This window comes from Megascapheus bottae, chromosome 23 (genome assembly GCF_031878675.1).
Source record: "Megascapheus bottae isolate mThoBot1 chromosome 23, mThoBot2.hap1, whole genome shotgun sequence".
Classification (NCBI taxonomy): Eukaryota; Metazoa; Chordata; class Mammalia; order Rodentia; family Geomyidae; genus Megascapheus; species Megascapheus bottae.
Genome location: NC_143531.1, coordinates 31001136 through 31072680, shown reverse-complemented (window position 1 = coordinate 31072680; position 71545 = coordinate 31001136). Strand labels below are relative to the sequence as shown.

At 50.2% G+C, this 71545-nt stretch overlaps 1 long non-coding RNA gene across 1 annotated transcript; it reads left to right on the top strand.

The window, feature by feature from the left end:
- Positions 1 to 13337: 13337 nt before the first annotated feature.
- On the top strand, positions 13338 to 19706 carry LOC150047518 (uncharacterized). Its single transcript, XR_016539412.1, has 4 exons — positions 13338 to 13433; positions 17840 to 17950; positions 19056 to 19238; positions 19591 to 19706. It is a non-coding gene; the product is annotated as an uncharacterized LOC150047518 (long non-coding RNA).
- Positions 19707 to 71545: the final 51839 nt, after the last annotated feature.

The following is a 71545-nucleotide window of genomic DNA, read 5'->3' as shown; positions in this document are numbered from 1 at the left end:
GTCTCTCTGCCAAACTGGTTTACGTACTGGGAGGTCTTGCCTATTTTCAAATGTTCTGAGTAGATGTAGATTATTGTGAGATTGTTCAGCTAAGACTTCTCAGGAATAAAACAGTGTCGTTATAGTCTTTCAGGCCCAAGCTGCCTTTTCCCAATAACTCACTTGTGATTTATACTTGAAGACATATATAATATCAAATTACCTAAGTGGGGAAGGGGAGGAGAGAGCATGAAAAACAAGCTCTCTTGCAAGGATCAGTTGTCAGAATATTGCTGACTTCATAAAACGCTCAGGCTCTTTTCCAGCCAACAGTTGATATATTAATAGCCTTGCAATTTGGTTACCTATCACTTAGCCTATGTGTGAGTCACCCGTAAAACACACGCAGAGACCAAGTGTACAACTTACAAAGGCCGAGTGCAAGTGGGAGGCCCCCTGTCTGACAGCAAATTGTCATTCAGCTTGAGTCTGACTTCAGGGAGCTGCTCAGCTTGGGCCTGTCTGGTGGGCTTCCTGCCCCATCTCCAGTGTGACTTCAGGGAGCTGCTCAGCTTGGGCCTGTCTGGTGGGCTTCCTGCCCCATCTCCAGTGTGACTTCAGGGAGCTGCTCAGCTTGGGCCTGTCTGGTGGGCTTCCTGCCCCATCTCCAGTGTGACTGGGGCTGGTTGGTAGCGTGGGGACGGAGGCAGCAGGAAGGGTAGGAGTGGGTGGGAAGCATGGCAAGGGAGGCTCTGGAGAGGGAGAGCTGCGCTGTCTGAGCAGAGTCCTTGGTGGTAAAGTAATTTTGCTTCAGAAGCAGCATTCTGATCTAGCTATTACTTTTTACTACGTTGTGTGTAGGCCTCCGCATTTCCTCCCAGACACCTCGTGACTTAGTTTTTCTGAGAAATTACATCACTTAAATTCTTCCCTGAAAATGCCGTATTTCACGCAATACTTTTTGCGTGCATATAACCCCATATATGTTTACTTGTACATTTATGCATTAGTTTTAGTTTCCACATATGAGGGAAAACATATGTCCTTTGTCTCTCTAGAGGTGACTTACTTCGTTTAATGTAATTTTTTCAATGTCTATCCATTTCTTTGCAAATGATATAATATTGCCCTTCCTAAAGGACAAGTAAAATTCCATTGTGTGTGTGTGTCATATGTCTGTGATTCATTTGCTCATTAAAGGGCATTGACACTGTTTCCATACTTTGGCTATGGTGACAGTAGAACAATGGACATGGCTTTGCTATATCCAGATTTGTCCTCTTTTGGATAAATGCCCAAGAGTGGCATTTCTGGATTACAGGGGAGATCCATCTCTAGTTTTCTGCCTTCCAGAGTGGTTGAACAAGTTTATACTCCTACCAACAGTATATTAGGGTTCTTTTTGTCCCACATCTGTGCTAGCATGTGTTATTGTTTGTATTCTTGATGATAACTATTCTAACTGGAGTGAGTCAAACCTCATTGTTGAAAATCTGGCAAAAATGGATGCATTCCCAGCTAACTTCAGCAGAGCAGACAGCTAAGATAGCAGACCACTTACATAGACCCATAACAAGCAATGTAGTCGAAACGGCAATAAAAGAACCTCAACCAGGAAAAATACATGCAATGAGTGTTTCAAAGATGATTTCTTTTTTAAAAGATTTTCGAATTTTTATTGTGAAGGTGCTGTACAGAGGGTTTACAATTAAATGTCAGGTAATGAATACATTTCCTCTTGAGCAGTGTCACCTCCTCCCTCGTTCTTGCCCGGTTTTCCATTCTCCATTAGAGGTGATTTCTATAAGACCTTTTGTTGTTTTCTTTTTGTCAGTCACGGGGAGTTTTTTCCACTCAAGTCTAGCCTCTATCACTCTGAGCCCTAGCACCACTTCCAGTTTTCTGGTGGTTAATTGGATATAGGAGTCTCTCAGGAGTTTTTTGCCTAGACAAGCTTGAAACCTCGATCCTAAGGTCTCAGCTTCCTGAGTAGCTAGGATTACAGGTGTGAGCCACCAATGGCAGGCTCTGTAAGACCTTCAAACCAGAGCTAACATTAGTATTCCTCAAGTGCTTCCATGGAGAGAAAGGGAAGGCGACCACTACCAAACTCATTCTGTAATGCCAGCATCACAGGAGTCCCCAAACCAGAGACTTGACAAAAAATGACTCATCTTCTTCAAGAACATTGGTGTGAAACTTCCTAATAAAATATGGGCCAACAAAATTCAACAAATAATAAAGGAAAATGATACATTACCATCAAAGGGATTCATTCAGGGATGCTGGTTCTGTATACATCCATAAATAAATGTAATGCAATAATCTAACAGAACCAAAGACAACACTGATGTGTCATCTCATTAGATACAGAAAAGGCCTTTGGCAAGATCCACCATCTTTCTCTGATAAAAGCTCTGGAGAAGCTAGGAATACATGGAACATTCCTCAACATGATACAGGCTATTTATGATGGACCTACATCCATCATCATTCTTACTGGTGAACAACTGAAACCATTTCCTCTAAAACCAGGAATGAGTGTGCCCACTTTCCTTTTTTTTTTTTTTTTTTTTGCCAGTCCTGGGCTTGAGCTCAGGGCCTGAGCACTGTCCTTGGATTTTCTCAAGGTTAGAGCTCTACCACTTGAGCCTCAGCACCACTTCTGGCTTTTTTCTACATATGTGATACCGAGGAATCGAACCCGGGTCTTCATGCATGCTAGGCAAGCACTTTAACCACTAGGCCAAACTCCCGGCCCCCACTTTCCTGATTTTTTAAAAATTGTAGTACTGAAGTTTTATTCAAGCATAAATGAACACAGTAAATTCAAACAGAAGGTGCTATATTTAGAAATCAAAAAACATTTAAGCCAAAGATAAATATGGTGCTCTGGATCCAACAAAAGTGTACTTAAGGTTATTTTACTTCTGTGAATTTTGAAATTCCCTTAACATTGTGTAATACATTGGTAACTTTCATGTTGGAAGTCATATTTTCCTCTCACATTTTATCCTTAAACAGAAAAAATGAATAGAAAAAAACCCAGATGCTGGAGGACTTTCTTAGGCAAACTTATATTCAACAGTCAACTAGACCTGAAGAATTAATTCCTTCTGCTCTGAATTTGGTAGCTGCGTTTTATCTTTCAGCCTAAGTGGTCCGCCGTAGCCCTAGAAACCTACCTTGATTAATGGCTAGATGACAAACGGAGACACAGTATTTAAAAGCAAACTGAGCTCAAAACAATGCTTTCATGCTGATAAAAGGACTCCATCCAAGCCCCTTCTGTCGTTGGGATGGTTAGATCTACCCAAGTGTGAACAGAGGAGGCCCCGGCCGCTTGGTGCCCGGGACAGGGGCTGTGTCTGGAGCGGGGCGTGGAGTGTGAGGAGGGCTTTGGACTCAGGCTGTGGAGCACAGCCAGTGCCTGGCTTAGGGCTCTGGGGTTGGAAAGACTGGGCCTATCACCCCAACATACCATTTTCCCACACATTCCTTTGCTGTGCAAGCAAAGGTTTCACTGGAAATTTTAATGGCTGAAGTTGAGAAGCCATTCATTATTTGTCCAAGAGGTAGTGGGCGCGTGCGTGTGAATTCTGAGGGTTGTGTGAGGCGACTCCCAGCACACGGCTCCCCTGCCCGGCCGGCGTGGTGGCTCATCCTGGTGCTCACAAGGGCTCCCACAGATTAACAGCAGCTCTCAAAATCATTCTGGAAGCCGGGCGAGATGGCGGCCCTGTCATCCCAGCTCTTCAGAAGGCTGAGATCTGAGGGCCATCAATGAACTACCACGTAACAGGAAATGGGGCCGTGGCTCAAGTGGTAGAGGGCTGGCCTGCAGCTAAAGAGCTCAGGGACAGCACCCAGACCCTGAGTTCAAGCCCCAGGACTGGCATAAAGCAAAGCAAAGCAAAACAAAAGCCCAGGAAAACATGGTTTAAGCAGTTCATGGAAATGTTCAAAGACACTGAACGCATTATTACTGTGCCCTCTACTTCTTGTTTAAGCGAAGTCCCAACCTAAACCATTCTGTCTTTATTTTACAGCCACACCTAAATCATCAAAAAACGTGTTTTTCCTGTGAATTTTTGATTCATCTGTCATAGACTTATCTTGATGTCCTGCGATGGTATATTTAGTAGAGAACTGAGTTCATTCTCTACTTGTAATATAATTGTATCACTATTTTTGGTTCTTCTGGTTCTTATTTCTGTGAGTAAAGATAATGTACTTAAAACTGGCTTTTTCCAGTTCACTATGGACGTTATCTCTTGACCATCTACTTAGTAAGGTAAGGTATTGACATTCTCACCCTTCCCGCTGCTTTTTGTTTGTGTACCTCCTTCACCTTGTTGCTTCCTTCAGATTTAATTTGCCTTTGGGAATGTCACGATTATTAAGAACCTTCCATTGTAGGGTGTCCTGAGGACTTACTGCCTGGTTCTCGCTAGTGGTTCCTAGAGCTTAGTGATAACGGCTCTGAGTTCAAACCTACTAGTCATGTGGTTTTTTTTGTTTTGTTTTTTGTCATCATGGGGTTTGAACTCAGGGTTTAGGTGCTGTCCCTGAGCACTTTTGCTTAAGACTCGTGCTCTGCCACGTGAGCCACAGTCCACTTCTGGTTTCTTGATGGTTAATTGGAGGTAAGGGTCTCATTGACTTTCCTGCCTGGGCTAGCTTTGAACTTCAGTCCTTAGATCTCGGCCTCCTGAGTAACTCGGATTATTGGCCTCGTTATCTTTTATTATGCCATGTCTGGCCTGGAGTTTTGAGTTAGAATTGATCAGCCTTGGTATCGTCTCACTCAGTTCTGTTGGCTGCTGTGTTCCTATTGCTGTTATGTTTGGTCTTCGCACTTGAGGCCGTCCTTGGGGGAGAGGAATGATGTCCTTGCTCACATCTTCTACTGCTAAGTTATGCACACTCCCCTGTAAGTACAGGAGGTTGGCGTTAATATGCTTTGGCTCATCTCCGGCCAGCTGTTTTGAGGTTAGAATATTTTTTCAGGTCATACCATACCTGTAGAAAGCATCACACTTGTGCATACTCGTGTAGACGTTCATAAGGTTGAATTTCAGCTGAAGACTCATTTTGTTTCCTCATAAACAGGTATTTACTAAATGCCTGATATTCTGGAATGAGGTCATAGAAGGAATAGGTGCAATTTCTTTCCTCAAGGGACCCGTGGTGGCGGGGCGGCAGCCTCTTGCCCACAGAGCCTGTGGTGAGTACTGTGACTTTTGCTTTGTGATAGCTTCAGGATAGTACTGCACCACCCAAAGGTCTCTATGTCCAATGTTGGCCTCTCAAATGGAGTCTATGATGATAACTCTCTGGCATGCTGGCTCTGTGTGGATTGTCTCGTTATGTTAACCATTTCATAGAATGTGGTCCAGGTAAAGGCAGTGTGACCTAAACCCCAACAAAGACCAGAATGGCCTATCTTCCCATCCTAGCAGAAAGCCCAGCAGAGATGGGAGAGAGCTATGTTTAAAGGGCCAAAGACAAAGTTTTCAGCTTATAGCTCAATCAGTCAATCCTAACTTGTGCTTTTAGAAGAACTAAATACATAAGATATATATATAGATATATCATATATAGACTTCTGTGCAAACTTTATAATAAACATAGAATTGCATCTTCCATTCAAAAACTGAACTGGATGTAGTAAGTCATTATTATAATAATGCATGGACAACATAGTGGGGGACTTTAGGGAAGCAGTGAAGAAATGGATGCTTTCCTTGTTCTTGGCCAATTAGAAGTCATTGGACATTTCTTTTGTTTGCCTCTCCTCTTTCATGCAGAACACTTCTCTGATAAACACCGAGGTGAAAAGTTTTCCACAGTTCTTGGGGTAATCAGATTTCTCTCTCCTGTGTGTGCTATAAGTACAGAGCCATGAATTCCACAGTTGTTCCATTCATCCAATTTCTCTCCTGTGTGTTTTCTGATGCAAACTGAGGTATGACTTCTAGAAATAACTTCATGGGTGCTGGTGGCTCATGCCTGGAATCCTAGCCAGTCATTTATATATATTTTTTAATTAAAAAAAAACTCTTTACAAAATTGGTACTGGGTTTTGAACTCAAGGCCTCACAAGTGGCACACAGGCACTTTACCACTTGAACCATGTCTTTAGCCCTTTTTTTGTTGTAGTTTTTTCTTCAGAGAAGGCCTCACACTTTGTTGCCTGGGGCTGGCATGGACCTGTGATGCTCTATCTATGCCTTGTAGTAGCTGGGGTTATAAGGCATGTACTATAATGCCTGGTTTGTTGTTTGAGATGGGCTCTTGCTAACTTTTGCCAGATCCCCATCTCTGACTCCAGAGTATCTGGGATTATAGGTGTAAGTTGTGCCTGGACTATGATATATACTTTTAGGTTTTCATTTTCTGGGTTAGTGTTTATTAATTCATATGGTAACTTTTTTCAAAGGAAATTGTTTTAGTTTAGTTCCTATGATATATAGTTTTCTGAGCACACATTTATTTTGAGATGTAAGATATGCAGTTTCTTATTGGGAAGCTTAAATGACAATGATAATTTAGTGGGGGGGTGGGGGAGAGTCACTTATTACTTTTCAACACTTTAGTATAACTCTTATTTTTATTCATTACTATTCACCTAGTTCGTTTACAATAGAAGAATAGAAGAAGAAAAAAAACATTTATAGATCACTTAAAACATTTTACTAGAAGAAAGGGAACAAATTAGCCCACTTGAATCACTAGCTTTGCTGAGGAGAATGAGCAAAAGATATATTTAATCTTTCATCAAAGACTTCATTTGAAATTACTAATATACAATTCCACTCAGCACAGCATAAATGAGTTATTAGAACATTTAAACAAGATCATCATTGTTTTTATTAGCAGCATTATTCCTTACTCCTTTTGTTAGAAAAACAGCCTGCAGTGTGCACGGGTCTGTTTAATTGCAGTGCGTTTACATTTTCCCTCAAATGTGGTTGGCTTATTTTATAAATATTTCAAGTACATGATTACTATTTTGCTTTCGTGAAAGCCACAAATGTGTTTGGATAATTGAAGGGGTGAGGAGGACACAGGACCCTTGTGTGTGCTTGTGGATGGGAAAGTGTGATTCTGGGGAAGGGTACCTGGCCCGCACACCTGTGCCCGGGATGTGGTAAAATGCCCAGGGCGGGGTGCTCGCCTCCCCGAACCCAGGGGTGAAATCCAGACTTCTCTGGGGAGGGCTCACTTAGGACTCAAAGAATGGCAGCAAAATCATGGTCATGTCATGCTGCCGAAACTCGCCTTCTGGTAGGCGGAAAGCCACTGCATCAGGCCTCCTGCCATCTGTCCCAGAGAGCTGTCTCACTGGAGCACTTGGTGGCAGTCACGGTCAGGATCAAGCGCAATGCGTCTGCAGATGGCCTGAGTTCTGAAGTTCTGAGTTGGGGCTAGCTCTGAGGCACCTGGTCTGTGCCCCACAGAGATTCCCAGCAGATGTGGACACAAGAGCAGACATATGCACCCAGAGGCCGGCCGAGGGAGCAGGTGGGGCCAGGAAGCTAGGCCCTTCCTCCTGCAGTTCCTTGAAGAGCTTGGCTGACAGCACTGGACAGGCTGACTGACAGCACTGGACAGGTGGACTGACAGCACTGGACAGGTGGACTGACAGCACTGGACAGGCTGACAGCACTGGACAGGCTGACTGACAGCACTGGACAGGCTGATGGCACTGGACAGGTGGACTGACAGAATTGGACAGGCTGACAGCACTGGACAGGTAGACTGACAGCGTTGAACAGGCTGACAGCACTAGACAGGCTGACAGCATTGGACAGGCTGACTGACAGCATTGGACAGGCTGACTGACAGCACTGGACAGGCTGACAGCACTGGACAGGCTGACTGATAGCACTGGACAGGCTGACAGCACTGGACAGGCTGACAACACTGGACAGGCTGACAACACTGGACAGGCTGACTGACAGAATTGGACAGGCTGACAGCACTGGACAGGTAGACTGACAGCGTTGGACAGGCTGACAGCACTAGACAGGCTGACAGCATTGGACAGGCTGACTGACAGCATTGGACAGGCTGACTGACAGCACTGGACAGGCTGACAGCACTGGACAGGCTGACTGACAGCACTGGACAGGCTGACAGCATTCTACTGGGTGACTGACAGCACTGGATCGCTGCCCTCTGATGCAGTGGCAGACGCTCAGGCCCAGATCCGTTTCCCCAAAGCAGGCTGTCAGGAATGACTTTGCTGCTGCAAGGCAAAAAACTGACTCCTGACAGGTCTTCCGGGGTGAGCCTGTCACTTTCTATTTGCTGAACTTGATCCCAGAAGAGCCTGGTGTTTCATACGTATCTTCAACCAAAGTTCATAGTTAGTTTTTTCACTATAATTTTTTGACTTTTAATCTTTGTATAATTAGTGGAATGGAGAAAAAATGCAATAAAACAAATCAGTAGAAGAAATAGTTCTCTAAAAATACAAATAAAATGGACAAGGCTTTATCCAAACCAACAGAGGTCATAGTTTGTGTGTATAAATATTTGGGAAAGGTTAGAATGTTTTGGACCTTCCCAGACACAGAAGCCTGGATCTGGCTGGAGCCACATGTCTCGTCAGCTCACACAGGTCCATCTTCTCTAGAAAGAGGAAGAGAGCCACCCTCGTCCTGTAATTGGTAACAAATCAGAACTCACTCATACTGGCCAGAATTAAGGGATATTTGATCATTTTTGTGGGTTGGTTGTATCCATGTTGCATTTTGTCTAAGTTCAAACTAAATTACACAGTGCGTTTTTTAAAAATTTACTTTATTTTTATTGCCATTAAGGAGCCATACACAGGGGCTTCCATTCCACCGGCCAGTTTATGAGTACAGAATCCATGGCTTTCTCACGGAGTGGCCTTGTGCAGTGCTGATTTCCACAGGAGACCACAGAAACCTCTGTAATCCTAGCTACTCAGGAGACTGAGATCTGAGGATCACGGCTCAAAGCCAGCCTGGGCACCAAATTCTGTGAAACTCTTATCTCCAATTAACCACCAGAAAACTGGAAGTGGTGCTGTGGCTCAAGGGGTAGGGCAGTAGCCTTGAGCTGAAGAGCTCAGGAACAACATCCAAGCCCAGAGTTCAAGCCCTACAATTGACAAAAAAAAAAAAAAGCAACTGTTTGGGGTGCAGATGCTGCATTGAGCTCTAAAAAGTGTAGAAAACGTGTGCATTCAGGTAGGTCTGGCAATCCTTTAAGTCTGCCTTAACTTAGTAGGAATTCCTGGGTCGGCCTTGGGTGTCTCCAGACCTCTGATGTGGCTGGTAGACTGTCAACATCTGCTCTTGACATGGGTTGCACACTGGCTCAGAGAAGGAGCATGGGATGCCCACATCAGGCATCTCATTTGGGCACCTGTGCCAGGGACCCATGGTGCACCCTGCATGTTCAAGGCCGCCCGTCCCATCTTAGGTCACTCTGTGTCTCCAGGAGAATGGCGTCATGGGAGAGCCACACGAGGACGCGGGAAGTCACCTGCGGTGTGATTTGCAGAGGTAGGAAATTTCATTTTGAAGTGTTAGAAAGCACGGTGGTCTATGCAAGGGGTTGCTGTACAGAATTCAATGCCCCCCTCCTGCCCCTGACAAAGTGTTCACCGCAGGCACAGAGGGGCCAGGCGGAGTGGCTGCTTCAGATGGAACGGCAGTGACAGCCAGATACGGCATGTGTTCTGCAGAGGTCCTAGAAACAGAGGGAAGAGATGCTATGGGAGTGAGCTGTGACGTCTGAAAACGGTTTGGCTGTCGCCTACCAAGACTGATTTCCCCATGTAAAGCCTCGTGTCCTGGTTATGTTGGTCTTTAAAAAAAATGGCTACATGGAGGCGAGAAGACTTACCCTCAAAGCATTTACTTATTACTAGTGTGTATGTCTGTGTGTGTGTGTGTGTGAGTGAGAGAGAGAGAGAGAGAGAGAGAGAGAGAGAGAGAGAGAGAGAGAGAGAGAGAGAGAGAGAGAGAACCGGGGTTTGAACTTAAGGCCTTGTGCTCTCACTTGGCTTTTCCACGCAAGGCTGGCTCTCTACCTCTTGAGCCACATCTCCACTTCCAGCTTCTTTCTGGTTGATTTAAGAGAAGAGGTGAGTGGATTTTCTTGCCCAGGCTGGCTTAACACTGCAGTCCTGCACGCCCAGCCTCCTGGGTGCTGGGATTACGGGCGTGAGTCCCAGCACCGGGTGTGATAGTCTTGCATTTTTGAAGAAGAGAGTTGGAGGTCTTAGATGGACCACAACTCTGCAGGTTGTCAGAAAATAAAATCAATAGAACGTCCCGATAAGCTGGACATGGGTTATGGAAGGAAAGTAAGGGCAGCGGTGACCGCAGACTGCCCTGCTCATCTGGGCAGATGCAGAGACCACCTACAGGCCAGACCTGGAGCAGAAGAGGGGGAGAGACCCGCTGGACACCCTGATACAAAGATGCCAGGAAGTCCTCTGCTAGCCGCCTCCTCCCACGGCGTGGAGGGGGGAGGTGGCGGTGTGCGAGCTTTTTGGCAAGCAGGGGCACTTTAAGTCCCAAGACGGCGAGACCACCAAGAAAGGGAAAGTGATGCAGGCTGGAAGCAGAAGAGCACAGCCGTGAGTTCACACGCACATGCTCACACACACTCACCAACACACTCACACACTCATGCACATCCGCACACATGCTCACACACACTCACCCAACGCACAATGCTCTCACACTCATCCAACTCACACACATGCTCACACACGTGCTCACACACACACTCATACACACACACACACTCATATACACACACACTCATACTCAACCATGTAAAACAAATTTGTGGTCAAAACCCCCAAACATTCTCTGTCCTCGAAGTGCTGAAAGGACTAAGACTAAAAGCAACAACCCTCTACGCATCCCATTTTTCATTGTGGTTTAAAGACGGGGTTCAGGGCAGCAAGTCTACTTACACCAACAGTGCCGTTGGTCAATGTCGTTATCACCCTCCATTCCCTCCCGTCCCATCGTTGTGTTTATTGGGTACAACTAAATACTTTATATGGATTATCACAATTAATCTTCATCTCATCTTCACGTGAGAGATAGAAAACTGAGGCTTAGAGGATTCGAACAACTTGTTCAAGACTTGGCCGGTGGTAGATAATGGGTGGGGGTTTTCTGGAGGTAAATTGGAGATAAGAGTCTCACAGACTTTATTGCTGGGGCTGGCTTTGAACCTCGATCCTCAGATCTCAGCCTCCTGATTACAGGATTACAGGTGTGAGCCACCGCACCCGGCAAGACCTTGTGTTTGTAAGAGTTCTGGCTTTCCTGAAGTTTCCTCCCCTTGGCTTTCTGTTACTTGCCCTCTTCTAGAGCTCCTGAATGGTGTCATGGGTGTGGGCACGTTCAACGCTTACTTATTTCTTCTTGTGACTGGTTCCGTCAATCTTGTGACTGTGAAGAGATGGGAAACGCTCAGATCCCATTCTGACTCGGAGTTTATGGCGGGGCAAACGCTTGTGCTCACAGAGCCACACATGTACGGTACTATGGCACTCGAAAGTTACGTACGTCTTTCCATCCAAGGAATGGCAAGTGCTTCTATGAAGTCGATTAAGAGCCAACTGTCTACCACACAATGAGGACACCTCGAAACAGCACTGCGGGGCGACATTAACGTCTGAAAGGCAGGTTCACATCCACCAGCCATGTGTCCCAGGGTGTCAGGGAAGTGGTTCCAGGAGGCTTTTCAGCCCCAGCTCAGTGCAATGAGTTCAGCTTCCTCATTGCAACTAGTGTGAGGGAAGACATTCCACACCTGAGTCAGGTGCCAGGGGCCATCCAGGGCAGTGAGGATTCCCAGTGCCACCCTGCTGCTAAGAGAGGCCACTCTCCTCCCCTTGACTGTGCTCCTGACACTCTCCTCCCCTTGACTGTGCTCCTGACACTCTCCTCCCCTTGACTGTGCTCCTGACACTTCTGCCCTCCCCCCCACCATCATCCTTTCTGGTTAGTCTTTCATATCCACAGCTTCTATACCTGGAGAATCAACCAAAGAAGATAAAAATGCGTGGTAAGGTAAGTACCGAGCGCATGCAGACACTTCCCTCTTGTTATTTTTGTCACATCGTGTTAGGAATTAGGAGGAACCTACAGATGACACGGAAGAGGTGAGTGAGCCAGCTGTGTGCATCACAGATTTGGGTACCATTGGGTGTCTGGCATGGTTCCTTCGAGGACATGGAGGGAGCACAGTGAGTCTCTCTTTGTATAGGCGCTGAGGATTGGGCCGGGCCCTGTTGTGGCCTGCGTGAGGCATACCACTGGACTGGACTTCCAGCCCCTCTGGAGATAACAGTGGCAGGGCTTGGAGGTTCTGTGAGAGGAGTGTGAGCAGAGCAGCAAGGCAGCGGCGCCTCTGGGGATTCCCAGGCCCCCCCCCCGTGGTGTGGGGGTGGTCACCCCTCAGCTGAGTGGCCCCTTATGGCCAGGTCATGAAACCCAGCCAAGGATCTGGAGAATGGAAACGTGCCGCTGTCCCCTCAGGGCAGCCGGGACGCTGGAAGACCTTTGCAGGTTGTGATTTCTGGACAACAATTGAAGACCTGCAAGAGCAGAAGCGGGCACAAGCCCTGGCTGGTTTTCTCAAAGCCATGGATATGCAGAAGTTTACTTGCAGCGTTTGGGTCCAGAGGATTCCCCCAGACTCAGTGCCATCTTTTCTTACCCCCTGCCTTCTCCTGGGGTGCGTGTGTGTGTGTGTGTGTGTGTGTGTGTGTGTGTGTGTGTGTGTAGGGGGTGCTAACAGAATCCTCAGCGCAGAATCAACAGAGCAGGTCAGAGGCTGCTGCTGTAATTTCTACAAATACCCAGTTTTCGAAGTGGCAAGAAAGCACAAACACAGGAAACCTCATTAGAATTTTGGATTAAAGACTGTTATCTTTTGGCCTCATTTTTGATGTACCCATTGATGGCTGGGTCTAAAAACAACATTGCGTACATTAAAGCAACATTCCTTGCCCATGTTTCCAAAGTGGCATTTTGGGACTTCTGTGTATTAATTCTGGACTAATAACAGTATCTGCACTTTCAACTCCCCTGGTATAGCTTTGAAAATCTAGCTTAAACCAGCTAATGTCGCCATTTATCTCCTCCTCTAACTATCCATAGAGAAACGCAGAGGTTAGAAAAAGTGACAACCCAACTGTTCAAATGACCACTACCTGGGTGAATAAGAGAAATGGACGATTTCCTGCCGGGAACTGGGCCAATTAGTACAAACAGCTCAAAGACCATTGTGCAACAAAGGCTCTGAGGCTTGTCCCCGCTTCAGGCTCCAGACTTCCCTCGAGGATAGATCCAGCCTTCCACAAGAGAGGGTTCGTGTATGTGAGTGTGAGTGTGCGTAGGGAGGGAAGAGGAAGAAGCTGTCACTACTTTGTAGGCCTGGTAAATACTTTTTCCTCTGTTGAAACTTGGCCTCTCCAGGCTGAGAAGCATTCCCATCTGCACACAGCTCGAAACAGCCCTGACGCACGGTGGCAGTTGTTCTTCCGTGATCCCATTAATTGTGAGTCATTAATTGAGAAGGGGCTGTGCGCTGCTCGTGTGATGGTATGACTTCCAGCCGCGGGGCCGCCTTTGAGGTTCTGAAATGGAAAGGAGGCCAATGCAGGGAGTCATTACTTCGGAACAGATTGCCCATTAACGTTTCAGAACGTCAGCTCAGTGGGTCTGTTCCAGGACAGTCTTGCTTTGGCTGTTAGTGTCCAAAAGGTGGCAGCACCCTGCAGGCAGAGGTCTGCCACTGTTGAGGGCAGGGTGGAGGTGGGGCAGCCAGTGGCTGCCTGCCTGGGCCTCTGTGTTCCACACAGGAACCACTGTGTGTGGTGCTTTAGGTGGATTTTAAAGGACTTTTCTTCTTCTCCCTTGAAATCAACTGCCTTCCTAGAAGACCACAGGGGCTCTGTGTGTCCCCTGCCTGGCCACAGGGGCTCTGTGTCCTCCTGTTTTGCCCCCATGGGGAGAGAGGAAGAATTTCAACTACCACGGATCCTTAGAGACCTCATTTCCAGGCCCCTCCACGTGTTTTTATAGACACGGGAAGGTGGACATTAAGGTGCCTTACTGAGGCCTGTTCTCTGGGCATGAACGTGGGTGATGCCCTGAACATAGCATGGCGAGTATGACATGGTTTCCACCTAGAATATCTTTCTTCTTCCCCAGCCCCTCCCCAACCTCCAGCTAAAAATATTCCACAGAGCAAATAGCTGTGGAGACAGCATCCGACCCTGCGCAGTGAGTGACCATCTGCGCTGCCCCCGGTGTCGGGGGCCTGGGATGAGAGCACCTGGTGACCAGGGCCGCCATCCAGATTGCAGGGCACGCTGCTTCTCCTCGTGTGCGCTAGGGAACCAGAGGGCAAGGCTGGGACACACTGAGGTGCCCTGCCCCAGGGATTCAGTGGTAGGATAAGAGGCAGGACAGTCACAAGGAACTTGTGTTTTAGAGTCCACAGGAAGCTGGAGCTCGGTGTGGCAGTAGTTTAGGGGTCACAGCTCATAGAGGTGATTTTCTGTCCCGGTACTGCTCCCAGCCCAGCCCTCGCCACCCTGGTCTGGCACAGACCTGAGCATCTCTTCCCGGCCTCTTCCTCCAGCCTGCTCTTAGCTCGTGCTCCTCTGCCCCTTAGCTATCCTATACGTCTTATCTGCCTGCATGCATCTTTTCGGCTCCAGCACTCGGGGACACCTCCCCAGTAGGTCCTGGTCAGTGCAGAGAGTGGAGGAAGAGGGCAGCGTTGAGCAGGCTATCTCCCGGGGAAGGCGCCCGCTGACTGGAGGCCGGGGGTCTTCTGTAGTGACGGCTGTCCTCAGAAGGCCGTGGTGTGACGGAGGCTCCCGTGCTTTGTGGAGAGGGGCAAGCCGTGTTCTCTCAGGCTAAGTGACACTGGGTGTCTTGGTTCTTGGCATTTATTCTGGTGGGTTGTGCAGACTCAAGCAAGACGTGGCTTCCTGCTCTTCTCTTCCATTCTCAGGAGCAAATTATACCCCATTTTCAGATTCTGGAAACATGAAGAACATGTACAGAGCCTATGGGTGACCTGCCCTGCCATGCCATTTTGAACAACATGCTTGTCTGAGATGGGAGAGGGGAGAGGCCAGGGTCGGGTACCAGGCTCCTAAGTGTGGTTTCTTTCACACTTGCATGTGACTATAAAGCATTTTTGATTGCTCCCTCTGAGGGACGTCGTGTAACCCACGTGAGGAGCAGCGAGCTCCCATGGCAGCCAAGGGAGTGGGTGGCACCTCCGGTTTGGTGTTGCTGAGTTGTCTGTAGTAGCACCGGCACACAGGGTGTGAGGGGAGAGAAACCTGGCCAGGCCTGGCTCGCAGGCCTCGCTGCCTGGCTCCTGTGAGCCTGAGGGCTGTGGTAGGCCCCACAGATAGCTACAGAGAGCAAATAAAAACAACAAATACACAAATACAAACTCAGTCCCCCAGAACTGAAGGGCCTTTTCAGCGACAGGCTGGACAAGCTCAGGAGGAATGAGGCTTGGACAAAGTGTCAGAGGGGGGAGCTATGAAAGAATGTGAGTCTTTTAGGGTGACCAGAGCTGAGCCCCCCAGCAGTGCAGCGCCACAGAGCCAGCCGGGGCTTTTGGGACATGCAGGCCTTTGGGGTGGCGGCGAACACCCCTGAGCCGTGCAGGTCCTGGGGAAGCAGCATGGCTGTCCAAACGCAAGCTACCCGACTGCAGGCCCAGAAGGGGCCGTCGAGGCAGCCTCTTACCGACAGTCCAGGAAGGATGATGGTAGCTGGGAATGTTCTTGCAGCCTTTTGGAAGTCCACACTCCGTTTCGTGGTCACGGACACAGCTGTTGTTTGGGTCCCTGTAGAAGTTCTTCCTGACTGCTGATCCCAGCACCAGCCACTTGGCTCTCTGTAGGGTTTGCTCTTCTTGGTTTGCTTCCAGCCACCACCACATGACTTTTCCAAGCCTCTGTTTCCTTGGATTCCACATCTGTCACGCCCCCTCAGCCTCCCTTCGCTGCTCTCCTTGCACATAGGCAGCCTGGACCTCCAGGTCCCCCTGCTTTCCATCTTCTCCCATCCTCTTCTCCGGTGCACGTCAACAGTGAACGGCTCGCACCATCTACTAGGCCCAGCCCTGGGGTGCCTGTGTTTCACGGGTCACTTCTGTCTCTTGCAGTGATCCTGCTTCCATTGTCCAGTGTGGAGGCCCCCGAAACATACATAACGTGCCCAAGGTCGTGCCAGGTAACGAGGGACCATCCTGAGTCACAACCGTGGCAGGTGGACCACACAGTTTATGTTTTGCCCTAATTACAGGGTTTACAAAATCGCTGCCTAATACATCAAAGGCAGGCGCTGTTTTCTTTTCTTTGTGGCAGTAGTGGAGTTTGAATTTAGAGCCTTGGCTTGCGCGGCAGCTGCTCTTCTACTCAGACCATGCCCCCAGCCCTTTCTGCCTTGGTTGTCTTTGGAGTAGGGTTTCCTTTTCGTGCCCAGGACAGCCTCCCTGTTTGTGCTTCCCATGTAGCAGGGATGGCAGGAGAGAGCCACTGTGTCCAGCTTTATTTACTGGCTCAGATGGGGTCTCTTCAACCTTTGGCTGCATCTGGCTCTGAACCATAACGCTCCTAATCCACCTCTTGAGCAGCGAGGATGACAGGTGTGAGCCCAAGCTCTTTATCTTGACAAGGCTAAGACGTAAACGCAGTCTAACTAGGTCTGAGGTGTTCTCCACCCCGGCCACACGTGCTACTCTGAAGCTAAACCCCAGATAAACCGAAATACCTACTTTCATTTATATCAGTGGTTTCTTTCCTACACGCTTCTGCATGTGCTATTTTTTTAATCTCCAGAAACCAGAGTGTCACTCTGTCTAAGTAGATGTGACCCAGGAGAGCATTGAATGGACTTGGGTTAGAGATGTATTTATTTCCTGGGTCATAAAGGGCACATTGGATCTTTATTAAGTAGTCTAAAATGTCCTTTCAATAATGTTTTTCTTTGTATCTTCTGGAAAGACATTAAAGTGATCCAGAGAGCGACTAGGTGATTAAATGCTGCAGCCCGGCTATGCCGCGGGTCTGCAGCAGACATCGGACGGATTAGCCCCGCCCGGAGCTCTGCCTGCCGCGGAAGGCCACGATGGACGGCGCTCAGCCGCCACCAGCCCTGAGCTTCCACTCTCAAAGCCTTGGCGTGGGTTCGGGAGCTGTGAACCCTCGGGAGCGGCTGTTCAATCTCGGCCTCTTTAGCTTTAAGCCCCCATTTAGCCGTTGTCTTTTTTTCCTCAAGTTGGATGCTCTTGTCGATCAATGCTTTCTTGATAAATAAAATAGGGTAGAGGTAAGCTAGGCGGAGGTGGGAAGGGTGGGCCAATCATTCTGACTGAAGAAATCGTTTAATTAGCCTCACATTAATGAGAGGGGGTGAGAGGGGGGCATGCAGGAGTCCTAGCACCTCCACCCCGGGACAGTCATGGTGTCCAGGCTGGAGGCAGAACAATGCTGACCACAGCGCCTTTTCCTGGCCAGGCCCACGGCTGGCCAGGCTGCATCTCTCAGCGTGGAACCCCCAAAAAGAAGGTGTCCCTAGAAAGATCTCTTCTCATAATTGACTGCAGTTTCATGCAGAATTGGCTTCTAGGCAATGTTAGCAGGACTATGTGATCATATAGTTCACATTAAGGTTCCTACGTAGGCTGAAAATAAAAGGGCTTGTACTAAAAGGGCTTGCACATCTCGCAGATGTTCCTGCTGGGTGTTTTATTTTGAAGTTGTGTTTCACGTGTTTCATTACCTTCTTCTTATGTTACTCTTCAGGTTTTGACTCATATCTGCAAGGGGACGGAGGAGAAAGACAGTGCACAGCCTGAAGGCTGAAGGCTGGGATCCGGCAGCAGCAGCCTGAGGCACCTGCAAGTTCATGCTCAGGTTCTGAGCAAATAATTATTGACCATCAAATTCTTGGCTGTACACCTTAGGAAGTAGGGAATATTTATAAGGGATTTGTATAGAATTTAGATTTCTAAAAAGAAAAAAGCACATTATAAATAGGTGGAGGTCCTACAGAAGACAGTTGCAGGCCTTGGATATAATGGCTTATCTTTATGGAATACTCACTCTTTCCTAAGCCTGTTTTAAGTTAACTCTCCCACTATAGACTCTCATAATCCCCTCCACAACAGTATTAAGTAGGTGTAATTATCTTCTTGGAAGGAACGGAGGGCAAATGGAGATCAAATAACCAATCACACAGCCAGAAAATGGCAGAGCCATGATTTGAACCCTGTCTGAATTCTTAACCTCTTAAACTTAGTGTCACTAGCAGCGAAATTTTAGTGCCAATTAGTGGAACTTAAGAATTGTTCAGAGTAGAGAGTTGGTGAAAGAAACAGAAATGAGGGAGGACACAACGTGAAACCACCCTAGAGGGCTGAGATGGGGATTCCGGGATGTCGGCAAGAGAGAACCTGCGCCACGCTGGCCTGTCAAGCTCACGCCAGGCAGCGGTGGGCCAGAAGGCGTGGCCTCCCGAAGTCCTCTGGCAGCTTGCCATCCTGCTCCTTGTGCGAGGCAGCCTGGCCTCTCCCTCCCTCGGAACTCTCCTCCCTTCCTATATTTGCAGTAGACTTCGTGCAGGTCGAGACTGATGCCCTTTATTTTCTTCTCCTCTCAGAACAGGTAGCACAAGGCCACCCTGGGGCCAGCTGAATCTGTGAAATCAGATCTTAGGAAAGTGAGGTGCTGTGCATTACGTACGCGATATTTTCACTGAGCCTGACTCGGCACCCTGCGTGGAAAGACATTCACAGGGTTTGCTCTGCCCTTCACGGAGGAAGACCACACCCAGCCAGTTCTTGTGCCAAATTTATGAAAATATTTCGGTTGCAGGAATGTGGGGATTTGGAGTTTAAGGGATTCTGGGAATCCTACTCCAGGTAGGGGCGTGACGAGTGCCAGAGCTGTTGGTGATTAGGGTGAGCTTGGGGACCGTTGTCTAACACCACTCATGACGTCGTTGTGTTTTCCTAACCAGACAGGAGGTAGAATCAGAATTTGCATTCTACAGTCCCTGTAGCTTTGGTGAATGAAAAGTAATAAAGGAAACATAAACTCAAGAAAGAAGAGACTTTGGCATTGTTGTCATGGTTGGAAAGACCAACTTCCACTGGGAATTCCTCAGTTTATCTTGGAGGATTATGGATGAAAGTACCGTATGGTAAGGATTATTAAAACAACCTGTAAAAATGCATTATCCCAAAGATTTAGCAGCTAATTTTCTGTTGCCTTTACTTCTTACATCATTTTCTTTTTCAGCATGTAACCTTTAAATTTTATGTCCTGTTCTTAAATTCCTTCTGGTTTAGTGACTAATGCCTCTATTTGTGTTTACCCTGGTGAATCCTGCAGAAAGAGTCATAAATTAATAGCATATGTTTGTAGCTATAAACAAGGAAAGATTCAGAAACGTGCAAACACGGCCACTAGCCTATTTTCTAGAATTGCAGTGCTCAACTCACAATTAACCTTAGATTTACAAATCTCACCCAATGCCCGGTCACTTTCCTCAGAGAAGGTCTTCACTGTGTATCACCTTTCACTTGAACTAAATATGCAGCACAACTTGGGAAATGGACGCCTCCACGGGGCTGTTGATGAGCTGGACGAGCACAACCACTGCTTCATGTCTGAAAGATGTGCAGACCAGAGGGCGGGCGTTGTATATGAAGAGTGCATGGCTGCCTGCGGGGAGGGCCCTGGGGGCCGAGGCCGTGCCAGTCACCAGCTCTTGCCAGGACCCCCTGGGAAATGACGCGGCGTTACCCTTTACCAGTGACCTCCTGCGAGTCAGGCATTCTTCTGGGCTTTCTCCTCTACAAATTCGCTTTTCTCTCCTAAACCAAAAAAGAGGACCATTAAATTTACCCGCGGCGTCTGCATGAGTGAGTGGGGCCGTCAGGCTGGAGGTTGGCAGGCCCTCGCCAGACACTCTCTTCATGGCCCTTCAGTGACGCTGCCTGCTGGGGCCCGGCGGGGCTGGGGCAAACCCTGGTGGGTTTCCTTAGACTGCGCCCCTACCCTGTGGTTTTCCAGTGGTAAAGCCCTGCGGGGTCCCTGGCAGTCTTGTGAAGAGTCACGGGGGACTCTGGACATTCCATTTGTGTTAGCAATGCCAGTTGTCACTTCAGATTTTACCTGCTAGCACCAAAGGTCTAGTTGATAAGTCTTCAGCCCGCAAGGAACCTGACAGCCACAGGCCAGCCATTTCACCCCTGTGGGGCTGAATGTGCACAAGTCCAGAGGATAGAAAGCTAGGAAGTCATTTCTTCAGTGAAGACTAGGGTACACCAAAGAATGATCGCAAAGTCCGTGCCAAGCTCTAGCCCACCCCATGTCGTGCCTGATCTCAACCACTCCGCCTGAGCATTAACCCTAATCTTTGACTGCACTTTCCTCTCCACCATGATAAAAGATGCCCTGACACCCCAGGGAGAGCGGGGCAGATTTCAGGCAGCGTTCACACCCACGAACCACTCACGGGCGCGGTTCACAGTGACCACGTGGCCATCCAGAGATAAACAGCTTCATTCTTAAAGATCTTACAAGCTGGGCACGGTGGCTCACACCTGTAATCCTGGCTACTCAGAAGGCTGAGATCTGAGGATCTGTTCAAAGACAGCCTGGACATGAAATCCATGAGACTCTTATCTCCAATTAACCACCAGAAAACTGGAAGTGATGCTGTGGCTCAAGGGGTAGTCTTGAGCTGAAGAGCTCAGGGACAGAGCTCAGGTCCCAAGTTTAAGCCCACAAGTACAGGTGGCATCTCCTGCTGAAGAGAGGAATATGTTAAAGTGATCCACTTTACCAACTCTAAAGTTCAGTCAGCACTGTCACCACTGCAGGCCACAGGGAGGCAAAGCTGTGGGCAGAAGCGCTTCCCAGGCTTTCGGCCGGGCCTGGGGCAAAGCCTCTTGGCCAGGTGTAGGGCAGACGCCTGGAGCCTGGCAGAAGCCCTGTCCACATAATCGTGGACAGATCGGCACAGCATCCTGCAGAGAAGGAGGAGGAGGAGGAGGAGGAGGAGGAGGAGGAGGAGGAGGAGGAGGAGGAGGAGGAAGGCCCAGATCTTGTGGAGAATTTTGATGACATGTCCAAACATGAAGCAAACTTCTACAGAAGATAAAACGTGAAGAAGTCACATAGTGTTTTAACCACTTAAAAACTCTGTCTGTGGAACTGATAACATTTAGATGGCTGATATTTTTAAGTCCAAGCCCCTTGGGTACTGCAGCTCTGCTCGGCTTTTGTTTATGCACAATGTCTTCTTTGCAGACAACTCTGCTGAAGAAGTCTTGGAATGAAGTTTGAGACAAATTTTATAAAATTGTTTGCCTCATTAAAAAAAAAGCAGTTTTTTTTTTCCCCAGGCGTCTCACCTCTCCCTTGATTAAAAACTGGTTGGGTGAACTTTACACAAAGTAACTGCTCGGGACTTACGGCCAGCCTGGAGGATTGCTGTGCCCAGGGGCTCATCAGTGTTTCCAGGCCAAGCAGACGCTGTGAGTCACCCGGCCAGGACATCCCCTCACCCACGCGGTCCGGTCATTATGTGATTGGTCATTACTGCGGGAGCTCTGACTATGTCCCCCAGACCTTTGAAACGGGGGTGGAATTACCTTCTCAAATTTCCATCTCCTTGCTTCGCCTAAGTAGTGAAGCAAGTTAGAACTGGAAAAGGAAACCAGAGTGCGTGGTGGTCATTCACTTATTCAGTCAGTGCTCTACCGAGTGTCGCAGACATGCTTACGACTGAAGAGAGACAGGAAACAAACAGCCAAATAACAAGTATTACTATTTTATTTATTTGCTTTGTCGTTTGTGGGGCTGGATGCTGTCCCTGAGCTCTTGGTGCTCAAGGTTAGCCCTGTACCCCTTGGGCCACAGCACCACTTCTGGTTTGCTGGTGGTTAACTGGAGATAAGAGTCTCACAGACTTTTCGTGACCAGGATGGCTTTGAACCATGATCTTCAGATCTCAGCCTCCTGAATAGGCTTTCAGATGTGAGCCTCCGTGCCCAGCAACAATTATCACCATTGAGATCTACTATGGCGGGCAGGGCCTGCTGCTCCTCTGGGTCGTGGCGCCTCCCCCACCAGGAGGAAGAGGATAATCTCCTCCTCCTGGAGAGAAGCACAGCTGCTCCTGGGAGGGTCTGCAGGGGTCAGGAGCTGGGCAGGAGGAGGTGGGGGTAACCTGGCAAAAGCACATCACATGCTGCCTATGGTGGGGATGGTGAGGGGCCTGGGGCCATGGAGAGTGCGTCCTGCCCAGGCAGTTACCCGGGCAGTGCCACAGGCAGGAGGGGCCTGGAGCTGGGCTGAGGGCTCAGCCACACCCGGAGGCTGGGGGCTGGGGTGTGCCAGGCTGCTGGGGTTCCTCTCCAACCCTGTGGCCGTCACGCCACCACCGCCACTGGGAGGACTGGGACGGGAGGACCGGGACAGCAGGACCACGGAGGTAGGACGAGGCTGCAGCTGGGAGGTGGGTGGACGATGGAAGAAGCCTGAGATCAAGGAACCTCAGAGGCACCGGGGAGCAGCTGTGAGCCCGATGAGGAGGCCGGGGTGGGGGCTCTGTCCTCATGCCTGCTCTGCTGGCTGCAGGCCGCAAGCCTGGGCAGGTCTAACCTCCTTCCCTGACGCTGGAGGTCTGAGAAGGGGGTGGGGGCCTTTCTCTAAAGACATTCCACTATGTCTCTCTTCCCTGTGCAAAAGGAGAGAGAGGAGTCGGTGGGTGGATCTCAGGTCACTCCCTGGCAGCTCTCCTGCTTCTCATTTCAGGAATTTAGTGGGGTTCGGGTTAAAACACCATTGCTTTTCTTGAGGTAACACTCCTGTCATTCCCTGGCCCTCCTCCAGAGCCAGGTCCTGGTTCTGTGAAGCCCTCTACCACCATTCTTTCCCTTGGAATTCTTCACTTGCCAAGGTTCTCCACCTTACTGAGCTGGGAGCCTCTAAATGGAGTACAAGTAGACAGGATGAGACCCATAGAATTTGCCACGGGGACCCCAGGGGATGAGAGAATCGGCCTCCGATTCCCCAGAACCTGGAGCTTCAGAGGTCAATCTGAGAGAGAGAATTCCTTTGTCTCGGTGACCTACTTAAACATTCTGTGCAAGCTGTAATCACTTGTGGTTTTCTAAGAAAGGAAAAAAAAAGTCTAAAAATAACCTTAAAAGGCAGGTAACCTGACAACAAAGCGCGGCGGTTAACGAGATTATTTCTCTAGGAATTGGGAACGGGCGGGCATCTCCCCGGCACTCTGCGCTGCTGTGCGGTGTTGGCTCTCTGCCCTGGCTCATGGCCGTTTCCCATGCCGACTTCTCTACTGGCACTTCCTGAGCTCTCTTCCCCGAGCTTTCAGGGGCTCCCTCGCCCCTCCGGGCTCTCCTGTCATGCCTGCTGGCTCCTCCAACCTCAGAATTCTTGGCACCCCAGCCCACGTGCCCGGGCAGGCAGGCGTTGTTCAGTGGTCTGCACGTGGCCTGCGTTGACCGCAGAGGGGGCAGGCCTGCGTGGCACGGCCTATATGGCACCGTAGAAAGTTCTGCTCCCGGCTGGGGCAGCCTCCTGCACCAGTGCGCCGTGCTTCACCCCGCCCTTGCGCATTCCACACATTTGAATTTCACGTTTTCTTCCCCACGGCAGATGCTCTCACAGACTTTGTGCCTGTGTTGAGGACTGGAAGTGAAGTATAACTGAAAGACACAAAGTAAGAGCTTAACCGTGCTTTAAGTACTCTTTAAAGCACTTTCTGTGGATTAGCTCATTTAAATTTTTTTTTAGCTCATTTAATTCTTAAGGCAAAGTGTGGGGTAGCTATAAACCCCACTTTATGTCAGGGAAAGTAAATCACAGAGGAATTTGGTTCCATTCTCAGGGCCACACCATGAGCAAAAGCCAAAGTCCTTGCTCTTGACCTTGAGCCAGCACTTGGGATGCCCTGGAGTCACACAGCACACAGCCCAGCCCTCAGTGGGGCTTGACAGCAGTGCAGCCACCTGGCACGCTTGGTACCTGATTCCCAGGGCGGCAGAGGAAGCTTGCAGAGCTTGGAAGTTAGTACAAGGCAGGGCCTCACAGCTCAGGTCCAGAGGAAGTTGAGTTGTGACCTGGGCCTATTGTCACAGCTGGAGCCACGAGACCTGAGGCTGGCCTGGCCCTGGGGATAGCACAGAGCCATCATCTTGTGAATCTGTCCGTCCATCTTGTGAATCTGCCCGTCCACCTTGTGAATCTGTCCTTCCACCTTGTGAATCTGCCCGTCCACCTTGCGAATCTGCCCTCAACCTTGGTGAATCTGTCCGTCCACCTTGTGAATCTGCCCGTCCACCTTGTGAATCTGCCCGTCCACCTTGTGAATTTGCCCGTCAACCTTGGTGAAGCTGTCCGTCCACCGTGTGAATCTGTCCGTCCACCGTGTGAATCTGCCCGTCCACCTTGTGAATCTGCCCGTCCACCTTGTGAATCTGCCCGTCCACCTTGTGAATCTGCCCATCCACCTTGCGAATCTGCCCGTCCACCATGTGAATCTGCCCGACCACCGTGTGAATCTGTCCGTACATCTTGTGAAGTCCACCTTGTGAATCTGCCCGTCCACCTTGTGAATCTGCCCGTCCACCTGGTGAATCTGCCCGTCCATCTTGTGAATCTGCCCGTCCACCTGGTGAATCTGCCCGTCCACCTTGTGAATCTGCCCGTCCACCTTGTGAATCTGTCCGTCCACCGTGTGAATCTGCCCGTCCACCTTGTGAATCTGCCCGTCCACCTGGTGAATCTGCCCGTCCATCTTGTGAATCTGCCCGTCCACCTGGTGAATCTGCCCGACCACCGTGTGAATCTGCCCGTCCACCTGGTGAATCTGCCCGTCCATCTTGTGAATCTGCCCGTCCACCTGGTGAATCTGCCCGTCCACCTTGTGAATCTGTCCGTCCACCTTGTGAATCTGTCCGTCCACCGTGTGAATCTGCCCGTCCACCTTGTGAATCTGCCCGTCCACCTGGTGAATCTGCCCGTCCATCTTGTGAATCTGCCCGTCCACCTGGTGAATCTGCCCGACCACCGTGTGAATCTGCCCGTCCACCTTGTGAATCTGCCCGTCCACCTTGTGAATCTGCCCGTCCTCCTTGGAAGCCTATCACTGCCATTCTCTCATGGACCTGCACATTTTGTTGGCCTCGTGCTCATTTCCCAGCACTGTAAATTCTCCCCTGCCAGTGAGGCTTGGACGAGCTGGCTCCTGGGATCCATTGCCTCTGTACCCTGTTCTCCGTGCTTCCATCTTCTTGGTTTCCAGGTGGTTTTGCTCTTGTTTGGATACTGAGCTCGTCTAGGCAGGCGCTCTACCACCCAAGCCTTATCCTCAGCTCATGGCTGCAAGTTTTTCCCCTAATGTGTGAGTGCACTCAGGACACCAGTGAAATTCAAGCCTCTTTATTGAGGAAATCGTGCTCCTTCTGTGTGGCGGCTGTGGTCTCTGGCTTGGAGCCGCCCCAGGGCTGCCTCCCTCGCCCTCACAGGGGAGGCAGAAGCTCCTGGAAGTCCTGTTTTGTTTTGATGAATGATATGACAGCTATCAAGTTTCAAATGCCAAGGGGCCACGTGCTCTGTACTGCTATTATTTCTCTAAGAATCCTGCAGTGTATTCCTGTTCATAATGGGACAGTGAGGCAAAGGGTTGCACAAATTGCTAAAGATTGTGCAAATAGCAGCAGACCAATTTTCTTTCTGGCAAATCGCTGCATCCTTAATTAATTAGAGCTCTTCGCTCTGCGTGCCACGTTGGAAGATAACCACAAGGTAGATGGCCAGCCAGAAGTATGCGCTGTTTTGCTCGCGATTCTTTTAGTTATGAGAAATGGAGACCAGGATTCAGAGGGTAGACATTGACTTGTAATTGCTTCCTAAGGGCAGTGGACATGAATCCACGCTGCTTTCCCCTTCTTTCCTCTCTCCCCCTCTTCACCCACCCCCGCCCCTCCTCGCTCTCCTTCCCCCATCCACACTCTCCTCTCCCCCCATCACTGTCAAAACATGCCCGTGAGTGGAACCCTCGTCCTCCCCCCTCCCCCCCGCTGCTGTGTCCTCCCCCCCAGCGTGGCCAGCTCCTCAGTGGTGGCCGGGACGGGCTACAGGGCCCCACGGCCCTCTTTACCCAGGTGCCTGTGGTTCTGTCCACGGGAAGTGGAGGGGAAGTGTGAGCTCCCTGGTGTCCTGGCTCTGTGGGCCCGGTCGTCCCTGCCAGTCTGGTCTGGGGTCCATGAGGGCATCAGGGCCCTCCTCTGTACTGGCCACTTAGCAGGTGCAGTGGGAGGAGGGCACAGAGGAGAGCACAGGTCCGCTGAGCCACAGCGGCGTCCTTGGAAGCGTGTTTGCCCTCAGTGTCAGGGTCGCCTTGACCTCCATCCCTTCTTTCAAGAGGATTTAAGTTTGTGACACAGGCCCAGGAAACGAGCTCTTCTGTCTACTTGGCTCTGCGTTGTTTATCGGGATGGAGACTGCTGGGCCTCTGCCAGGCTGGTAGGGCCCGTTGGGGATGAGGTGGGCCTTTGGCCTGGACTGGCTCTGCATCCCCAGAATTCCTTCAGTTCCCAGTCAGGTTGCCTGGCGGTGATGCCGGGCGCTCACCTTGGCAGGTTGAGGATCACACAAGCTACGTGGCAGGGTGGCACGTGGCACGTGGATGCTCCACCCTGCTCCTTCTCCTGGCACCGGGGTGTCCTGAGGCTCCTTCCGGGCCTGCACCTGCCCCGGCGGCAGGCTCTGCCCCCTCACCTTCACAGGGTCTGGCAGGGCCCGGCTGCCGTGCTGGTGGACTCGTCCTGTTGGCCTGGGCCCTGCGCCTCCAGCACTGGTGTCTATCAGGGCCATCTTTCCTCTCCACATTTGACTGTTCTGTGATTCCATGGCCCCCTAAGCAATTAAATTCCGTCTGCCAAACAAGACTTGTATTTCAAATCCGGAGCCTAAGTGCTGAGTGGCTACTATAATTCTAGTCCTCTTATTCCTTTCTGCTTCTAATGCTTATTTAAATTCACTGTCACGGGTCAGGAGTGTGATCTAGTGGTAGGGTGCTCACCCGGCATTCAAGAAGCCCTGGCTTCAATACCTCAGTACCACATACACAGAGAAAGCGGAGAGTGGTGCTGCGGCTCAAGTGGCAGAGCGCTAGCCTTGAGAAAAGCGTGTCCAAGGACAGTGCCCCGGCCCTGAGTTCAAGCCCCGGGACTGCACAGACACAGAACGTGTCTTGACCTTCACCTCTGAAGGAGGTCTGGAGCGTGCAGGGACTGCCCTGTGGCCCTGCAGTCTCCAGCGCAGCTGTGCCTGGAGAGCGGTTTTTAAATGCTGAGCGCGGGTGGAACCCAGCCTGAGTCCTGTCCTTAGCTGGAGCACAGGAAAGGGCAGACGGGGCCACCATTGGGCCCAGTGGTGGTACACTGCAGAGTGGGGTGGGGGTGGCAAAGGCTGGCCTCCAGCCTGCCCGCCACCCTGTGAAGAGGAAGAAGGAAACCTCTGCAGTACTGATTTTAGAAAGAGAAAGGTGACTTATGCTTTTCTGGGACTGAGACAAAGCACAGGGATTTCTCTCTTGCTCCGTAAGCAGCATGAACAAGCCTGGCCCCGTGGCTCTGTCCCCGTTTGGGAATGTGACAGCCAGCAGAGCCAGCGTCCATCTGCGTCTGCACCTTGGTGACTTCATGGTCTCTGTCGGCAGCAGGCACCGTCATGGCAGCTGGGTACTGGCTGCCTTGGTGAGATGCATTTCGCTGGAGTTGTTCTAAAAGTCTCTTAGACTTTTTGCTGAGCACCTACTAAGCCAAGTGCCAGAGAAGCAGCAGCTCTCAAGGAGGGGGAGGCTCTGGAATCGTCTCCGCTGCCCAGGGATGAGCAGGTGCAGTGCTAAGGACGTCTCTGCAGGGCCTGTGACCGGGAAGTTCTGAGGTAGGAAATGAGAGGATGGGAGGCTGAGGCGCTGCTGTGGAGACAGATGTGGATATGTCTGTGGACACTGGTCTGTGGGGCGGAGGCCACGGCGTGAGGGGCCCGGCGCCCTGGATGGGAGGGAGACACCTTGCACCCTTGCCAGGGTGCCAGGAGCTTGTAGCCATGTCTGTAAGTGGAGGGCTGTGAGAAGCAGCTCTGCAGGGCAGCCGACAGGTCTGGCCTCCCCCGCCTTCAGCACACAGCACTCCGTGGAGAGCTGGCTATGGACCGCTGGGTTCAAGACGACGGCCCCGCGCCGATGGCCACAAGCAGTTCCACGTGTTTCGATGCGGGGCCTGTGGATTGTGGCCTTCAGAATTCCTTTGCGTATTGCGCAGGGAATCCAAGTCCTGGCAGCGGCTAACGACCCGTGAGGCTGGCTGGCTACACAAGCCGCGGAACCTCGTAAGGACTTTGACATAGGACCGCTGTCTGTGGTTTAAAAAGAATGCCCTCAGCAGTACCTTGTAAGTGTCGGTTTCTGTATGTCGTGACGGGCCAGGCTTTTCTTCTTTAAACTGGACATGTTGCTTGTGTATACACTTGGACGAGGCCCTGGCAGGGAGATGGGAACAGGTCTGCCCCGCTTGTACCCAGAGGGGTTTAAACATGCACAAGTCTTCAGAAGACGGGAAGCCAGGCCCACAGATGGAGCCCCTCGTGTCCGAGGTCGCACCTTCCCCCGCACCCGTTTCCTCTGCCCCCCCCCCTTGCACTGGGATCCCCCCTCACTACTGCAGCCCGCAGGACCCATGGCCCGAGGGGCTCCGGGATCTGCTGGTGCAGGGCCTCCGGCGAGCTCCTTTCTACATCCTCCTCTTGTTCTCTCCTCATGAAGGTCCAGTGAAGTGAGCGCTGCAGGGATTCCGTGCGCTCCACATAAGGACAGAAGCCGGGGCAGTTGGCTTACAGTTAATTAGTAGCCACATCAGCGTCAACTGACAGCTTTACTGCCAGTGGCAGAAGCCAGACAGGCTCGTGTGGCCAGACCTGACGGCCTGTCCACTTCTCCTGGCAAGGCGCTGGCATCAAGGTGGGGACGTCCTTCCGGTTTGGGAATTTCAGTGTTGGTTGCTGGCTTCCGCTGCCTTTGCCTGAACACTGGTGCCAGAAAGGGTGAAACAGCCCTGCAGGCATTTGAAGGCCATCCCGGGCTGATCTGAGGAGGCTCTGGAGAGGGTGACAGCTGCACGGGGCAGAGCAGCAGGCCACATGCTGCAGAGGGCAGAAGGAAGCCTGCGCCTGCCCGCTGCCCACCCGCGCCTGCCCGCTGCCCGCCTGGCACCCTCAGGTGCCCTCGGCCAGGGCTGACCAAGCCCGCGAGGCCAGCAGGGCACAGTCCTCCAGGCGGCCAGTGAGGCTGAGTGCCCAGAAGCATGGCCTCCTCCTCCCCTTCCATGAGCTGGGTGGGTGGCGCTGTCCAGCATTCCGCCCTGCAGTGCCGTTGGGGAAGTGACAGCTCGCTTGGAGGCCAGACTCCGGGGCTGAGGCGCTGGGCTTCTCTCCCCTGGACAAGCATGGCCCCCTGCCAGTCTCAGAGCCTCAGCCCAGATGTACAGCCCAGCCCAGAGGATGCCAGGGAGGCCATGAGACTCCCTCCAGGGGCTGAGGCCCCTGCTGGATCCCCAGCCCCGGGCTGGCGCCGGGCAGGGCTCGGCCACGGTGGGCCTGCATGTGCACAGCTTGCTCCTGAAGCTGGAAGGCTTCCCGGTGAGGTGACTACGTCTGGTGATCTCAGCTGGTGATCTCGGCTGGCACCAGGAACTGGAGGGAAGATACCCCAAGGTGCGCTGTGGTCTTCCCATTCATTCACGAGGGAGGCTGGACGTTTTCCCCATAGACGTCAGGTGTGCCTGTGAGGCCTGGGTGCTTAGGGAGGCCACGTCTGAAGGAAACGGGGCTGTGAGCTGACAGGGGCTGGGGAGGGGCCTGGCCCAGTCTTCATTTCAATCTCTGGTTCCCTCCCTCCTCCTCCTCCTCCTCCTCCTCCTCCTCCTCCCCCTCCTCCTCCCCCTCCTCCTCCCTCTGCAGAATGCTCACTGCTCACCTTCAGTGAGACTCACTGTTCAGGCTGGTGGGAAAGGGGCCTCCTGAGTCCAGGACTGTGACAGTCCTGGGCACACAGGAGGGGCCGGCACGGCGGGCAGTCCTGGAAGGCTTCCTGGAGGAGACTGAGTGAGCCGCTTTGGATAAAACTAGATGGGGGTCGGGAGTGTGGGAAATTCTGCATCACAAGATGATGGGAACATGGGAGCTGAGCATGGCGTGTAATTCTTACGTCACCGAGACAGGAAAGCCATAAACGATGGCGGCATTTCCAAATGTCCATTTTCACAATGTCCTTCAGTTAGAAGCACTGTTTATTTTCCCACCCATTATAAAATGCTAACTTTACTTTGGAGTGACTGAACAAGCATATTTATTTTGTCAAGAACAATTTACAGGTTGCGTACCAAAAATATCGAAGAAAAAGTGAGCATATGTAAAATATTTGCCTTCTTGTGAAGAAAAATATGTCATATTTGAGTTTGGCAATTCAAAACTGGGACTGAGGGCCGGGAGTGTTGCCTAGTGGTTAAAGTGCTTGCCTAGCATGCATGAAGACCTGGGTTCGATTCCTTGGCACCACATACATAGAAAAAAGCCGGAAGTGGTGCTGAGGCTCAAGTGGTAGAGCTCTAGCCTTGAGAAAGTCCAAGGACAGTGCTCAGGCCCTGAGCTCAAGCCCAGGACTGGCAAAAAACAAGACAAAACAAACTTGGCCTGATTGGAGAGAAAGAGAGAGGGGGGGCATTCAAAGATCAGTAGAAAGACCCTGTTTCCTAGGAACTTGGTGAGATAATTTGAATTCATCATTTTTTGAGATTAGCTGACCACACTTTTTTTTTTGCCAGTTGTGGGGCTTGAACTCAGGGCCTGAGCTCTGTCCTGGGGCTTTTTTTGTCTCAAAGCTAGAGCTCTGCCACTTGAGCCACAGCACTACTTCCAGCTTTTTCTATGTATGTGGTAGAGGAATGGAACCCGGGTCTTTATGCATGCGAGGCAAGCACTCTACCACTAGGCCAAACTCCCGGCCCCCTGACCACACTTTTTGAGTAAGGGTTTATTTCTGTTGGTAACAATAGTAATTCATCCACAAATTCATATGACATAGCACAAACCTTTTTTCTGTATTCCTAGGGAAATGAAGACAGAATGGCCATAAAGGAAGCAACTTGAAATTTGTATTTTAAAAAGATTTAAAATTAAGCGGCATTGGAAAGCCAGCTGTTTACAGTTTAAAAGGCTGTATCTTCTAGGCATATGTATAATCTGATGGCTTGCTGATGTCCTCAGCATGCAGTCTTCTGTGGTGAGACCATTCTTTCTTGATGTCGCCCGTGTGGCAGGTATTTCATGAGGCAGAGTTACCGGTGATGATGGAGGCTTCAGTGACAGTCCTTCCCATGACAGTTGCAGCCCCTCCTCCTTCAAGACCCTGGGATCTCGTCTCCTGCAGTCCCTGGCCTGGGGTGGGGCATGCTTGTTCTGCAAGACCACAGGGTCCTGAAGCTCAGCCCCTGCTGAAGGGCCTGGCCGCGGTCAGTTCCCGGGTGAGGGAGAAGCCGGGGGTGGGCACGCCAGCCCACCGTGGAGTCAGGCCCCGGAGCTCAGCACAGCGGCCACAAGGATGACTGATCGCGTGTATGACCAAGGGAACTGGCGTTTAATACATCTGGCATCTGACTCAAAATGGTTTGGAATGTTCAGAACGCCTCCCGCTTACCAAAGGCAAGTCTTGGATAAGTGTGAGGTCACACGTGGCATTCTGGGTGCCTTGCCGTGTGGAGGCCGTGGGTCTGACGTGGTGGCGTTGACTGTGCCTTGGGCCTCAGTGCATTTGCTCGGTGTTGCTGGTAAAGGGAAGGGCATGGAACCCTGCAGTCACGGCAGACCCGGGGGGCTGAGCTGTGGATAGTTCACAGCAAGGAGCCCTGCTGTCACCCAGGAGGCCGGCTTGGAGCTGTCACAGTGGCTTTGACGTAACGACGTCACTCGGACAGGCTCCCTATTGATACTCGTCATGGTTCTCCATGGCTGTGTGCTTCCTCCTGCTTTCCGCCGGTCAGGTTCCTATTCACTCTCCAGAGTCCACTGCAAGTCACGGGCCTTGTTCCTGACGCAGGTGGGATCTTTGGATCTCTGCACCACCTTTTCCTGTGTGGACGTCGTTGGTACCAAGTGTTAAGTGGCAGCGGGTGTTTTTACATCTTCTCCCCACTGAGTGGTCAGTGGATTGGGGTGCGATCCCCTTGGAATCTGGGGTTCCGGGCTCTAGGATCTTCTATTAGTTTTCCACTCTGTGATTCATGAGGTGTGCACACTCTGTGCTAAACACTTGTCACGTAAAATGTCTTAATTTCTCACTGTGGTACACACCAGTAATCAACAGGAAAGAGGAAGCTGGAGCATCATGAGTTCAAGATCAGCCTGGGCAAAATTTATAGAAGGCAAGTGGGAGTTGATAGTGTTTCCTAGGTCGCATTATGAGTCACGACTGCATTTTGACCTCTAAGTGTCCTTGTGATTACACTGGGCCACAGCTAACACAGAGCAATCTCCTCTTGCAAACCCTGGGTGGGCTGTGCTACTGGTGGAACCCCTGTCTCTGTGCTGTGATCACAGGTGCTAGGAACTTGGGGCTCATTCACGTTCTAGCTTGTGTCAGAGCAGAAATGAGGGGTCAGAGGCCCTGGTTGCTGCATGAAGGTGCCGTGTGCCACACAGCTTGCAAGGCTGCTCTTTCCCGCTGGTCTCCCTGGGGGCACACAGGGATATGGCCTTGAGAAATGATGCCTTTACCAGACCCCAGGCAGGCCTGGCTCCTGCTAATGAAGACCTGTGTGCACACTGGTGAACGACACCCTGGCACTTACCTGAGGCCGCTCCCCAATGTGCCATTAGGCCTTCTTGTGGCAGCTCCACTTTACCTCACACCTTCTCGCAGGGCATGCAAGTTTTCAATTTCTCATCTTCAGTAAGGCTTCCCATTCTCAAGTGTGGTGGTTGCATTGAATATTCACAGCCAAATTGTTTAATGCCCATTTTTTCTTCTAATTATTATTCCCTTCAAATTAAAGCTTTTAAAATGCCCAGACTCCATGCTGGCTGCATGACACAGACTTGCTGCCGGCTCGGGGCCCGGCGCTGCCGGTTCCTGTCAAGTTCTAAGTGCAGATACTTTTCCAGTGGAAGCCCTCACGGATACACAACTCCAGTTATTGCAGATTGATCCACTCTGTGGTGAGCAGGAGCCCAAGCCGCCTCCCGCGGGCTTCTCCGTGCCCGTCACAGCTCCCACGGCTGTGTTCACAGCCACCTGCCGCCTGCGGTCTCCATCCCTGTGACACTCGGGCAGGTCACGCGGTTCCTGTCAGGGGTTGGCTTTGTGGAAGCCCTGGAGCAGGGGCTGGTGTGTGGCTGTCCTCTGGTGTTAAGGGTGGTGGGTGGTTGAACCCGCCGCCTGCCTGGGTCTCCTCCTGTGCTTGACCACAGCAAACTCTCCAGGCTGGGGGGGGGGGGTTGCACGCCGAGATGGGGGAGAGACTCTCGAGCTTTGGAGCCAGGCTCACCGTCAAGCAGAACTGCTGTGAGACGGGAACTCCAGGTGTTGGGAAACCCGGATGCGGCTGCGAATGCTGGAGGTCTGGACAAAAGCCTGCTTTATGACACCTGGAGATGAAAAACCTGGAGAAGCTCTCTCTGCCTGCCTGCCTGCCTGCCTGCCTGCCTGCCTGCCTGCCTGCCTGCCTGCCTGTGTCTCTCTCTGCCTCCCTCCAGGATCTCAAACTCTCTAGCATTTTAAAAACCTGTGTGTTGAGGACAGTTTAGTGTTCCTGCCATGTGCTCTCATGGCTTGGTGACAACCGGTGCCTCCCAAGCTGTCCTCCCAGGGGAGCTGGTGTCTGCTGAGGCAGCAGCTGCTGGAGACAAGAGACGTTGTGTGCACACACACGTGTACCCACCTGCTCTGTCCCCGCTCTTCCCAGGTGCCGAGCTGGCTTCTGCACACCTGTGGGCACACCTGCGGGTTGACCCCCATTGGCTCAGCCTCTGTGTGCAGCGGTTTACGGCTGCATTTGCCTCGGTTGTGCGTCCAGGCTGCTGCACAGCTCTCCGCACGCCGTCAGAGGAAGAGCTGAGTGCGTCCCCGAACGAGCCCCCGCTGTTGTCTCTGAACATGTGTTCCTGACTAAATGCAGAGGAAAGTCTTCATTTTTCCCACTTGGAGGTTAAAGTGGAGGGTCCGTCTAAAAACAGCTTGCAGTAAATTGTGGGTTTATTTGAACAGTGTGTCAACATTATTTACTCATGGAAAAAAATCTCAAATTGATAGGTTTCTTTTAATTACCTCATCCTGCAAGCTGCTCTCCACAAACTGCGACTATTTCAGAAGGCATTTGGATAAGTCTGGAAGTGCTGCCTTGCTGGAAGCCTGCCGAGGATAATACCTTTGAAATGTTCCCCTCACTCCGTGCGGGTGAGAAAACTTGATTAGGAGTTGCTTGCCGAGCCACAAACTGGGAGTTGCCGTCTGTACCCTTCCATGCCCTCGTGAGAGATGGCTTGCAAAACCACCCTGGCCACACCGTGCGTGGTACAGATCACCGACCACACCACAGTGACCGGGCCTCAGTGTGCAGGCCGGGCTGAGCAGGCGAGGCCGGCCACGCCATGGTATGGAGCTCGTATTCTCTGGCGGCGTGTTTCTGCCGGGCACTCTGCTCAGCAGTGACCTGGGAGGTCTGGAGTCATGGCCGTGAGGCACCACCACCTGTGTGAAGAGGGAGGTGGCCAGGCGGCGTGGACCAGGGGCTCACTGGGCTCCAGGTCCTGCGGGCCCCAGGTGCTCACCACTGCTGCTTCCTCTCCAAGGCTGCTCTGCTCCTTCTGCGCGTGCTGCCTGGGCCGGGTGGGGCCGGGGTTGGCGCTGGGTCGGCAGGAGGGCGGGGGGGGGTGAATTTCAGGATGGCACCCCGAGCACACTGTGTCCTCTGGGGCAATCCCAGGCTCACGCCCAGTGGGTCTCAGCAGCACGTTGTGCCATGCTGGCTCTTTCAGGAGTGTAGATGCAACACCTCGTTCCATGCTTCCTCGGAAGCAGGCACGGGCAAGACTTGGGACCCTGTGTGAGCGGAGCAAGTTGAACTGGTTGGTACGTGTTAAAGTCTCCTGAGCCCTGCCCAGGGCCGCTCTCTCCTCGGGACTGCAGGCTTTGTTTCCCAGATCTCCACTCAAGCATCTCCTGAATTCAGCAAGTCCACACTTGGCATCCGGCACTGCCGACCTCAGCTGGCCAACCTCAGCTGACCTCCCCTCCGCAGGCAGGGGCCCCGTGGCAGGCAGGACCCCCCAGTGGCAGCTTAATGTGCGGGAGGACAGACAACAGACACCTGGCCATGTCACACAGAGGGGCTGACGCGGTTTGGAGATGGCAGCTCTGTCCTTTCCAACTCAGGTGTCCCGCTGCACAGCTGTGTGCAGGCCCGAGTCCAGGCAGGGGCCTGAGACGCAGTGCTCGTCCTGGCTCCGACTTTTGCACTCCACAGCCGAGCAAACCCTTCAGCACTGCTGCGTTCTCGTGTGCCAGGTGTTGAGGTTGGACTCGGCTCCTTCCAGCTGAAACAACAAATGCTCTTCAGGCCTTGGTCCATTCCTCCACCCTTATCGGGTGTGTCTTTATGTGCATAAGCAGCTTTGCATGCAAGTTAAGGACAGAAAGACTGCATGGAGCCCAGGTAGTCTGGAGTCACCAGATGGGTTGCCCACTCCCCTCCTGGGAGAGAATTCTAATGGGATTCGGGGTTACTCAGCCCTGATGTGAAATCAGTGCAGACTAGGGACCCAGCCAGGGCCTGGCCCCCACCCCGAGCCAGGGCCTGGCCCCCACCCCGAGCCAGGGCCTGGCCCGTGGCCTGCCCTGGGACTCCCCTATCCACACCAGTCCTGCTTCATCAAGAGCGTGTCGAGGTTACTTTCTCCACTGCAGCACCTGAAATAGCTGGGACGGGAGGCATTTGGTTCTGAGGCTCATTTTGAAGATTGGCACTTATAATTTGTACAGTGTGTTTCTTTGTGATTTAAAAAACCTTGGCCTCACAAATGATTTATACAAGACTATATATTGAGATACACACACCACACACACCCATAGGTCGGTCTGTCTATCTATCTGTCTGTCTATCTATCTATCTATCTATCTATCTATCTATCTATCTATCTATCCATCATCTATCTGCCTACCTTGGGAAACTTGCTGGGTGGAAGGAAGGAAGACACCGCCTCTCGCTAGCTGTTGCAGGTGAGATAATACCTAGGACGGTGTGTTATAGACTTTTACCGCTCGCCGGCTTCTGACACGGAGGGTATATTTAGTTGCATGCCACTGTGAGTGTAAGAAGGAGTAGGGTAAAAATGCTGCTCTCTTGTCGGGGACTTTTTGTGTTAGACTTTGAGGGACCTTGGGCGAGTTTGTGGATTTCTGAGCCATCAGGTTCCCCCTGCTGCATAAGGTGCTCCACCTCTGCTCTTGGTAGACAAACGGCTGTGGAGCTCAGGGTCACTGAGGCTGGGTTTTAAGGACGTGAACCTTTCCCCCATCCCCACCCCCCCAGTCCTGGGCTTGAGCTCAGGGCCTGAGCACTGTCCTTGGACTTTCTCAAGGCCAGAGCTCTACCACTTGAGCCTCAGCACCACTTCTGGCTTTTTTCTATGTATGTGGTACCGAGGAATCGAACCCGGGTCTTCATGCATGCTAGGCAAGCACTCTACCACTACGCCATACTCCTGGCCTGAGCATGTGATGTTTTCTTTGGCTTACGAGCTTCCCAGTTTGTCCTCATGGACAAAAATCCTTGAGGCTTGAACTCCAGTTCAGTTCTAAAAGTTACAGCTTTTTCTTCTTTACAAGCAACATTGTATATAGTTCATGTATTTCAAAATGAGCAAAACTTTTAAAATACAGTTGAGGTAGGAAATCCTAGGATTTGTTCCTATGAAACCATTTTTTTTTTCAGTTTGTTTATTTGTGGTATGGAGCTTTGAATCTGGGCTTTGAATCATAGCCTTGTACTTGTTTAGCTGGTGCTCTTCCACTTAAACTTAAAAAAATTTTATTATTGAGGTCATGTATAGAGGGTTCCAGTTACATTCACTGGGTAGTAGGTGTGTTACTTGTCACACATGGATACCCCTTCTCATGGTTTTTGTCCCCATTTCCCTCTCCCCACCCCCTCCCAGTCATCTTGTTTCCCCCCTTCCCTTTTCTACTTAAAATAATCAAATAAATGTATATACAATATACCAGGTAACAAGGTCAAGTAACCGTATGAGATTAACCAAAGGGCAATAAAAGAGAAGAGAAGTAACATAGTACATTAAGAACAGCAATCACACAAGATAAAGCTTGCTCTTCCCCGTGACACGCACATCCAGCCCTGTTTATTTTGCTGACTGCTTTTGAGAAGGAGTGCTGCTGTCTGCCCAGAGCCTGCTTCTAGGTTTCCTGCCATTGTCAGGATCACAGTGCAGCATGGCACCCAGAGTCCTGCCGTGGCGGCTGAGGACGTGGCGGCCGAGGCCGTGCCGGGGGGGGGGGTGCCGTGGCTCTGGCCTGGAGCTCAGTCCTCCTGAACTCAGTCAGCACCCTACATAGCTAGGTTTGCAAGTTTGACTGGTGCCCAGCTTTGCTCACCCTTCTTAAAGAGTGCTAAGAAAATGGCTGACGGTTCCCTCCCGATGCATGCACTAGTTCAAGATGCGTGAGTGAGGCTTGAGCTGGGCACGCGGAGTTGTCAGTGTCATCTACACCGGGCCTGGCTGAGGCCCGTCAGCCATGCAGTGGCACCTCAGGTGTTGCACGAAGCCCCTGTCTCTGCCCTCTGTCACGCGTGTTAGGAAACCTGCACAACTCAGGTGTGGTCTCTGTGCCTGGTGACTCTCAGAATCCCCAGAGGGGGATGGCTGTGCCACTGTCACCACACTAACCTGGGGCTTTGGTCCACGCATGCTCAGGCCCCAGGCGTCCTCATCCTCTGGCATGATGTCTGTTCAGTCTCTGTGGTCCCTCTCACAGACAGCATAGCAGCAGCTTACTTCTTTTGCTGAAGACGCTACCTTCTTTTGTTCAAGTCCTGGGCTTGAACTCTGGGCCTGAGCACTGTCCTTGGGCTTTCTCAAGGTTAGAGCCCTACCAGGTGAACCACAGCAACACTTCTGGCTCTTCTGTGTATGTGTACCGAGGAATCGAACCCAGGCCTTCGTGCATGCTAGGCAGGCTCTGTACCAAGCTTCTGGCCCCTGCTGAAACAAATTGTGCCCATTGTTCAAAAATGATTAGCCTACCCACGAAACTCTGTGGTACATCAGGGAGCCACGAGAGCAGTGACGATGGCTTCCTCCTCGGCAAGACCAGAACTGTTATTTCTATAAACTTGCTTCGAGTATAGGCACATGGAGATATTTGCATTTAGATTTCCTACATGTGTGCACATTTGGAGGTGCGTGTATGTTTCCAATAAACAGTATGTTAAGGAATGCTGGCTAAGAAACAAGTTCTGCATCAGACTCTGCAGTGTGAGCCCGGGGCTGTGTGTGGTGATGCTGTGGATTTCCGGTTCCTGGAAAACAGTGCGGATGAGAAAGACCGTCCTTTCCTCTTGAGAGTATCTGTGTGCCAAAGTCAGGATTACTGAAGCCTCCCAGTCTTCTCCCCACTTCCCAAAGCTAATAATTCTAAACACAAAGAAACGGAAGAGCGTTGTCACTAACCTGCTGAGCACTTCAAAACAGCCAGATCGTTCCCCACACGATGGTGAATCTGGGCCTGCACCAACCACAAAAGTGGCCTATATTTTTGGAAGTAAACTGCATGCACATCAAGAGTGTCACAAAAGTGGCTTCGCTGTGCGTTGTCTGAAGCAGTGGCTTGTCCGCTGGACCCTGGCACAGGTCCTGATGGTCCTCTCCGCCTGCCGGGCTTTGCATCCCCTGACCAGCTGCTCGGGAGGCTTTGTGCTGTCTGCTGCCAGGAGAGCAGGATTGCTGGGCTTCAGGCCTGGGAGGGCCTGTGCGGCGCCTTCCCTCGTGAACCCGGAGGCTGCAGCTCAGACGCCTGAGCTTGCTGGAGACTCTGCCTGCCTTCCAGGCCAGGCTACATACAGCCCACTGTCACCGTCGAGGTTGTGGCATCAGTGAACCACGCAAACATGCAGACATCCGTGTGTCTACATGAGGTGTCCACAGAGGGCGACGCCCTCGGCACACGTGTGCTCCTCTTTAAGGCTTCAGAAGAATGAGGTCTCGTTCCTTCCGTGTCCCCTAAATACCACTGTGGCCCGCAAGCCCCAGTCCCGCTGAGGACTGCACCCAGCCGTGCGGAGTGGCTTGGTATTTCTGTGTGAACAGGGTCCTGCAGGCTGGCCTTGATCTCCAGAGCCCCCTGCGTGCCGGGGTTGGGCCTCAGCACAGGGCGGGTAGAACCCGCTGGAGTTCATGTCTCTGGTGCCTTACCGTGGGGACTGGTGACTGAAGTGTGCAGCTGTTGTGACATTTCGGGCTCTTCCTCAGCCTGCAATGTCTAGACTCTGGTAATGACATGGAGAAGGTGCCACCAGCGCGAAAAGGAAATGGGCAGAGCGGTTACAAGGAGGGTGGGCTCTGATGCATTAGCAGAACCCTCACCCGGGGCTTCCCAGAGGTTCCGGGGCTCCTGCAGCTCCAGAGCAGCACTGTGGACGCCGGAGGCCCCGCGAGCTGTGTCAACAGGCCTGGTAAACTCAGATCTTGGGGTGTAACCACTTGGTGTGTCCACCCTCTTATCCTAATCTCCTGAGCACTTCCCTCCACTCCAGCCACGTGTTCCTGCCATGTAACTCTGGTTGTAACTTAGACCGGGGTGAGAACCCTGACTTCTGTGAGGCTCGACCTCCTAAGAACTAGGGATTGGGCTCCTCTCTCACCCTCCCTGCCCCTCACTGCAGTGGTGTCTGGGAGAGGCACCCCCTCCCCTCCCCACACCCATCTCACTTCACAGACCTTCTTCTGAGCTGGCCTCCAGCTAGGATGGGTGTGGCAGCCTCTGTCCCCTGGGAGGTGTCATGAGGTGGTCCAGGCAAAAAGACACGAGTCCCTGCCTGAAAATCACTAGAGCAAAAGGGACTGGGGACATGGCTGAAGTGGCAAGCGCCAGGCCCTGAATTTAAACTCTGGTACTGGAAAAACATAACAGAAAAAGAAGGCATTTGTTAGGGATTTAGGACCCACTCAGATAATTCAGGATGATTTTTATTGTAGGATTCTTAACTTCGCACATTTGCAAAGGTGCTTTTCCAGGTAAGATCACATCCACAGATTCTGAAGTCAGGGTGTAGTTATATCTTTATGGGGTTACCATTCAACCTCTGAAGCTCTTTCCAGACCAAACCTGAAAAAAGTGTTCTAATACCTTTGAAATTCTCATTTGGAAAACATCTGTCATTATCTCAGAATTTAAGTGAAAACTTAAGTTGTGCAGGGCTGTACTTTCCTGGAAGCGACAGAGCCGCCTGCATGCAGGGTTGTTGGTTTCAAAGCTGTTGCTTTTTCAACTATATCACACTAAAGATAGCAATCATCAGAGACAAACGTGGTCGTCATTTATTGACGCATACTGTGTCATGCACTGCACTGGCAGCAAAAGCTGGACTCTGCGTTCTTTCAAACAATCATAGAACTTCCTCACAACTTCCAGGAAGCCAAGGAAGGCCAGAGTTTACAAAGCTGGAGCCGTAAATCTCATGCTAGGCTGCCCAGGAGGCACCACGTGTGAGGCGTTAGGAAAATGGAGGAGAAAGGAAGTTCTACATCTTCATTGAGATGGAGCAGCGAGGGCACCGCCTTCCCACAGGCTCGGAGACTGGGCAAAGAGGCGGACAGGAGCTTGGTCTTAGGAGGTCTGAGCAAGGAGGCAGAGTGAATGAAAACGCCATTAGGTTCAGGGAGGCGGGGGCTTTCTGGCTGGCCTGCAGGGGGATGTCTGAAGCCAGGCTGAGTGGGCTGGCCTGCCTGCTTAGGCAGTCTGCACATGTCTTTGGTGGCTTGCCTGACGTCCACGTGTGCCTGGGAGAACACAGCGAGGTGAGTCTTGCCGTCGGGGCACCGGGAACTCTGCCAGCACCTGGGTCAGCTTTTGTGCAGGTCTGCAGCAACTCTGGCAGGCGGGAGAGACCAGGGATGCAATGAGTTCTTCCCATTCGCTTTGCATGGAGGCAGAGAGGACGTGAAGCCTGACATTCTTTCCCAATGCACAAAGCCTGTTTTAGAGCAAGAAAAAAAAAACTTGGCCTGCATTGACGTCAGTTAGGACACACACACACACACACTCCTTTTTCCTTCCACTTTTGAGGATAAGCTGTTGCCTTTCAGCCCTGGTACTCAAAAATGAGAATTCCTCAAGGCCAGTGGCATCTTTCCTTGACCTTATCTTCCTTGCAGTTCCAAACAAGGGTGCCGGGTGTGGGCTGTGGCTTCCAGACCCGGGTCTGTGCCCGGTGTCGGTGGGTAGATGTGACTTAACATCCCGAATCTGACCTGTACGGTTCCTAGCCCTGCTTCCAAAGCCAGGCTGCATGCCATGACAGTCACAGAGCTGAGATGAAAGAAATGTGATTCTCAAACTCTACTGGCTCAGACAACAGCACTATGCATAGCCCATGCTCTCAGCCGCTTACTTGAGGAATGGCAGTTTTCTAAGTGATGTTGCAGATAAAAGATGTTGACCCCAGAAGCCTTGTTATCCACCAAAAGAATGAATGAGACCCTGGTTCTTAACACATCCCAGACCCCTCAGCCACTGACCATGTGTGGGCAGTGCTCTGAGATGTACCTCCTGCCAAGAACAGTCTCTTTGTCTGTCTGTCTGTCTCTGTCTGTCTGTCTGTGTCTCTATCTCTCTCTGTCTCTCCATCCCTCTGTGTCTTTCTCTCAGTCTCTCTCTCTCTGTGTCTCTCTCCCTCTCTCTGTTTCTCCATCCCCATGCCTGTCTCTGTGTCTCTCTCTCTGTGTCTCTGTCTCTGTCTCCCCTCCTCTCACTGTCTCTCTATCCCCAAGTCTGTCTCTGTGCCTTTCTCTAAGTCTCTCTCTCGGTCTCGGTCTCTGTCTCTTTCTCTGTCTCCCCTTCTCTCTCTGTCTCTCCATCCCCATGTCTGTCTCTGTGTCCTTCTCTCGGTCTCTCTGTCTCTCTGTCTGTTTTCTCGGCTGGCACTTGGGCACGTGGGCTGCCCCACCCGGACCCTGTGTGCACACTTCCTCTCCACCGTGAATTCCTCTGGTCAAGGGTAACTTGGAGTGTCCACGCCCCAGCTCCCACGGTGGACCGCGTTGCCCAGCTCTCCCCGGTCTCGTCTGCGAGGCTTCTCCTGGCTCACTGCGTGCCCTGGCCTTCCTTCAGGGTGCCTGCAAGCTGCTCGCGGGACATCGCCTCAGGCTCTGCCTTCTCCGGGCCTGTGTGACACTGCACACAGCCATGTTGAGGGCAAGTTGAGGAAGGAAAGCCTGTTGTACTGAAGCTTCAAGTTGACTATTTCTTGCCTCAAGCCCTGATCCCCCTTCCCTGAAGGGCCATGAGAAGGCTCTTCTGGGGACGTCAGGGTCGGGAGATATTCATAGGAGGCCCCGTGGCCCTGTGCCTCAGTGGCACACCACGGCAGTCAGCTGACCTTGGGATGTTACCTAAACCCCACTCCAATCCAGTCAGACTCTTAAGAAAGAACGAATCTGCCAGGCTGCTTCCTGGAAACAAGGGGGAAAAATTTATTAAAAATATTCCAGGCTGACTAATTTTGATTATGTTCTAAAAACTAAGTACCAGTGATTATATATAGAGATTCCCTTCTTGAACACTCGTTTGTTAAACTTGTCATTTGAAATATGATGTAAAAATCAATGTTAATAAATTCTTTAATAAAAAAATAAAATAAAAAAATATTCCAGGCTGAGGGCAGAGTTACACTTGTTCTACCACATTGTGAAGTCTAATAAACCAAGAACAAAAAAAAAATCCCAACAGAAAATGTTTAACTGTTCTATTTAAACTTACACTATTTATAGTCACTCTATATTAATCGTTTCTGAGATAAATGAAATCTTCATGGAAACAGTAGACAAAAAACCCTATTCTCTATCTCTCTTGTGTAATACTGCTCAGCTATAAAATTCAACCGTTTTAGAACCTCAATCATGCATTTACTTGCTAATAACAATTAATGAACGTAGAAAGAAATTCAACAGCATTGAAAAGGTAAATAAATACCCGGGGTTTGTGGATCCCCATTCTAAAGACTGCGATGCTCGTATAACTGCTATCAGCTGAGTAACACTTGAGACTGAAAACTGACATGAAAAGCTGAGTAAATTCTACTTAATCAATACGAATGGGCGTGCATTTTGAAGAAGTTTCCTAGTTACACATTTCTGATCCAAGTAAACGAAGAAATAATTGCTGACAACTGTGACGTGGTCCGTAGACGCCCATGTAGGTCTTCTAACCACAGAGGGGAGAGGTGGGGTTGTGCAGTATGGAATTCCCACAGGGGCAGAGGTTTGGGACGGGCAAGCAGGAGCTCAGAGCTCCTCCCGTGGACAGGGGCCTGCCTCACACGAGGAATCGAACCCCGGTCTTCATTCATGCTAGGCAAGCACGCAACCACGAGGCCAAACTCCCGGCCCCCAGCCTGCTAGGCTTCTTCTTGCCTCCCTGGTCTTCCTGTGTGCAGGACTGCCTGTGGAGTAGACTGGAGCTTGTCTATCCCAGGACTCGTGTGGTTGGTCTGTACTGGGAGGGGTCAGTGTCATCTCACCGCCCAGCCATTCTCTGTGTTCCTTTTCCAGGTAGCAGGAGGCATCAGTGATGGCTGGAACCCCGTGCCATGGCTGGGCAGACTCCCAGGGCTCCGTCTGCATAGACACCCGAGAGACCCAGTGCTGTTCTCACTCTGCGACGTGCTCGTCGTGCTGCCCAGACGCGTGCTTGTAGCTTCCTGGTGGAAGGTCAAGGCTAACGATTGCACCCTGTGGGTTTGTACCAAGCTGGCTTGCAGCCGGGTCTGCAGGGCACAGGGTGTGAACGTCACAGTGCTTTCCTGAAAGGCCCTTCTGCCTGCCTTGGGAGTGACTTTTCTCTCCCAGGTTCTCTGCAGTGTTTATCATGCAACCAAATCATTTCCCAGAATTAAATATGCTTTTGTAGATGTGGGGAAAAAATTCTGTAGGAACAGAATGAGTGAAAAATAGACACAATTAGTCCTGCCCTATGTGCAAGCCACAACAAAACCTGCTGTCTTGGCTTTGATACCTTACTGGTCTTTTAAAATTCCAAATTGTTCCTTGTGCACTAAATAGAGACAGCAAAATGCTCAAAACTGGATGAAGTAATAATTCCAAAATTAAAGATATCAAACACTGGTTACAAAGATCTGAAGAATTGCTGGGCTGCCGTAGCCAGACTCTTCTGGTGAATTTCCAGGTATTTCCACTTTTTCATGAGTATTTCTCATCAGGGCTCCACCCTTGAGAGCCACCAGCCTTCTTCCGTGAGATGGGTCTGCGTGCTCCGAGGAGGAGCGTGTGTGAGGATCCCCGCTGGCTCTTCTAAGAACATTGAAGAAAGTGCATTCTTTGATTGCCACGCAGGCTTGTGAATATAAAATCCTACAGAACAAGAAGAATTAAATATTGAACAATGATAGTGCCAGTGTCAACGATGAGTCTCTACGGCTTATTGTTCAATTCTTCCTGAGCTCTAGGGAGTTTGACCCCAAACACCAGAGCGTGGCTGAATTGGCAACCGCATGTTTATATGATTATGCATCACATCCACCTCCTTTTGGATGGTAAAGCCGTCTGAATTCACTGCTCTTATGAACGCTTTCGTTGACACAATCTCAATTCTCATGACAAGCCTGTGAGTTCTGAATTATGATCATTGTAATTTCAGAAATAAGGGCTAAAGGATTCAGTCACTTTCTTCAATCTTGCAGCTAAGTGCATTCCAGACTCCAGCTTTGAGGTCCAAAGGAGCGCTCGGAGCTGTAGCCACGGGGCCTCCTGGAGTCAGACGTGCGCTTGAGGAACGTTTCACACATGTGTCTGCCCTAATACGAAAGGGACTTTGGCACCTAATGTAGTTCATCAAGTGCTAGGTGTCTAATACTCTAGATTTCAGTGACATAATGATCTACTTGATTGGAAAGCACATGGAGGAGGAGGAGGAGGAGGAGGAGGAGGAGGAGGAGGAGGAGGAGGAGGAGGAGGAGGAGGGGGAGGAGGAGGAGGGGGATAAAAAATAGATTTTTGCCACTCAATTTATTTCCCAAAGTGAAATCCTTAAAGTTCCTTAAAGCGTGTGGCTGACAGCCTGGTCTAGTGCAGTGTTTTCACTGGGTCCCCGAGGGCTATGGGAGCGCTAACACATCTTCACCAGCAGGGGGCAGGGGGCGGTGCACGGGGATTCTCACCTGGTGAAGACGGGACTGCCAGGCAGAGGTGCCCACACTGCCGGAGGGAGGGGTCAGAGCAGGAGAGGGGGCAGGGGAGCCATGTGCTGTCCTTTCCTTTCATTGGCTTACATGGCTATAAAGGGGATGGGATTTTCGTTACCTTTCCACGTATGCTTGCACTGCATTCCAGGCAACCTCAGCTCTTCTATCAGTCTCCCTGCCCTTTCCCCATCAAAACCAATTTAAACAGGACTCATTATTATACTTTTATAGTTGTAAATAGTTGATTTCAACAGTCGTTCCCCGTCATCCTGCTAACACTCTCTCAGCTCTCAGCCAGTGTCTTTTTTTTTTTTTTTTTTTTGCCAGTCCTGGCTTGAGCTCAGGGCCTGAGCACTGTCCTTGGACTTTCTCAAGGTTAGATCTCTACCACTTGAGCCTCAGCACCACTTCTGGCTTTTTTCTATGTATGTGGTACCGAGGAATTGAACCTGGGTCTTCATGCATGCTAGGCAAGCACTCTACCACTAGGCCAAACACCCGGTCCCAGTGGTGAGTGTCTTTATAAGGCTTTTACATTCACTCTCAATGTAATATAGTATTATATAAATATATATGTGTGTGTATATATACTCTTAGAATAACCAAGTAGGGATGTGTTCTCTCTCTCTCTCTCTCTCTCTCTCTCTCTCTCTCTCTCTCTCTCTCTCGTTCTCTCTCTTTCTCTCTCTCTCTCTCACACACACACATACACACACACATGCACGCATGCACACACAATCCTTCATGTCTAAGGATGTTGAACATTTCTTCATATTTCTATTAGCCATTTGTATTTTTTCTTGTGAGATTGTCCATTCAGTTCATTTGCCTAGTTATTGATCACATTTCTTATTCTCTTGATGTCTGAATTTTTGAGTTCTCTCTATATTTTGAATATTAACCCTTTATTTATTGAATAGTCTGTGAAAAATGTCTCCCATTCATTGCATTTCCTCTTGGTTTTGGTGATTGTTTCTTTTGCTGTGCAAAAATTCTTTGATTTGCTGTGATCTCATTCATCAATTCTTTGGGCATCTGGAGTTCTAGTCAGATTTTTTTTTTAACCTGCTTGTATAAGTTCCAGGGTTTTCCTTACATTTTCCAGCACTCGATTGGAAATGCCAGGTATAATCTAGGCAAAGTTGGTTTTTTTACAGTGGTGAACGGCAGAGGAGAGACTAGAAGGGTCCTTGCACCTCGGTAGAAGAGGTGTCTCTTATCCACCGTGAGCTTGTGACTCCTTTGTTAAAAGTTAATTGTATGTGTGGGTTTCATTTCTGCCTCACTTCATTTGTCTTGGGCTGTTTTGTGTCAATGCTGTGGTATTTTTGTTGCTGTCTCTGTGACGTGATTTGAAGTCCTTTATTATGATACTTCCAGCAGTAGTCTTTTTGTACTTAGAATTGCTTCTGCTCCTTGAGGTGTTTTGTGCTTCCCTATGAGCTTTTGAATTGACTTCTGTAAAGTTGTGAGGAATTATATGGGGATTTTGATGGATAGGACATTGAATTTGTACATTGCTTTAGGCAGAATGGACATTTTTATGAAAGCATGGATATCTTTCCATCCTTTGATGTCTTCTTCAATTTCTTTCCTAAGGTTTTACAGTCTTTGTTGTAATACCTGTGTATTTTATTGTTTTAAAGGCATCCATGAATGAAATTGTTTTCCTGATTTCTTTCTCAGCCTATTCATTGTTGGCATATTGAAAAGTTGCTAATTTGGGGGTTACTGGTTTTGTACTATGGTATCTTTCCAAAGGCACCATTTCTGGATTGTGTAGTTTTTTGTTTTTTTTTGTTTTTTTGGTCATGGGGCTTGAACTCTGGGCCTGGGCACTGCCCTTGAGCGCTTCAGCTCAAGGCTAGCACTCTAACACTTGGGCCACAGGGCCACTTCCAGTTGTTGAGTGGTTAATTGGAGATAAGAGTCTCAAGGAGACTTCTGCCTGGGCTGGCTTTGAACCACGGCCCTCAGATCTCAGCTTTCTGAGTAGCTAGGGTTACAGGTGTCAGCCACTGGGGCTCAGCGCTAGAATTGTTTTGTTAGTTTTGGGAATTTTGATGTAGTCCACTGTGTTGAAAAGCTCTCAACACTAGAAGAAACACACACACAGACATACAGACACAGACACACATACACACAGCACACATACACACACAGACACACACACACACAACACAGACACACAACACAGACACACAACACAGACACACACAGACACACACTCACACACATACACACACAGACACACAACACACACACAGACACAGACACACATACACACAGCACACATACACACACATACACACACAGACACAGACACAGGCACACAACACAGACACACACATACACACACAGACACACAGACACACATACACAGACACACACACACTCACACACACAGACACACACACATACACACTCACACACACAGACACAGACACAGGCACACACACACACACATACACACACAGACACATACACACACACAGGCACACATACACACACAGACACACACAGACACACTCACACACACAGACACACAGACACAGACACAGGCACACATACACACACATACACACACAGACACATACACACACACACAGGCACACATACACACACAGACACACACAGACACACTCACACACACAGACACACAGACACAGACACAGGCACACATGCACACACATACACATACACAGACACACATACACCCTCATACACCAACATACACACATACACACATACACAGGCACAGGCACACATACACACACAGACACACACACATACACACACATACACACACATACACACACAGAAACACACACACACACACACCCCTCTTACTGTTTTGCTCCTGGGAATGAAGTTTTGTTTCCTGATGCCCCAGGCTGTGGAGGGAGGGCTGGGAAGGGGCACCTGTGATCCTTTCACAAAGGCTGAACCCCAGTTGTCTTTGTTGTTTGTTTTTTGTGGGTCGTGGTGCCTGTCCCAGAGCTCTTCAGCTCAAGGCTACTGCCCTACCTACCACTTGAGCCACAGCCCTACTTCCTCCAAACTGCAGAGGCAACTCGTAAACCACCAGCCAGAGCGAGCGTCTGCAGGAAGGGTGTCTTCAGGGTGTGACTATTCCCAGACCCTCCATCCAGGTGGGGTGAGCAGCCGCACTCCTGGGAGCAGACTTGAGCCACCCCTGGCCTGGCCCTGTACAGGAGTCTGCCATCTCTCCAGCACTCTGGGTTCTCAGCAGAGATTCTCCGACAACAGGGCCCCATCTGCTGTTCAGCGGTGACAGAGGGAGAAGGGGACATGAACGCAGGCAGGGCAGAAGGCTACTTCCCAGACGGTGAGGCAGCGGAGGCCAACCTCCCCAGACGCCGGCTGGCTTGCCACCACGTACGTTGATGATAGATTTTGTTATTTGGGGCCTTTATGTTTAATTAGAAAGCAGACCAAAAGATTCTGATGTCATCATTTACTCATCTGTGAAGCTGTGTGACTGCAAGGAGACTGGAGGTGAGCTATGGCTTACCGAACGTTCACAGACGAGGGGAGAGAAGGGAAGAACTCGAATCGTTCATCGACCGGGAGGCCAGTGGGCCACTCTTCACTTGTGATGTCACCAGCCTCCCTGTGATGGAATGTCATGACGTCACCAGCCTCCCTGTGATGGAATGTCATGACGTCACCAGCCTCCCTGTGATGGAATGTCATGACGTCATCAGCCTCCCTGTGATGGAATGTCACGGTGTCACCTGCTTCCCTGTGATGGAATGTCACGGTGTCACCTGCTTCCCTGTGATGGAATGTCACGGCGTCACCAGCTTCTCTGTGATGGAATGTCATGGCGTCACCAGCTTCTCTGTGATGAAATGTTATGCAGACAGTTTCAGAACTCACGTATTTTGTGAGCCCATTTTTTACAACTTTCTCCACGAGTGATAGGCAACTATAACATTTTTTCATTGAGGAAATCCATCAAAGCTCCGTTTTGTGGCCCCCGTGACCCCCTCCTCCACCTGGCACGGGCTCAGCCCCATTTCTAGATCCGAGGCAGATGTGATGGTGAACAAGCCTGCTCAGAAACGTACATATGGGAGTGGTTTAGCTGTTTTTTCAAAAATACATAAAAGAACAGGATAATTCAAAAGCACAAGAATGTGACATTTAAAAAATAATTGTTAACATTTTGCCATGTTGACTTCCAGGTCTGTGAAAAATCAGGTCAAAATTACAGTCAAGACATTTTATTTCTCTTCTCTGTTTCCTTTTCTCTCTGTAATCATAAGCCAGCGACATGGTCACTGCATCCACAATTTACTGCTTTCATTTTACAAGAGTGCTCTATGTAATTTTAAAATATATATATTGGGGCTCACTCTGTAGTTTTTCTTTTGCATTTTTTTGTGCCAGTTCTGGGGCTTGAACTCATAGTCTGGGCGCTGTCCTTGAGCCCCTTTGCTCAAGTCTAGGGCTCCACCACTTGTGCCCCAGCTCTACTTCTGGCTTTTGGGGTAATTAACTGGAGAAAGGGTCTCATAGACTTTCTTGTCTGTGCTGACTTTGAACCACAATCCTTAGATCTCAGCCTCCTGAATCGCCACGATTACGGACGTGAGTCAGCGCCTGGCTGTGATTTCTTTTTTAATCCAGATTTCCACATATGTAGAGTGAAGTCCTTGATGTTGATGGTTATAGGAACCTATCTCAGTTGACTTATTAAATGCAGTGTTTCCCAGTTATTCACCATTCCAAGTGTCGCTTCATTAACCCTCCTATAGGTGATTCTGTGGCTCTTTCTAGTGTCTACCCAGCAGGTAAGCTGTAGGCTCAAGCCATGCCACCAGCCTCGTGCAGCCGAGTTTGTCCTGATCTGTACTGCTACGTGTAAGTCTCATTTCCGCATACTGCACCTGTTCTTTTTACTCTTTGTCAATGTTGTGCTGTGAAATGCTGTCTCTTTACACTTTTTCCTCAGATTTCTGGTGAGATACCAACCATTGTGTGCCCTCGGCTGTTACTTCACACCCTTTGTGCATCCTTCCTTCTTTGTCGTACTGATGCGCTTTTCTGCGTTGTCAGAATCATTGTACATGAGTTATTTCACACAGCTATCACAAGTGCTTCTAGGTATTAACTTTCTGATTGTTTCGTGAGTGACAAATGGCTTCTTCCAGATTGTGAAGTCTTCTAAGCGCACTTATGATGCCTTTTGGCATGAATGAGAAAATGCCATCACGTCATCCCTTCATATCCATGGGTTCTGTATCTCTGGATTCAACCATGTGCTGATAGAAAATACTTTTTCAGGGCCAGGAGTTTGGCCTAGTGGTTAAAGTGCTTGCCTAGCATGCATGAAGACCTGGGTTCGATTCCTCCGTACCACATACATAGAAAAAAAGCCGGAAGTGGTGCTGAGGCTCAAGTGGTAGAGCTCTAGCCTTGAGAAAGTCCAAGGACAGTGCTCAGGCCCTGAGCTCAAGCCCAGGACTGGCAAAAAAGAAAAAAAAGAAATATTCGTACTAGTCTTGCAACTTTTCCCAAAGTCTGAAATTATCTCAAAATAAAATTTGAGAAGGGGCTGGGAGTTTGGCCTAGTGGTAGAGTTCTTGCTTAGCTTGAGACCTGGGTTAGATTCCTTGGCACCACATACATAGAAAAAGCTGGAACTGGTGCTGTGGCTCAGGTGGTAGAGCTCTAGCCTTGAGAAAGTCCAAGGACAGTGCTCAGGCCCTGAGCTCAAGCCCAGGACTGGCAAAAAAAAATACTTTTTCAAAAGCTTGCATCTGGGGGTTGGAGGGCATGGTCCAAGTTGTAGAGCACCAGCCAGTGAGTGGAAAAGTTTGGTCTTGGACCAAAAATCGATTTGCATCTGTATGGAACATATGTAGATGTTTTCCTTGTTATTCTTTAAGCAATACAATAGAGCATCAACAGAGCATTTACATGAGATGCTATAGTGAATGCAGACTGTGGATTGAGGAGGGGGGGCTGCTGTCTCGCCCGAGCGGTGGTGGGTGTAGCACAAGGATTGTAGAACCAGATTATCAACATTTCTGGAGGTGTTGGTGTGTTGTTTATATATATATTTGTTGCCAGTCCTGAGGCTTGAGCTCAGGGCCTGAGCACTGTCTTTGGGCTTTCTCAAGGCTGGAGCTCTACCACTTGACTTGAGCCACAGCACCATTTCTGGCTTTTCTATGTATGTGGTATGGAGGAGTTGAACCCTGGTCTTTGTAATGCTAGGCAAGCACTCTACCAGTAGGCCAAACTCCTGGCCCCTGCTATGTTTTTAAAGACTCCTTTCCTACCCTGAGAAATGACTCATTCTTCTGTGGTGCAGATTTTCCAGCACAGGAGTCTGGGTTAAAGGATACATGTGTGTGTGTGTGTGTGTGTGTGTGTGTGTGTGTGTGTGCCCACACACATGTATGTATATGTTTTTAACTCTTAGATTTCCAGCATTCATGTACGAGAGGTTCCCTTTCTCCACCAAAAACTCCCAAACTACCTGATGTGCAAGAAGGGATGTAGTATTATTATTTTAATTTCCATGGCAAACAGTGTGATCGAACATCATTTCATGGGTCCTGGGCCTTGAGCTCTGGGCCTGGGCATTGCCCCTGAGCTCTTCAGCTCAAGGCTACCGCCCTACCCCTTGAGCCACAGGGCCACTTCCTGTTTTCTAGTGGTTAACTAGAGATAAGAGTCTCAGGCTCTTTAGTCCCTGGGCTGGCTTTGAACTGCGATTCTCAGATCTCAGCTTCTTGAGGGTGACATCCCTGGGGACGGGGCTTCGTGGGGATGTCCCTGGAGGGATGAGGTCCTGGGGATGGGGTTTTATGGGGTGAGGTCCCTGAGTGGGTGACACCCCTGGGGACGGGGCTTCGTGGGGATGTCCCTGGAGGGATGAGGTCCTGGGGATGGGGTTTTATGGGGTGAGGTCCCTGAGTGGGTGACACCCCTGGGGACGGGGCTTCGTGGGGCGATGTCCTTGGTGGGTGACGGCCCTTGCTGTCAGTCTGACTCAGGTCCTGGCAGAGTCCTGTTGGGATACGGGGTCCTCACAGACTCTCTTGACGTGCTCCACCCTTGCCCGGTGTCTGACGAGCCCAGCCCCTTGCTCTGCTCTGACACCTCCTTCCCCTCCCTCCCCTCCTTCCCCCACCGACTTCTCTCCCCAGTACGTGGGCCTCGTCCAGCTGCTCCACTGAGTCTGGCTTGGGGGAAAATGAGTCCTGTTAACTGTGGGGATGGAGGCTGGGGGCTCAGTGGGTCTGGACTCCAAGAATGAAGGCCTAATCATGAGGTATAAAAAACCTCACTCCTGAGGGGCTAGGTGTCGCCTGGGCATCAAGACCGGTAACATGCATCTTCTAAAGTCAAAAGGCTAAAAACCTGCCACCACTCAGGACACATGTCAGTCAGCGCATGTCACATGTGGGCAAAGCAGAAAAAGCTAGTAAACCTTAAACCACTCACTAACATGTCATTCAGTCAGGTCACGTGTGTGCGTGGGGGGGGAATATGCATCTTATCTCTAATGTGGTGATCTCCGAAGGCTGGAAGTTGGAGAAACTTTGCTTTTTCTAATTCCTTCAAAATGAAAAAAAGTTACAATTTTTAAATGTCTTTCCAAAGTGTCGCAGCATTATAGGAAGAATGTTGGCAGCCATTAAGGATCTTCTCATCAAAACACACAGCTGCTTTTCAGATCTGTAAACTCAGGAAACATCCTCTGGGGGTTCTTGGGGTCACCACGGCAGAGCATGAAGGAGAGAAGGGACAACCGTGTCACGTGACAGAAGATGCCCTGCATGTCGGCAGGCTGGTTGGGATTGCGTCCTGGCTTTACCAGGAAGTGGGTGTGCAACTGGCAATTTCTTAGCCCCTTGGGCTCTGAATCTTCCTCAGGACTGGGCCATCTCCAAAGTCTCCTGTGCAGCTCTACAATGCTGCTGCAAACACAATTTCAACGTTCTCAGATGGAGGCTCTGACTCCAGGGCAAGGGTCGAGGTATCTCTAGCCTTAAAGCATCCCAATGGACTCTAAAGTGGAAGGGAGGATGCGTTGGCCAGGCATTTTCTCAGCCTACGCCGGACCTCAATGGCCACGGAGCTGAATGCTGACAGGGTGGTTAGCCTGGGAGAGGCTGTGCTGACTGGACAGTGCAGGCTTTGCTCTGGGAACAATCAAGCTAAGCATAAGTCACAGGCCCGGAGGCCGGACAGGCTGGCTCACATGGCAGCCTACCATGAGGCCAGGGGACAGCTCGCCGGATGAAGAACAATTCCCTAGTCCCCTCGTCCAGGGCTGCAGGAGCTGTGCGATTGCATCTGGCCATCGGCAGCTGCAGGCTTTCTGGAGGTGGTTCTGAGGAGGAGGTGGTTCTGTAGAGGAGGAGGTGGATCTGAGGAGGAGGTGATTCTGTGGAGGAAGAGGTGGTTCTGAGGAGGAGGTGATTCTGTGGAGGAGGTGATTCTGTGGAGGAGGTGATTCTGAGGAGGAGATGATTCTGAGGAGGAGATGATTCTGAGGAGGAGGTGATTCTGTGGAGGAGGAGGTGATTCTGAGGAGGAGGTGATTCTGTGGAGGAGGTGGTTCTGTGGAGGAGGAGGTGGATCTGAGGAGGAGGTGATTCTGTGGAGGAGGAGGTGGTTCTGAGGAGGAGGTGATTCTGTGGAGGAGGTGATTCTGTGGAGGAGGTGATTCTGAGGAGGAGATGATTCTGAGGAGGAGATGATTCTGAGGAGGAGGTGATTCTGTGGAGGAGGAGGTGATTCTGAGGAGGAGGTGATTCTGTGGAGGAGGTGGTTCTGTGGAGGAGGAGGTTCTGTGGAGGAGGAGGTGGTTCTGAGGAGGAGGTGATTCTGTGGAGGAGGAGGTGATTCTGAGGAGGAGGTGGTTCTGTGGAGGAGGTGATTCTGTAGAGGAGGAGGTGATTCTGAGGAGGAGGTGATTCTGTGGAGGAGGTGATTCTGAGGAGGAGGTGATTCTGAGGAGGAGGTGATTCTGTGGAGGAGGTGATTCTGTGGAGGAGGTGATTCTGAGGAGGAGATGATTCTGAGGAGGAGATGATTCTGAGGAGGAGGTGATTCTGTGGAGGAGGTGGTTCTGTGGAGGAGGTGATTCTGAGGAGGAGGTGGTTCTGTAGAGGAGGAGGTGGTTCTGAGGAGGAGGTGATTCTGTGGAGGAGGTGATTCTGTGGAGGAGGTGATTCTGTGGAGGAGGTGGTTCTGTGGAGGAGGAGGTGGTTCTGTAGAGGAGGAGGTGATTCTGAGGAGGAGGTGGTTGTGGAGGAGGTGGTTGTGGAGGAGGTGGTTGGGGAGGAGGTGGTTGGGGAGGAGGTGGTTCTCAGGGGAGGTGGTTCTGAGAACCAGGTACGCCTCCCTGGTTTGGGAGCCTTTCCCCAGCTCATCCTCACTTGGGGCCCCTTGCTCTCTTCCACACACAGGGTGGCCGCTCCAGCACAGAGTCTAAGCAGCGTGCCCCAGGTCCCGCAGTGACTGGACCGTGTGCTCTGGACCGCCTTGATTCCACTCTGCTGGGGCGGCCAGGGCTGTGGTGGGTTGAGCGTCCTGTTGGGGACCTAGGCTATGAAGGTCCTATCCCATATGCGATTAAGAATTTAAAATGCAGCAACTCCTGCTCTTCTCTTCCACTTTCCCCTTTCATGTGCTCGCTGGTGAGGCCAGGGCAGCCTGCAGCCACGCTCCCTGAGAGTCTCCATGGCCACATGACCAGAGGCAGGACTCTGTGTGCAGAGTCAGGCCAGATTGTCTGGTGCCCTCGCACACGTGTGTGGGATGCATGCTTCTCCGCATTTAGGTGTGGGTATGCGACGTTGCAGAGCCTGTGGATTTAGTCAAGAGCGAGGCAGCCGTCTTTAGAACAGGGTCCTCCATCTGTGACAAGGGAACCACTTGGGACTCTATAAGGAGCGGATTGCTTGGCCCCAGCAACATCTGCTGAGAACTTAGATCCCTGGCAATTTAACAAACTCCACAGAGACGCAGATGAAGATCAAAGCTGAAAGGGCACTTTGGCCCTGGCATGGTAGAACCTTCCTTGTATGTGCTGGGTGCTGAGTCCTGTAAGGTTCTGGGTACTGAGTCCTTACTGCACGTGTGTGAGGCGCTGCGTGCTGAGGCCCACACAGGTCTGTTCCAGGTCCCTGAGTCTGCAGTACTCTCGGGTCCTACGGTAGATCCCTTGCTCAGGTCACAGCTTGCTCTCCTACCCGTGCTGCTTCTCTGGTGTTTCCTGTGCTTCCCTTTTGCCAGCTCTCCGGCATCCAGCCCTGTCGACTTTGACTGGGCCTGGGAGGGAGTTCTCTCACCGCTGTGCTGTCTGCATCAGCTTCTGAACAACCCTGCCCACCGTCTGCACCAACCTTGTGCGAGAACAAGGTGGGGTAAAATACTCAGAGGAGCAGGAGCTACTCTTTAGGATGATTGAATGTGAGGAAGGAGTCAAGGACAAAGGGTAATTTATTCTGAAGGAAGTGAACACCTTTGCTTTGCTCTTGCTCCTGCAGTTAAAAAATAGGACTGGTAATTGGACTTGCTTTATGAAAATCTCATTAGCATTAGCGTATAACTAAAATGCACAGCTCCATAGTTAATTGCAATCCTGCTCCTCAGTTAACAACTACACTGATGACATTTGCATATTGCACATAAAATTAAAAATGCATGTCAGATAGGTGCTCTTTCAGAAAAAAATTTTTGACTAACGTTGCATTCACTACAATAATCAGAAAGATTTTGAATATGAATAGAAATTATATGTATAGGGTGAGCTTTACAAAGACAGAGGGCCTGATGGAAGCCGAGGGGAAGGGAAGCCGGGGACCCCAGCTGCTGGGGAGTTCTGGAGGACAGGGCCAGTACACGGGGGCAGACTTTGTGTGTGCAAGCCTGCCTCCCCAGGCCTCTGCCAGCTGTGAGCTCCAGATCGCCACTGACTGCGGAAGCCCTGGTCGCCCACAGCCTTGGCTGGGAGCGGCATGAACAACCCAGCCCTCTGACTGGACCTGCAGCTTCCCCTCTGTGGACAGGGCTCGGCCCCCTGGGGCGGGGGCCATGCGGGAAGAGCATGCGACGCTGTCAGGTGCTCAGCGCTCTTCTTGCTGTTGTCTGGAGTGGAGATGTGGCGTGTCACGTCTCCCGTCGGTCCTCCCGTCAGAAAACTGCCACGCAGACTGTGTGAGCACGAACACGGGCACACACGTCCAGGGCTGCTCACTTCTGTTCTACCAAGGAGGAAAATGGTGCAACAGAGCCAACCTGTCCAAGAAGAAGGGCGCGGGCAGTCCTTCGGTGTGTCTGGCTGATCGGAAACTCACATTTTCCTGTCATTTCAGCCGTCGATGCTAACTTGTTACATGTTGCAGATCACAAAAGCTACCTCCAGGAGCACTTTAGCGGAACAGGAGCTCCAGGAGTTTGGTTGAAGGAGAGAAGGAATCAGCATTTAGACTGCGCCTTGCTGCACTCGTCCCCAGCGTGAAGTCAGCAGGCACTAGGGCACTGAGGCTTTGTGAAATGGAAGCTGTGAATCGTCGTCTCTCAAGGGTATAAAATTTTCTTTAAGATACCAGTGAAAATCAAAGGCAGCTCTGATGCCTCCCATAATGTGTGCCAGGTGCCGACTCTCCCATTCAGCCATCCTGTGTCCCCAAAACCAAGGGGACTTGGACATTTTTAGTCTTTGACGCACACACACACGCACACACGCACACACGCACACACACATGCACACACACACGTGACTTATGATGATATAATGTCAGGAAAAACCCATCCTCAACAAAACCTGCATTGCACTTAAAGCACAGAAAGCAGTGTTGAGCTGCCAGGGTGTGCAGGCGAGCACACTGCGCGCAGGGTGTGGTGGCTGACCCAGAACTGGGGTTCACAGCTTTGGTGGGGCAGCACAGTGACATTATCCCACAGGCCACTCACCAGCTCATGAAAAGATAAACATTTGAAATGCAGTTTGGCCACATGATTATTATTTTTCCATCATCATGAAGCTGAGAAAACCGAAGTGTGTGTGTGTGTGTGTGTGTGTGTGTGTGTTCATCTGAGCTCTAATGAGAAGCATATCAAGTAATTCTTTCTCACTCTATGAATAGCAATCTAGATGACTTCCAAAGAATATCAGAGGACACACTAGAATTTACTTATAATGCCAATGGATAGTAGCAGATTGAAAGTATTACCAATACATTACCAATATGGGAAAGCCTCAGATATATAACAATAAGACTATAAATACAGTCTCAAGCAGTGAAAAAGAAATGACATATTCCACAACCTGACCTTTTAATATACACTTCATGTAATTAATATTTCATTTTTGTAAGCCACATTTCACGTTTAGCTAGTATAAAATGAGAGTACACCATAAAAATAATTTTGTAGTCCACATGCTACTTAATAGCTTTATGCTTACATAAACTTACTTCCTGCACAATACAGAATGCTTACAGAATAGGAGAGGAATTTTACCATCTATACAGCAAACAAGGGCCTAAGATTCAGTCTATACAGAGAACTTAAAAAAATTAAACCCTCAAAAAAACCAACCACCCAATTCATAAGTGAAGTAATGAGCTAAAGAGAGGCTTCTCAGAGGAAGTAAAAACGGTCGATAGACACATGAAGAAATGCTCAGCATCCCTGGCTCTCAAGAACACACAAATCAAAACAACACTGAGGTTTCACCTGGCCCCAGTTAGAATGGCCATTATCAAGAGAAGTGGCAGGGATGCAGCCACTACACCGTCAGTGGGAATGCAGACCCTCCACTGCTCTGGAGAGCACTGCGAGGTTGCTCAAAAGACTAAGCCTACAGCTCTGCCATGACCCAGCTCATCCCAGGAAGGTTCTTCAAGAGGAGCAGCAGGGACGTTCTTGTCACTAAGCCCAGAGGAGGGGCTGGGCATGGTCCACGCTGGCCTCTCCTGGAGCCAGCTCCGGCCATGACCGGGCCATTGTGCCGTGCTGCTTGGGAGCACAGGGAGAGAGTGCAATGCATTGTGCCATCTGGGGAGGTTGCTTCTCACCAAATTTCCACTGTGTAGTCTGGAGGATGAGTAGGTAAATATGTACGAGCCTTCACACATGGCGCCTTCCCAGAGAGACACAGGCAAAAGCAGATGCGTGTGTAGAGCCAGGAGCCAGAACAGGCAAGGAGCTTCATGGTCCAGAAGGAGGTGCACACAGAGTCAGAACGGCCATCAGAAACCTGGTCCTGGAACGGCTGTTCTGCAATGATGCCTCCCAGGTGACCTCAAAATAAGCTTGAAGGCAGGACAACACTTAATCAATAGCAGAGTTCCATCGAAAGGAAGCTTGCCTTCTCCCCTCATTGTCTAGATGAGGTTTATTGAAATACAAACGTCATATGCATCTCTTTTAACACACCTTACAAAGCTAAGGAGGCTCCTTCCTACAGTAGGGAAGGCTTTGTGCCTCGTGAATCCTGCTGCCAGTGCACCATAACCAGTATGCGGTAGAGAGAACCAGAGTGACGGCTCATGCCCCTGCCCGTGGCTGAGTGTGGCCCAATCCCAGAGGCATGAACACCGGCCTGACACATGATCTGTTGTAGAACAGAAATGATAAGGCTTGGTACTTGGCAAACATCAGGGGTCTTGGAAGTTGAGGATCTCAGTGGCACTCCGTTATATAACTAATTAATACTAGTTTTAAAAAAAATCTCAGTGACAATTGTCGCTTTCCTGCTCCCAAGATCATCACCACGGTGCTGGACGCAGAGACAGGCCCTCACCTCCCAGCCGGAACTGAGGGGCGACTTTCTATTCAGTGTAAATTACCCTCTCTGGTGTATGTGGTCATATTAGCAGGACAGATTAAGGCAATGTGCCGAATAACTCACCAAGTAACAATACCTAATTATGTAAAAAGAAAAAACTGAAATTTGGACAATAATTAAAATATAAAATAAATGTTGGAAGAGAAGAGGAATCTAATGCTCTTGCAGTCAAAAAGATAAAGACATCGACTAGTGTGGTGTTTTTGTTTATTCTGTGCTGGTACTGGGGCTTGAACTTAGGGCTTGAATGGTTCATTAGCCTTTTAAATTTTTTCTCATTTTAAATTTTTTAAAAATTTGTTGGTTCCTTAGCTTTTTTGCTCAAGCAAACAATAGTTAAATCAATGTTGAATCCTTTCTTGAGATACTGGGTATTAAAATGGCACTGCGACTTTTCAAACTGTGGGAACTTAAGGTTAAAATCGTCAGCCACTTTTCTTGAGTATGATTGGGTACCATTCCCAGAGCCCTGTGTTCAGAGAAGGGATATTTACCAAATGTTTGCTTAGGGGGCAAAATTGTGAGCCATGATGGTGTGTGTGCGTGTGTGTGTGTGTGCGCATGCGTGAGTGTGTGCGTGTGAGCATAAGTGTGTGTGCGTGTGAGTGTGTGCGTGAGTGTGTGTATGTGTGTGTGCGCGCATGTGTGTGTGAGTGTATGTGCGTGAGTGTGTGTATGTGTGTGCACACATGTGTGAGTGTGTGTGTGTGTGAGTGTGAGTGTCCATGTGTGTGACTGTGTGTGCGTGTGAGTGTATGTGTGTGTGTGTGTGTGTGTGAGTGTATGTGTGTGTGCGTGTGTGTGTGTGTTTTCACTGACCCAATTCCAGGTCAGTGTTATTTTCTGGCTACAAAAGCAAAACTGAGCGCTGATGCCAGGCAGAGAGGGCGTAGATTCGCTGAGACACAGGAATTGCCCAGCAGCTGACCTAGAAAATCCCTCTTCATCTCTGCTGGTCGCCCTTTCCTTCCCTGAGAGAGACAGAACTGGGTGGGCCCTGGATGGAGCCCGTCCCCACGCGGCCATCGCAGCCCGGGCCGCCTGAGGCCAGGCGGTCTGGGGCCCGGGCAGCAGGGGCTCAGCCTCACGCCCATTGCTGGCTTCTTCCTTCTTCTCCAGGTGCTGCCAATGCCTAAAAACGGCTGCGGCAGCCTGCTGCCAGAGCCCCCCCCCTCATTGTCACTGTCCTAAACAGTCCTAGAAACCGTGCAGATCCCTTAACCAAACGTCCAGCTTTTTGCCAGCGAAGTAGCCTTTCTCCCCAGTGATGAACGGGTCTGCCCCTCTCACAGCACCTCCAGAGATGCCCGGATGGCAGGAAGGCAGGGGCAGACCACTGTCCCTGTGGAAAGCCCGAGGGCTACGGCCGTACTTCCTCATAGCTGTCCTCTCCTGGACCGGCTCCGGTCTCCAGCTTCCAGTCATTTCCATTCTCACTTCCTGGGTGTGGGCTCTTTACTCCCCGCACATACATGAAACACACATGCAGAAGGCATGGGCTCCACTGGGGAATCTAAAAGACAACCTGGATCCCATCCTGCTTAGACAGGACTTCAGGGAGCAGGGAGGGCCACGCTTCTCCGCTCTCTCTGGGTCCAGTGAAGCCGCATTTCCTAACCTGTTTGCCCTAAAATGTGCTGCGTCTAAGTTGTGCTCAATGAAGGTCTGTCCTTCCAAGGACTCCCCGCAGTCAATACCATTGGATGCTTCCTTATGCAATGCCTACTCAGCTTTGATCTAAACACGGCGTCAACGCTCCATGTCTTTACATTCAGCCTTACAAATTAATGTCACCATCCGTGTGTGCTTATTCACCTCTCCTTTCCCGCAGCGAAATACTAAAATTCAGCTGGAAATATGCAGGCAGTAGGAGAAGTGAATTCTTCTGTAGGGAGAGCAACCAGAGCATTCTGAGTCTCCCTGAGAATTAGTGCAGCGATTTTTGTGTAGCTCCTATGAAGAGTGGCGTTAATTACAGCCTGGAATTCTGTTTCCTGCTCCCTCTTAGAGAGCCAGGGAGGAACAGGGAAGACGATGACTTGCAAGTCTGTAAACCACTTCCTCTTTCTTCTTAGCTTTGCTGAAAGGTAAATACTACACAAATGTCATTTGTTTAGGTGGAACTCAGTCCCAAAGCAAAGCTAAGCGTTCCAACAAGAAGAGTAGCTGTAACTTTAAAAGCAAAAGGCAAATTCTAAGGTGGTGAGGAACTTTCTGATGATGATAAAAGAATTTTAATGTCAATTGCAGCATGGTGTAGGAGGCACTCCTTTCAGACAAAACACAAGTGGACCATGGGGATCCAAGCAGCTCAACAATGCAGCGTAGAGGACTCCATGGACATCAGCTTTAGTCTATAATAGGCGGCTTTCACTTCTGGAATCTTTATGAAGACCTTTTTTGTTAGATATTTATACCAAGACGCCTCATCGTGAAACTCACATACATGCATGGAATATACTGCCATCTAAGTCACTCCATTTGTCTTATTCTCTTATTCCTTCTCCCTCATTTTTAAGTTTCTGGTGGCTTTCACTGTGCTATTCTGTAGAATTCGTCTGCTGTCACCTTTCCCTCTTTCCAGGACCCCTCAACTCTTCCCCGTTTTGTAACGGTCATGTTATTTTTAAAGCACAGATTTTGCATGTGAGTAGGAAATTTTCAGTCCTTTTCTTTCTGAGACTGGCTTTTCTTGTTCAACGTGGTCTCCAGTTCCATCCATGTGCTTGCAAATGACTGAATTCCACTCCTGGGGTGGACCCTGCTCGGCTGTATATGTGAGGGCTTCGGCCCCTCCGTGGCTGGGCATCCAGGCTGGTTCCATAGCTTGGCTGTTTTGTAAATAGTGTTGCTATAAGCGTAGCATGGGAGTCTCCTCAGTGTTGATTTGCATTCTTTTGGAGATATATGCCCGAGATGGGCGATTGGGATGGCAGAATGATTTGGTAACTAGTTCTGCTTTGAGTTTCTTGAGGAAGCTCCGTACTGAGTTCCACCGTGCCTGGACTAACTTACATTCTTACCGCCGCCGGTGTGCTGGGGTCCTCCCCCCTCACCATCCGTGTCTGCGGTGTGTTTTCTTAATGGTAGTTGCTCAGCAGCAATGTTATTAAGCACAATTACTAAGTGCTGCTGTTTCCTTGCACTTGCTCATGAACTTTGGTCCCTTTCTTATTATCACCGACTCTCGCCCAGGTGCCCCTCAGTAACGGCCACGTCTGCACACCTGCAAGCAATATGGTGCTGCCTGTGTGCTTGGGTGGGGGTTAGGGTTCTTAGCTCACTCAGGCTCTTATCAAGGATGGCGAGAAACAAAGGTCAACTATCCTCGCCTTACCATGGATATCTCAGGTGATCCGTTCTACCATTCCAAACAAACCAAGTCACTTTACCTGAAGATTAAAGAAGTCTGGAATATGAGCAGCTGGGTTGGGTCTGCGTGGCTGGGGTGTGTACCTGACTGGCCGGGGTGGGCCTGCTCGTGGAGGTGGAGCTCTCATATCTCGAGTCTTCCGTGATGCACTTGCTGCCTCACTTTGGCTCTCAAGTAAATACATGGTCAAATATTTCCCAAAAGTGGCTTTGACAAAAAAAAACGGTTAGACCACCCACGATGCTGGCAAACCGACTGCAGTCTAGGAGTGTGAGTGAGCAAGGACTGATACGGCTCGGCTGTTTGTGTCCTTCCTGAGGAGGCAGAGAGAAGAGGGAAGGGAGTCCGACCCTGGGCACAGCTGGCCCCGTGCTGGCGTGGCAGGCCTCCCTGTTCTCGCTGACCCTCCTTGCTGCTCCATGGCACTGGCCATCTAAGCAGCACACCTTTCCAGAGCCTGGTTAACGAGGCAGCTGTGGAGAACAGCTTACAAGCAAGTTTCTCGGTACGGCATTCTATGTGGGCTACCCATAGGCTCCATCAGGTTTGGTTGAATAATGCGAACACATTTGCCTGTGTTCACGATCACTGTCTGTGCTCTGGAGTGCGCATGTGTGTTTACAACACGTTTTGTTGTCTGACAAGCACAGCTCTCCGAGCTAAACAGTGGAGCGGAGTGGCTGACGTGACGCTGTGCGGCAGTAAGGACAGGGTTCCGGCTGTGCTGGCTGTCCTGAAGAAGTTTTGCTGAAGGTGGGAATGAGCCAGTGGCTCTGGCACCCAGGACTGCGGGCCTGGCTGGAGTGCCTGGAATCCACGAGGGAGAGTTTTCACCTCACTGGGAGCTGTCGCCAGCTGAAAGGCTATGTTTGCTCTCCTGCCTCTGCTCCTTGTGAGGAAGTCGGACCAGGCAGAGCTGGATGCTGAAGTGCTGGTCCCCCAACTACAGACCTTGTCCCCATGGAAGCAGTGATGGCCAACCGGGTCCCAGGAGAGGCATCTGAAATCAGAACACGATGTCTGAATTGAGCCCATTGGGAAGGCCCCACAGCCCCTCTGAATGCTTCCCACTGGAAGGGGACATCGCTCCTCTGTGTTTTGGGGACAGGTTTTCTCACCGAAATACACTCTTATTATTTTTCCATGAATAATCTTTCAGGCAGTTTGGCACACCACCCTTGTGCTGTTTGCTCAGCTATTCTGGCAGGCTGATTTCCTCCTAGGAGATAGAAACTGAGAACAGGGCTTTTGGAGGAGTTGGGCCAGAAAATATGATATAGAGGATTAGAAAAAGCCAACCTGTCTCTTCAGCAAATGATTTTTTTCTACACAGCTTTTGTGGTTTAAAGTTGGTGTGCATTCTGTGAATTGGGTCTGGCAGTCGGAAGACTGCTCACCCCTTTTCCCTTCCTCATCAGTCTCCAGGGGGAAAGTGCAAGATCACCGGGTCCTGTTCTTTCAGCTCATCCTTGAGATCTGTTGTCTTGCTTTTCTGTGTCTGTTTGTGAACTTACTGTCCACCCAGCTACTTCTGTGCCTGTCACAGCCTCAGCGGGAGGGAATTGAAGAGATCCGGTGCTCAGAGTCTTCTTGGGGAAGAAAGAATTTGGCAGTTTCCCCTCTTACTTTAGATGGCCTCACCACGAAGCCCAGCCCCCTTGGGCCCCTGGTCCTCCCTGCTGGCCTTTGGGGCGCCTGCCTGGTGTGGGCCAGCACCACACAGAGCCACGCACGACAGAGGACTGTGCTCGCACCCCGGAATGGGGGGCTGGTCCTGGATGGCCCATGGTGGATGGAGGCTGAGCTGTGCAGGGCCCCAGGGGGGAAGGAGGTGAGAGAGGTGGAGAAGGAGGGGGGAGGGGGGGAGGAGAAGGGGATGGAGGGGGAGGGGATGGAGGAGAACAAAAAAATAGCTTTATGCCACTCAGTTTATTTCCAAAAGTGGTGTGAGGAGGGGATGTGGTGTGAAGAGGGGATGTGGTGTGAGGAGGAGATGTGATGTGAGGAGGGGATGTGGTGTGAGGAGGGGATGTGGTGGTGTGAGGAGGGGATGTGGTGTGAGGAGGGGATGTGGTGGTGTGAGGAGGGGATGTGGTGGTGTGAGGAGGGGATGTGGTGTGAGGAGGGGATGTGGTGTGAGGAGGGGATGTGGTGTGAGGAGGAGATGTGGTGTGAGGAGGGGATGTGGTGTGAGGAGGGGATGTGGTGTGAGGAGGGGATGTGGTGTGAGGAGGGGATGTGGTGTGAGGAGGGGATGTGGTGTGAGGAGGAGATGTGGTGTGAGGAGGGGATGTGGTGTGAGGAGGGGATGTGGTGTGAGGAGGGGATGTGGTGTGAGGAGGGGATGTGGTGTGAGGAGGGGATGTGGTATGAGGAGGAGATGTGGTGTGAGGAGGCGATGTGGGGCCCAGCAGCCCTGGCGCAGTCATGAGGCTGTGCCCTGGGCAGGGTGAGCTGTCACAGGTGGAGCACTGGAGAGAGAGACTGTAGAGGAGGAACGGGATGGCCCGGATCTCAGCTGCTCCGCTGTCCGTCAGGGAGATTTTTTGCCCCGTCGTGGCCTCTTGGGGAGTTCAGCCTTCGTGTTCTGAAGGTCAGGTGGGATGTTGTCCTCATGGTCAGGACTGGTGTGGTGTTTGTAGCCCTCTGGGGTTGTAAGCTGTTGAAGGGCTGCTGCTTCTCACCGTGGGTCCATGCGGCGTAACCACCATGGAGGAGGTAGAGCTGAGCTTCAGCCAGGCAGGACTTGTCACTCAGGGAGAGTTCAGCCCCCATGAAATGTTCCGCAGGGTTTTCAATGGATGGGGAAACCTACTGAGAACCCATGCTGACGTATGAAGATGGACCCGTGTGTGTGCACACACACTTCTCATGGCACGTGTGCACCCATGGGGAGGCATACGCGGTGTGCCCCTCCACATGTGTATAGTCTAGAGTGGGCCCACGTCCCCTGCAGTGTGTCCAGTGTGCGTGCACGCGTATGCAGCAGTACATACGTGTACATGCGCACACATAGCAGACAGGGAAAGAAAGGGAAGCAGGGAGTAACTGGAGCAAAAGGCAATGATTAAATTTAGGTTTTGTGCATTGCTGAGTTACTATTGTATCATACCAACTCTGGGTTTTAAAAATTCTCCATATTGTAAGAGAATATTAGAGTAAAGAGAGAGGCATAACTGAACTTCATCTTTTATGTACATTCAAAAGCCAGACAGGTCTTTTAAGAAACAACAAGGAATATGCTGGGAAGACAGGTAAGTAGACCGATGATCAGACAGGCGAGCCGACCGTCAGATGGCACAGGCGAGAGCCTTCACAACTCTTGTGCACTGGCCTGAAAAACTCCACAAGGAAAAGGCTGTTAGGGAATCAATGCATATTCTCTGTCTCCCTCTTAGAGAATCACGATGAGCATTATTAACACACTGCACATCTAAGCTTAGAAGTGTGTTTAATTTTGTTTAATGTCACCATTGTAAAGCTCATTTGACCCTGAGACCTCTTTTTAGAAAGAATATTTCTATTAATTTCATCAGAAATGCTCCTGGGGTATCTGATCTACAAGAGAAGAAATCAAGCCTGGACTCCTTGGTGGTCACTGAGGAGGAGGGGGGCCAGGGTCTCAGCTTGGAGACAGGGTGGAATTGTAGCTAGGAGAGGAGAAAACACTTCTTACAAAGCTCATTAGGCCAGAAGTATTTCACTTTATTTCAACCAATGGCACTCTGCACACTTCACCCCATTCATAGGCGGTTTACACATAGGAGCTGTTCTGCAAACACAACACCTCTGTTCATAGCCATGGAGACATGGTGCTAACATTGCTCCACACACGAGAAAACGAAATGTCTTCCATATGTGCTGCTAATTAAGTCTCATCCTGCTCTATGGACAAGATAGTATGTGGAATTATGATAGACTCACCCTGCCTTAAACTACATTATTGACTCTTAACAGTTGTGGGGTTGGAAGAAAGCAAGATTCTACTGCTTCACAAGCCACGTTAAGAACACATACCTGCTTTGAAACCACCCACTGCCTTCCCTAGTGCCCACGGCTGTGCTGTGGCTCAGCAGGTGTCAAACGGAGCCCGTCCCCCAGGGCACCACCTCAGCGCAGGAGACAGCTCTGCGCAGTGAGCACAGACCAGCCTCCCTCGGCAGCACAACTGATCTGCTCACATGGCAGAGGTGGAAGGACTGTCTTTCCTTCACGGCTTTGATCTCTCTGGTGCTTCAAGGAGGCATTCCTTTAGCAATAAACACAGAGTGCAGATCCTACAAAGACGAGGGTGAGAAATCACCGTCTGCTGGCTTCCTTTGTTTACTCCGTTTAATTGGGGCTCCACAGGGAAGAAGAGGTCCCCAGGATGGTTAGGAAGGTGAGGAAAGGTGAATTTCTCCTTCTGACCTGGCCACACTGTTAAAAGATTCCACTCTTGCCAACATAGACATGTTGCCTTCAGCTGTGGCCTCTGGGGGTCTTTACAATGCAAGAGACAGCCCATGGTCGGCTTTGGTGTATTTGAACCTGGTACCTATAACTTCTCTTGAACGATATGCTAGTGTAAATTATAACTACTGAGTTAGGTAAATATTCTCAAAAGAATGATGGTGCGTTCGCGTTCCAGTATAGCTTTGTGTCATCATCTCTTGCCTTAACTCAGCACCATGCTCTCATGAAGACGGTTACACAAAAATATTGAATCACAGAGCTTTCTTTGGGAACTCTTTGGCTATTCTCATACATGCTTCAAATCTACTAGTATAATGTAATGCCAGTAGATTTTGGTTAGGTATCATAATAAAAATAATTCCTTCAAATAGATTATAACTGACAACAGAAACGTAACTGTGAGCTGTAAAAATGTGCTAATGTTTGTCCCTGTATTGAAATATTAGCCTAAGTTCTTCCTATGACATATGTGTATGCATTTGTGATCTATTTTTGTAATGGAGAAAAAAATCAGCTCCAAAAATATCACTCTCCCCTTTGACATTTATCAGCAAGCAATAATGTCAGGAGCGTTAGCACGCTGGAGTGCCAACATGCTTCCTGAGCAAATCCCACTTCACTTGGAAATGAGTTTCAGCAAATACCCTTATCCCTGCCTCATTTTGCAGCTTTCAGTCCATTTCTCACATGATGACATGATGACATGGTGATCTAGTCCTTCTCAACTTTGCAGACTGAAGGCCTTAAGAATGATTTGGAAGGTGGGCGCTGTGACTTGTGCCTGTTACCCTAGCTACTCAGGATGCTGAGGTCCACAGATAATGGGCAGGAAAGTCCGTGAGACTCCATCTCCAAAATAACTAGCAAAAACCCAGGCTGGATATGTGGCTCAAGCTGTAGACTAAAAACCCTACAAGGCAAGTCCCTTAGTTCAAGCTCTGGTTCTGCCCTCCCCCACCCCGAATGACTTGGTCAAAGGCAGTGGCTCACGCCTGCTATCCTTGCTACTCAGGTTGTGATTAAAAGGATCATGGTTGAAAATCCTAGGTCAAAGGTTCTCAAGCCCTCTTCTCAGCTAATAACTGGATGTCATGGTTTGTTCCTGTCACCTCAGCTACTGTGGAAAACACAGCTAGGAAGATATGGTCCTGGCTGCCCTGGGCAAAGTGAGATCCTACCTCAAAAATAACCAGAACAAAAGTCCTTGAGATATGGCTCAAAAGGATAACTTAGCAAGCATGAAGCCCTAAGTGTAAACTTCATACCACCCAAAAAAAAGATGTGTGTGGGTGGAGAGATGGGTGAGACAGGTGAATGGAAGGGTAGGTGAAAGAATACTCTTCCAAAAGGAAGGTAGGGATTTTGCTTGTTTTAAATATTTGTTTCTATGTTGCTTGTTTGATGTTTTAGGAAAAAGGACTATTTTAACATATGAAAATAAAAATGACTGTCACTATAGCCATTATAAGAGCCACAGGGACTGAGGGCTCCTATCTCCAGGCATCTTGGCTTTGCCATGATCACTCAGGAGACCGGTGATAGATAATATTCTTTACTCCTATGATTTTTCTCGAAAACCTGGCCTCAGTGACCCCAAGAAGGCAAGGCTGCATCGACCAGAGAGGGCAAATGATTCAGAGTTCTCAGTGACACGAGTGGCCTAGTGGGACAAACATTTTTTTTTCCTATTCCTGAAACCCTGGTTATAGAGAGAGCAAGGAAATTCAAATTGGAGTATGTTTTCCCCAGTGATGTTTAAGGAGGTTTGTAACAGTCCTACTGGAGTTTGGTTCCTCTAGTTCCTAGCTCCCTTGGGTTTAATTATCAACTAAGTGTTGAAATAGAAGCCTTTGAAGAAAACATGCCACTCTCTCCTATGAAGTCCTATACGAATTATGAACCCTGTCTAGCTGTTGCCCTACTGTTGAAGTATCAAAAAATGATCATCAAAAGTATGGACCCTGCTTTTACTCCATCCTCCTTGAACTTGGCCGCACCCTGAGCTTACTTCTTTCTCTTTGTGGGAGTACCCTTCCTCAGGGTCTGCTGCCGAAACCCTCCACCACACGGGTGATGACCACCCTCAGCAGTTTGTCCTTAGCTCTCACTCCATGCCGTGTGTGTTGGCACACATGATGAGTCTCCTTCTTTCGTCTCCATTGTAATTTCTAACTTCAGATATCTAGTCTTGACCTGTGCCCAGTGTCAGACCTCTGGGTTTGAGTGGCTGTGACGCATTTATGTCGGAGTGCCACATGCACCTTGAATGCCAGCTGCACAACCTGTGTCTTGCCCGTTGTGTCTGTATCCAAGGCCTAGAATCTCATGGACAGGGGAAGAAAAAGAAGTTAGATTCCAGGGTTTGCTGCCCATATCGGTGAGAGTGAACAAAATCCACTTTTCATTGTGGTGGTAACTGGTGCATGACACACCCAAGTATTCACCTTTTATCCGTAGTGTTTGTCTGAACAGTCTGAACAGTTAATGAGCCTTAGTTGGAGAAGCGATTGAACAAATAGGCCTATAAATGAAATAACTTGTACCTCCAAGGGTTTGAGGAAGATTGTAGAGGCAGAGAACTCCAGAAGGAAACAGGGAGACTAGCAGTGGAGTTACCTCAGTGTACTCAGAGGGCCTTGGCCAGATCTGAGAGGAGACACTCCAGCGGCACCAGCAGCTCTCTGTTGCCATGTTGATGAACACACTGCACATATAACAGGTGCCTGGCCTTCGGTGTGCCCTGGAAGGACGTTGTCTCAAGATGTGTGGCAGGAGTCTGCCTGGGCAGGACTAAGTATGCTGGCATGGGAGGCACGGGAGAGCATGGAGGCCTCGCGGGGGGCAGGCATTAGAGCGAGCCACGTGTGAATCTTGGTGGTGGTGAGCAGGGGCGGGAGCTGTGTGGTCCCGTGGTGTATGAGGAAGACTAATGGCTCAAGCATTGGCTGTCCACCTAGAACAATGCTTTATGAACTGGTCATCGCATCATTTCAGCCACCTGCTGGAGCACACACTGTGTACCCATTATGTATTTCAAGGAGTGAGGTGGAAAGGTGTGAGTAGCCACCTCTCTCTCTCTCTCTCTCTGACACACGTAACTTTCAACTTGTTTCCTTTTCTTCTCTAACAGCACAGGGGTGGGAACCCATCCTGTCTTTGCTAGGCATGTGCTCTTCATCGTGAGCCATGGCCTTAGCTTTTTTTTTTTTCTGGCCTTGGTTTTCAGACGAGGTCTTGTGTCTTTGACTGGAGCAAATCTCAGACATCGATCCACCTCCTCCTCCTCCTGGTCGTTGGGATTGCAGGCGTGAACTGCCATATCCAGCTGATAGCCCGTCTCTCCCAGTGACTTGGGCAGTCACTGACTCAGTGGCTCCACTGTCTGGCTTTCTTCCTTGCTCTGGTAGATAGAGTGGCCACCTCACACAGAGGCCCCCGAGGCCCCACGTTACGATTCCCCAAATCTTTGGGAGTCTTGGGATGGTGCCTCTTTGGCAAGCACACTACATTATCGTGTGGTGCTAGGATATGGTGTGTCATGGTTACGTGTTCACTATTCTCAGTGTTGCCTCTCCAGCCACAGTGAGTGATAACTGACGGTAAAGTTTACATCACAGATATCTACGATATGGTAGAGAAAAGTAAGGGGACTGTGGAGTTGGTGTTGGGTGCAATGAACTCCTTCTCACCCTGGTACCACGTGATGCTGCCCTACCATTCTGGGACGTGGAGGGAGGTTAGTTAATAACTGTCCTGGGCATGAGCAGGGGCTCTGGGCCCCTGCAAACCCCCTCCCTGGGGCTTCAGAGCTGGATGTTCACTCTGTCTCCGCCGCCGCTGTCTGTCCTCCCTGGGCCCTGTTTTCAGACGAAAGCAGATAAACTCATTTGTTCTGGATGCTCAATGTGCCACTCTTCAACACAGTCCACTTTAACAGAAAAGTAAATCTCAGAATAATGGTGCAACAGAGCCTCACATTTGATTCACTATATTCAGGAGTGTGAACTGTAAATGGTAGCTCTTTTATTTTACATGAAAGGTGTAATCTTACTTTGTGAGCCTTATCGATGCTGGAGATATGGAGGTGGCATAAAACTGCCACTTAAAGCCATCTCTGCCATTTTGGGCTTATAATAGTCTTGTTTTTTTATTATTGAACACTTACTATGTATCTGCACTCATTTTCCAATGTAAAGAGAAACAATATGAATTTAGTGACTTGTCCCAACATGAATTGGTTACCT